Source organism: Castanea sativa, chromosome 5 (assembly GCF_040712315.1).
Source record: "Castanea sativa cultivar Marrone di Chiusa Pesio chromosome 5, ASM4071231v1".
NCBI classification, from domain to species: Eukaryota; Viridiplantae; Streptophyta; class Magnoliopsida; order Fagales; family Fagaceae; genus Castanea; species Castanea sativa.
In genome coordinates, this window is record NC_134017.1 from 68,025,967 (window position 1) to 68,098,055 (window position 72,089).

Below are 72,089 nucleotides of genomic sequence, written 5' to 3' on the forward strand. Positions count from 1 at the left end.
CATTCATGTGAAAGCCCAAAAATTTCCCTATTTATTTACCATCGAGATAAATGAGATATACATTATCATTCAAGTAAAAAATTTATTAAAAACATATGTTACCAGTATTTTTTTTTTTTTTTTGAAAACATGTTACCAGTATTTATCGAAACATAAGTTACTCCATTTATATAACATATGTTACACCATAAGGTTTTTTTTTTTTTTTGGGGGGGGGGGGGGTAAAGTAATTAAAATTCATTAGTTTTAAGATTTTTATTTTGGGGTAAAGTAATTACAATTCATTAGTTTTAAGATTTTTATCTCTCTAAATTAAATGAGAAAGTAAAGAGTAAATTTGTTATTTTAAAAAAATTAATGAAATGCTTTTGATTCGTAGACTTTATGCAAGAAAATGATGAGAATAATCTTTTTTTTTTTTTATACAAGATAGAATTTTTACTCTAGCCTAATCTAAGTGTATATGTGTATGAAGCTCCCTCTTGGAGATTTGAACTCCAGCCCTTGTCCTCCACACCCCACAAGCACTTATACTTGTCCTTTACCCCAATGCTTGGCACAACCATTAAGACTTTGGTGACTGATGTAATGGAAATTGTAAAATATTATGCTTATTAATTTTTTATGTGATGTTCATGGGGGTGTTTGTTAAGTATATACAATATTTTTTGAAACATATTTACAAGAATAGTTACAAGAATAGCTATCCTAACTTTCCCTACTAAAATTAGGGGCAGATCTTAGAATATCTCCGAATTTTCCCCTGTTTCTGCTTGGAGAAGGTCAGAGCTTAAAATTTTTTGTGTTGTTACAGGAATATAAACCAATTGATTTCATTGGCTTTATATTCATTCCTTAAATCTAACTCCGGGTAACTTCTCTTTACCAATGGAGTACTAATGTGATGGAAATGGTTGAAGATTTGGATACTCATTTTCTATGTCTTAGCATTCATTGGTGTCCATTAATGATTTTACATCTTGTTTTAGCTCATATCTCAATATGGGTAGCTATTCCCATGGCTACCCTCACTTAGCCTACATAAATTGCCACCTTAAATTTGAGGCGGCTTGTCTAGGCTCATGAACTTTTGAATGACATGGATGCTTTTGCATCATTTTTCATGAATTTTGACTCTAGAGTAACTTCTATTTCCTACTTTTCTTATAACATAAAAAATATTTGCAAAAAATGAGAAATGCACAATCATTTTAGTAAAAATTTTATTAAAAAACATGTTACCATTATATATTAAAACATATGTTATCATGGGAAGCTAATTAAAATATATGTTACCATTTTTTTGGGTAAAATAATACAATTTCATAACTCTTTTGGATTTTTACCCATCTAAATTTAATGGGAAGATAAAGAATAGTAAAAAAATCAATAAAGGAAATAAAATCTTTAGGCTTAAAATCAACTGAATATGTTTTACATTTACAAAAGTTCAAATCTAAATTTAATTTTATAAATTCAAAAATTATCAAATAAAGGATAATGAAAATTGTCATATAATTGTTAGACACTCCCTTACACTTATAATTGTCGTAATACAAACACCGCAAGACTTGTATAGCAGGGATAAATTCTCTTTCCTTTATGTTTTTTATAAACATTAAAAAAACAAAATCCACAAATGAGAAATCGATTATCAATCAAGAAAATAATTCATTAAAAAAAATATGTTGATCACTATATATTAAAACATATGTTATCATAGAAGGCTTTTTGGTAAATAATACCATTTCATAAGGTTTTTGAATTTTTATCCCTCTAAATTTAAAAGGGCAAATAATGAATAGTAACAAAATTGATGAAGAAAATGGAAATTTCATTGGGCTTAAAATCGTCTAAATATATATTCCAAATTTTCAAACCTTAATTATATTTTTATAAATTCATAAATCATCAAATACAGATTTTTTTATATTAAAAAAAATACTTTCATATAATTGCTAGACACTCCCTTGCACTTATAATTTTCGTAATAAAAACACAATAAAACTAATCATCCTTCTTGGTAACTAAGTAAATTTGTCATTTTTAGAAACTCTTAGGGTATGTTTGGTACATGTGTTTAAACACATGTTTTTCAGTTTTTAAACAACATTACACGCATTTTTACACTCTTTTTCACCATAAGTATTTAAAAAAAAAACTGAAAACTGTTGTTTAAATGCACATACTAAACAGACCCTTAGCCTACCTTATATTAACCCAAACTTCAAGAAAGAAGGCAGCAACTCTGAATCCAAGTAGCTCGAACCCAGTGGCACATTCGAGTTTTTGGGATAAAAGTCAAACATTTTGTTTGAAGGGCTAGCAATGAATCTCTCCCTACAAAACGGAATTTTTTTCAGAAGGAAGGTTATAAATAATGCTACCTGTGGTGTTTGTAAATCCCATGATTGCAGATCGTTTTGCTATGGTTTACTGGAGTACTGTTTGGTTTAAACGAAATTCTGTGCCTCTAAAGCAAACTTCTCTCCCTTATGATCAGATTTTTTCTAATGCTACAGCAAGACTTCATGAGTTCCATCTAGCAGCTGATTTCACGGCCCAGACGAACTCTCTCCACCGCCATCATCATCTTTTTTCAGAGCTAAATTTGACGTTGCTTTGTTTCATGATATTAGCGAGGCTGGTATTGGGGTTGTTAGCAGAGATTCAGAAGGTTTGGTCATTGGAGCTTTTTCCGAAAAGATTAATTTGCCTCCCTCTGTCATCGAGGCCGAGGCCATTGCTTGTCAAAGAGCTATTCTTTTTGCGATGGAACTTGGATTGCAGGAAGCAGTTTTTGAAGGGGACTCTGAAATCTTGATGAAGAATCTGCATTCGGAAAGCTCTAGCCTTTCACTTTTTGGTCACCTAGTGGACAACTCACGTGCTGCTGCCTCGAAGCTTAGATCTTGTTTTTTCTCTCATGCGCTTAGAGATTGTATTAGAGTTGCTGATAAGTTAGCAAAAGACTCTAAATTTTTGTTGTCGCCTTTGATTTGTATTGAGAACATTCCTGTGAATGTTTCTCCCTTTGTTACTCATGATAGATTACATGGGTTGATTTAATAAAACTGGTTTTGGTCGGATTTCTCAACAACAACAAAAAAAAAAAGATTTTTACCCCTAATTAAAGGACAAAAACTATCATTTGCAATTAATACATCATCAATCACGCAATCCTAATGGTCAGTAACTCCAGTTTTAATAAGAAAGTTGTAATAAGTTGGGTTCATGTCAAATTTTTGGGTGCATACTATGGTTCAAAGTAACTAGAATATAAGTTGAGTACAAATTAGGATATGGTAGAACAACAAGAACTCATGAAAGGCAACCCTGGCTAAGTGGAAACAATTCTAACAACTTGTTTGATTAAAAAGTTCTAGTTGACTTAACTAACAGCCCAAAAATTCTTTTTTGGCTATGTTTGGTTCGATTGAAAAGGTTTTATGGAAAATATTTTACATATTTTATTGGTGTTTAGATGGACTAAAAGTCCAGTCAACCTAAACATGGTTTCTCTTTGGCCGTAAAATAAGGCTAGTTTTGGTGTAAATTGTTTCACTTCTATTTTTAGTATTTCCATTTTCTAGAAAAACATAGATGAAAGAGAGAGTATAGAGCCAATAGGACCAATGTGACCCAGTCGATTGACCCACCCATGAACCAATTGGACCACCATGACCATCCAGCCATTAACACTGACAACCATGACCAGCCACCCCTAGATCTCTTCATCTTTGCCTCAATCTCATCGCTACCAATTTTACATCAAACCCACTAATCTCATTGTCTTGGCCTCAGTCTTGTTGCTACCGCCTCAAGACCAAACTATCAGACCACCCAACCCACCCATGAATCAATCTCTCTCTCTCTCTCTCTCTCTCATTTGGAATTTTTATATTATAATATTTGTTTGGAAGTTGGGAAAAACGTGAGAAACTAATGAAAAATTTGTTTTCTAAAGCATTTTTAAAAACACAACCAAACACCTAAAAAAAATTTCTTTTCCAAAAAAAGTTTTCAACAAAAAAATATTTTTAAATCGAAATCAGGGACGGAGCTATTATTGGACTAAGGGGGCAATGATCACCCCCCCCCCCCCAATTTTTTTCAAAAAAATATTATTATATATATATGTACTATATTTGGCAATTTTGTTCAATAAAATTATATTTTGTTTCCCTTAAATAATATCGTTGATTCTTTTAAGCGTAATGTTATACTCACAAAAAACACAACCAAACACCTAAAAAAAAAAAAATTTCCAAAAAAAGTTTTCAACAAAAAAATATTTTTAAATCGAAATTAGGGACGGAGCTATCATTGGACTTGGGGGGCAATGGTCACCCCCCCCCCCCCCCAATTTTTTTCAAAAAAATATTATTATATATATGTGTACTAAATTTGGCAATTTTGTTCAATAAAATTACATTTTGTTTCCCTTAAACAATATCATTGATTCTTTTAAGCGTAATGTTATACTCACAAACTTTTTTACAATATTTTTACAAGCTGTTTTGGTAGCAAATTCTTATTGGTTCGCATAATAGGCCTACCATTCACATTAATTTTTACTTGCTAGTGACCATTTATTATATCAGTAATTTATAGAAAAACTTGTAGTTCTAGCATTTTTCTCATTTTAGTGATTATAAAAAAATTTATAAATCTAAAAGAAAATATATATAAGCCCAAAAAAATAGCTCAAAAACCAATAGAAAAACTATAAAAAAAATTAAGCTAAATTAACTAATTTTATCCAAAATAAACAACCCTACCCTTCAAAAAATTCTAAACAAAAATAATTTTGTTCTTACTAAAAAAAAAATCAACAACTAAGTAGTAGCAAAGTTAGAGGCTGAAACCGCTGGAAACAGCCAATAGTAAGACCACCCCCTTCTAACTCAAAGTTCTACCTCCAACCCTAATCGAAATGTGTTTTACGTCGAACCAAACTCAGCTAAGTTTTTGATTGCTTTGTTTGGCATAACAAGCTCAACATTTGGGTGGTCCTTTTCTTTTTGATAAATTCTAAAATCGGAAATTACAAAGTAGCAATGAATTCAGCAATAAATTTCAAAAATTGCAAATTACAAAGACTATATACACCTTAATATCCACCAATTGCATACAATCTCTTCCCTACAGAACATCAAAGCAAGTTCCTATATCCAAAGCAACTCATACAAGAACAACATGAAAAAAAAAAAAAAAAAAACACCATAAACTGACACTGAACCAAAACTCGTACAATGTGAGTCTGTGACTATCCTCGAAATACCATTGGCACATTTAAGTACCAATTCGACTGGGGTAATTCACAATCATCCTTAGACTACTCAATAGTTTTATTTACCTTCCCCTAAAAGTAATGAACTCGGTGAAACCGAACATTAGTCTTGGGACTTTCCTCTTGGATGGGTTGCACCGTTGAACACCAATACACCACAAATGATTTTCAATTCCCATCACTCTCATGAAAGCCATCAAGGAATCAACATCTCTGTCTCAAATGGATTCTTTATTGGCTGAGATGAGTGTTTAGGGAAGAAAAGTATTAAATTATTGGGTAAGATTTAAGTACAATACTTAGATGCTGTTATTTAAATTCTCCAGTTAAGATTCAGCCATGTAGCTGTATTTAATTAAAAATTCACTTCCATCCCATAAGAAAAAAAACTCACATGATTGAATCTTAAGATAAAAACCTAAGGAATAGTACCTAAGTACTATACCGAAGTTTTGTTTCTATTATTTTTTATACCATTGGTAATAAGAGGTTCATGTAATGCTAGCACAATATCAAAACTCAATTAAATATGCTTATATAACAAATTATGGATTTGAAATAAATAAATAATCTCTATAAAAACAGTATCAAATCCATATACTTATTTTTTTAACTTTCTTTTGTCTCATTAGAGTTTTGTATCCTTGGAGGCAAAAATTCTTACTACACTGATGGGACCAATATAAAGTGTCAGCAAACTCTATCTCCAAGTTGCCCATACATTCTCAAAAAAAAAAAAAAAGAGTTGCCCATAAGCTATTGCAAATTTGTGAGAGGTGTGAAGTGTGAAGACATGTATCAAATAATGTCTGAAGGCAGTGTCAGCTTTAGGCTAAAAAGCATCAGCAACAAACACTATTCCTCTGGTTGCGAACAAAATACATGTAGCTCTGATTCCATAACCGGCAGTGAGTCAAGAGCATAAAAGGACATCGGGGTCACATTACATCCAAGTCACAACAATCAGAACCATGCCTTGATCAGCATCCAAACAAGACTGAAGAATAGAAGGAAAGAAGAAGCATGGCTTGCCACAATTAACTTAGTCAAATTTGAATAAAATACAATTAGAAACTTCAATAGGGCCAAGTATATGAAAGTCTAAATCCCAAAATAAGTCCAACATTATAACGAATTAAAGATGCACCCTTTATTGGGATGTGGTATTATGTGTAATGGTCGTTCAATTTCACTTTCACTTTGAGGTGGGTCACATTTGTGGAGTGTCACTTTATGTGAGAGGGATATATACAACTATTACACATAATAAGAAATCTAGTTGAAGGAAAATTTTAGGCATAAAATGAACAGTTTATCGTCTATCTCATATTTGAAAATTATTTCATATTTTGGGAGAAACGCTCCCTCCTCTCACATATATGATAGGTTAATTTATATTTAATTAGCAAAATTCAACTATTATGTGAGAGAAGAGAACATTGATCTCAAAATATTGAATAAATTAGCCATTCAACATCTTATGAACTTAATTTTCATCTAAAATTAATTGGATGAATCTCCTAATCCATTACATGTCAATTCATAAAACCATATACGTGTATTAAGAGTTCGTTTGAATACCCCACAAATTCTCTAATAGTTTATTTGCATAGTATTTTATCAAAAGATATATTTTTAGCTACATTTTCCATTAAATGTGTGACCAAAAAGCTAAAAGCAAACTGATTTCTAAGAAAAATAAAAATATAAGTTAAATTATTTACAAAAATAAAACTGAGACAAAAAAAAAAAAAAAAACCTTTTACCCAAACAAATACTATATCACATGACCCATTAAATCATTTTAAAAAGTCAAATGAATATGAACTAAGTTATGTGACTAAAAGTACATAATGATACTTATTTGAATCGTCATTTCACTAGGTTAGAGGAATTTTTTTTTTCTAAACCAGTATGAAGGAATATCTTAGGTTTAATACATAAAAAATAAAAAAAAATAAAAAAGTTTGTCATGTGATTTGTATTGTCATTTCAGTTGTTGTTGTTTATTTATTTTTATTTATTTATTTACAGTAGTAATTAGTGAAAAGTATAGTTGTAGTAGTTATGTTTGTGTCATGTTTAGATAGTCCATGCCAACTAAAAAGGAGTAAAAGAGAGATAGGACTGATCCAGAATTCCTTGAATATATATTTTTCTTTATAGAGAACAGAGAATTATATAAAGGTGTAGGAATGGAATGCATAATGCTGATCAACCAGTACTCCACTAGTTTGCTCAACCACACTGCCACACTGGTAAAATGCCCAAAGAATGACAAAACATGCAGGGCCATGCTAAATTCATTTTAAAAAACCACCTCATTTTTATTTTTGGTTAGGCCAAACTTTACCTGCTTGATTGACCTAGCAAAAGAAAGGATACTTTGGATAAAGGGTTGAGATTCTGAGCAATTTAAAAAATTGGAATCCTAAGTGAGGTACACCTAGAATAGAGCACATAATCCATAGCAATGTACCATGAGTTCTCACATGACATGATTGGCAAAACTGAACCCACCATTTGGGTTTTGCTCCCCTTTCTTCCACCGTTGGAAACTTTCGAGATTTGACAACATATTGGATTTTATATAACATTTGTTATAAACTGGCCAGTTCATTCATGAAATGCCCAAAAATTCTCCTATTTATTTACCATAAAGATAAATGGGTCATCTGCACGAATTGTTTCTCAAGGGAAGACCATTTGGTTAAGTCTGGTTGATGATGAGGGGCTTAATTGAAAGATCTTAGCTTAACAGTTTAAATTTGGGTTGGTCTAAGGTCGAGGTGTCTACAGCAAAGCCCAACTCGATGAGCATTGGTTTAAAAGAATGTTATGTATTGTACACACAAGTTGAAACTTTGTTATGCCGCTATTGATCTAGTTTATTATTGGGTTTTTTTTTTTTTTTTTTTTTTAATTTATAGAGTCATGTCAATCACTTCTAGTGAATCCAAGCAGGGCGTGGCCAGAATTTTTCACTTGAGGGCTGAATCATGTATTTATAGGTTAGTCAAAACTCATAACTAATAATTATATTATATTATTGAAATATAACTATAACTATGATGATAATGAGAGAGAAAAAAATGAAAACAAATTGGTGATAAGAGAAAAAGATCAAATTTTGTGATGATTGTGGTAATGATGATGAGAGAATAAATAAATTAAATTTGAAGACTAAGAATGAAAAAGAAAAACACACCAATTTGAGCAATGCACATTGCATTTCACACCAATTTGGTAAACAATTTGCATTCTTAGGAAAAATAAAAAGAAAGGCACCTAGAGGCTAGGGATTTATTTGGTTTTGGTAAAAGTGTGTGTTTTGTTTGGGTGTACACTTGAGAAAGTAACTAAATATTGGAATCGTAAATGGTTAAACGCGGTCATTGCAAGATTTTAAAGGGAAAAAACATAAAAACTACTACTGGACTGACCTTTGTGACAATTTTTTAAGAAAAGTCATAAGTTTTCATTATCCAAAAACAAAGCAAAATAATAGTAAAAAATGAGCATGAACTGTGAAGATGATGAACATCTATAACTAATTGAAACTCTAAAACGAGAGACTACTTCTATCCAATAGTTTAAAAAACTCCAGTTTTTTGGCTTGTAATGCAAGTTGGTGGACCCTTCATTATCTTCTCTTAGCATGAGATTTAAACTAAGTTAAGAGAAATTTTGCCTAAGTTAAAACCCATCCTCTTCCATTGACAGCACGAAGGCTTTGTAAAAAAATTTGAAAAGGCCAATCATTACATTTTCTAGGGGCCCAACTTATTTTTATACCATGCTATATGAGGGTTTCAAAAGTTTTGGGGGGCCATGGCCCCACCAAGACTGTAGGTGTCTCCACTCCTGAATCAAAGTATTTGACTAGCTAATCAGTCAAACTCAAAAGTCCTAAAGCTTTGTTCAAATCGGCTACTAATCATCAATAATTTTATTTTTAAACAAATATTCCAACAAAAATTGATACTAGTTAACACTTATTTAATGTGCATGTTGTCGTAAAATTCAATCTTTTGGATGAAATCTAATAATTTGAGCAATCTCAATTGCCATTTCTAATTTAAATCTGGCTTAAATTCTCTTTCCTACTAATTGTTCAGTCACACTTTTAGTGGGGTTAATGTGAGATTTACATTAATAAAGGTTTTTTAAATCGCACATTTTTAAGATTAAAAAGAAAAAACAATCTCAATATATATATATATATATATATATATATATATATATATATATATATTCACATTCAAGTACATAATTCAACTACTAAAGTATTTTGTAATTAAATAAGAAATTTGAGATTCAGTCTACCTATACAAAAAACTTATTAGTGTATTGGTTTGATGATAAAAAGCAATTATCAGGAGCATATGCTTGAAACTCTATATAAAAAATAAAATATTCATTAAAAACATATGTTACCCCAAAATATCGAAACATATGTTACCACAATTTATCAAAACATATGTTAGCACATGAGATTTTTTTTTGGTAAAATAATAAAATTTCTTAAGCTTTTTTTATCCCTCTAAATTAAATGGGCAAATAAAGAGTAAATTTGACATTTTTAAAAAGTTTAAGTAGTACTAGATTTTTTTTTTAAACCTAAAGAAAGATTTTTGTTTTTTAATTAAGTCCAAAAGTATCATTTACTATTAAAATATCATCATAAATTGGACATTTTTACAATTATTACTCATTTTTATTTTTCTTTCATTTTTTTCAAAAAATATAAAAAAAATTAATAAATTTTTTTTTGATTTTGTAAGGTTTATGCATGAAGAGGAAGAGAATAATCTTAGCTTATCCGTTCAAATGGTGTTTGGTGCTGCCATTGGACTACTGATGTGATGGAATATGTAGAAAATTTTGCATAATCATTTCCGATGTAATACTATTTATGGGGTGTCCATTAATTTTTCTACATCATGTTTTAGCTCGTATTTCAATAAGGCTGGTCATTCCTATCTTACCCTTCATATGTAGGGGAGGAATTACCACCTCAAATTTGAAGCGCCTTGACTAGGCTCACCAAAATTTGAATGATAAAGAGTGTTTTTACATTATTTTTTGAAGTATAGTATTTAATATGTTGGGCTACTTAAGCTTGTATCATCTCTGGAGTTTGAACGACTCTCACTGCCATACTTGCTAAATAATTTTATCTCTCCCTACACTGTTTTACCTTAACTCGGAATTTGGGTAATTTCTATTTCCAACATTTTTTGAGAGATAGTCATGGGTGTGGCTAACCTCACTTACCCTATATATGTTGGCAAGAAATGCCACCTAAAATTCAAGGCGCCTTGGCCAGGTTCATGAACTTTTGAATGATAATGGATGTTTTTAAATCCTTTTACCTAGACTCTGAATTTAGTAGCTTTTTCTTACATTTCTTTGAGGGGTAACCATGGCACTTGCCCTATATATGTTGGGGAGAAATTGCCACCTCAAATTCAAAGCGTCTTGACTGGGCTCATGAACATTTGGATGACAATGAGTGTCTTTGCATCTTTTTCCTAGATTTTGACTCTAGGGTAACTTCTCTTTCTTACTTTTTTTTATCTCACTTACGCTACATACATTGGGGAGAAATAGCCACCTTAAATTTGAAACATCTTGATCAAGCACATGAACTTTTGGAGTCTTTTGGGTAAATATTGGTAAAAATGAAGTTTTTTGGGGTTATAGTCACTGTTCGAAGTTATTTGGGAAAATGAGGAGAGAGAGTGAATTTCGGCAACAGTGTTGCCGAAATTCGAAGAAAAGTATGAGAGAGAAAATCCAAACTGAGGAGAGAGAAATTTTGAGAATTTCGGCAACAGTGTTGCCGAAATTCCTTCTGCCCAAACCTTGCCCGCTTCACTGAGTGCCCATGCGCGTGAGTGCCAAAAGGAAAAAATAAAAAAGGTTTGTGGCAATCCCATTGCCGAAAATGGAGGGAAAAGAAAAAAAAAAAAAAAAAAAAGAGAGAATTACAGCAATGGGATTGCCGAAATAGGGGGGAAAGAAAAAGAAAAAGAAAAAAAAAAAAAAGTGGCCATGTAGTGCCGAAATAGGAAAAAAAAAAAAGGAAAATTCGCAATGGGTTGCCGAAATAGGGGGAAAAAAAAAAGTGGCCATGTAGTGCCAAAATAGGAAAAAAAAAAAGGAAAATTGGCAATGGGGTTGCCGAATAGGGGAAAAAAAAAAAGGAAAATTGGCAATGGGTTGCCGAAATAGGGGGGAAAGGAAAAAAAAAAGAAAATTGGCAATGGGGTTGCCGAAATAGGGGGGAAAGGAAAAAAAAAAAAAAAAAAAAAAAAAAATAAAATTGGCAATGGGGTTGCCGAAATAGGGGGGAAAAAAAAAAAAAAAAAAAAAAAAAAAAAAAAAAAAAAAAAAAAGGAAAATTGGCAATGGGGTTGCCGAAATAGTGGGGAAAGAAAAGAAAAAAAAAAAAAAAAATTGGCAATGGGGTTGCCGAAATAGGGGGGAAAGGAAAAAAAAAAAAAAAAAATTGGCAATGGGGTTGCCGAAATAGGGGGAAAAAAAAAAACACCAAAATTGCCAATGGGGTTGCCGAAATAGGGGACAAAAAAAAAAAAAAAAAGGTGGCTATGTAGTGCCACATTTGTTTTTTTTTCTTTCCCCCTATTTCGGCAATCCCATTGTCACATTTCCTCTTTTTTCTTTTTTTTTTTTTCCTATTTTGGCACTACATGGCCACTTTTTTTTTTCCCCCTATTTCGGCAACCCATTGCGAATTTTCCTTTTTTTTTTTTCCTATTTCGGCACTACATGGCCACTTTTTTTTTTTTTTTTTTTCTTTTTCTTTCCCCCCTATTTCGGCAATCCCATTGCTGTAATTCTCTCTTCTTTTTTTTTTTTTTTCTTTTCCCTCCATTTTCGGCAATGGGATTGCCACAAACCTTTTTTATTTTTTCCTTTTGGCACTCACGCGCATGGGCACTCAGTGAAGCGGGCAGGGTTTGGGCAGAAGGAATTTCGGCAACACTGTTGCCGAAATTCTCAAAATTTCTCTCTCCTCAGTTTCGATTTTCTCTCTCATACTTTTCTTCGAATTTAGGCAACACTGTTGCCGAAATTCACTCTCTCTCCTCATTTTCCCAAATAACTTCGAACAGTGACTATAACCCCAAAAAACTTCATTTTTACCAATATTTACCCAAAAGACTCTGAACTTTTGGATGATAATGGGTGTTTTTACATCTTCTTTTCTAGATTTTGACTCTGGGGTAACTTCTCTTTCCTACATTTTTTTCATAAGCAAAAAAAATATAAAAATTGAGAAATACATTATCATTCTATTGAAGAATTCATTAAAAACATATGTTACCACTACATAGTAAAACATATGTTACCATAAGAAGCTGATTAAAACATGTGTTACCTTTCCACACAAAAAAAAAAATGTTACCATATGAGATTATTTTGGGTAAAAAAACCATTTCATAAGTTTTTTTGGATTTTTATTGCTCAAAATTAAATCAGCAAATAAAGAACAGTAACAAAATTGACAAAGGAAATAGCAATTTGATTGGGATTTTTTTTAAATAGTTACAATATGTTGTTAATCTCACAACTCAAACCATTTTCTCTAGACTCCAAACACTTTGTATATAGGGAGATGCCAATTAAGCTACAATCTTTAAAGCTCTTGGTAAAAATATAGCAATTTGATAGGGCCTAAAATTGAGAATATATATTACATTTTCCAGAAAATTCAAATCTAAATTACATTTTATAAATTCAGATTCATCAAATAAAGGATAAAAAATTGTCATACAATTGTCGGAAACCCCCCAAACTTATAATCGTCTAATACAAACACGGTAAGACTTGTGTAGCCAAAGACAATTGTTGAGATTTCACCCCAAAAAAAAAAAGTATAGTTTTTGAAAGGAAGAAGAGGTCTAAGAAGAGCAAAATACTTTCAAAGGTCTTACACATCTTTTGTGCTAATGAAGTAAATTTGACATTTTTAAAAAGTCTTGGTACTACCTTATATTAACTAAAACCTCTAAGAGAGAATTTTATTTTTTACCCATAATTGAAAGTCAAAAACTACCATTTACAATTACAACATCATCAATCACACAAGTCCTTACGGCCAATAACTCTAGTCCTAAGAGCATTAACATCCATTTTTTTATGTTATTAAAAAAAAATGCTACTTTAACACACAAAATACTACTTTTGCTACACATCATTTCACAATTCACCCAACATATCATATCTTATTATTTCCATTCAACCCATTAAAATAATATAAATCAACCAAGATAGGAGAGAAAAACGAGTAAAAAACTAATAGCACTCGCTACAGTGAACCACTAATAGCAGCTCACTCAAGCAAGTTCTAAAATAAATTTGCAAATTTCTTACAAGTAGCGCATCGGTTGGAGGCCACTTTTTGGTATTTGTTGTGCTTAAATAGCATTTGGTGTGTTTTAGCACACTGAGTGCTAATGCTCTTACGTACTAGGTGCATACTATCATTCAGTGAAACTGAAATGTAGGATGAGTACAAATTGAGATATGACAAAACAACATTGATCTTCCATGAAGAAGAGAACCGAAAGTATTCAAGAATAGATTTTGAGTGCATGTTGGCCACAAAATATGTTGGTTGTTGACAACTAAAATAGAAAGAGAGGACATAGGAGTTACATAATTCAGCTTGATGGCCTATGTCCAATTTGGGAAACGGAGAATGCAGATGGGAAACAATTTGATGCTCCCCCAACTCAACCCAGGTAAATGGTAGCCTTGACTAAGTGGAAACGACTCTAACAACTACTTTGATTAAAAAGTTCCAGTTGACATAACTGAACACCCAGAAATACTTGATAGTTGTTGATTGTTTTGCTTGGTATAACAAGCTCAACATTTGGGCCTTTTTCCAAAAAAATGTGAATCGTTGGAGTACCAACAACTATTTTCTTCTAATAAAGCACCAGAAGAATACAAAGTAGGCAATAAATTTCCAAAATCACAAATCACAAAGACTATATGTGTTGACTTCCATCATGCATACAATCTCTTCCCTTCAAAATATCAAAGCAAATTCCTGCATCTAAAGGACCTATTACAAGAACACCACGAAAACAAAAACATCGTAAACTGATACTAAACCAAAAACTTGTACACTGTGAGTCTGTGACTATCCTCGAAATACCATTGGCACATTCAAGAACCAATTCAGCTGGGCTGCTTCACAATCATCCTTAGACTACTCACTTTCACATTGAGATGGGTCGACACTTTTGGCGTATACCTTTATATGAGAGGGATGTATCCAATAGTTACGCATAATAATAAATTAAATTGAAAGAAAATTTTGGGCATAAAATGAACAACCAATTGTCTATCTCCACATTTGGGTCTTTTCTAAAAAAATTATGAATAGTTGGAGCACCAACAGCTATTGCTTTCTCATTAAACACCAGATGAATGCAAATAAACTTCCAAAATAGCAAATTACAAATAAGGAGTCCATTTTATCTGTTGGCTTTATTCAATGTCAAAAAATTCTTTGTAATGTATTCTACACTGCTCCTATCTACTACTTATCTGCCAAGACACAAACAACTGTGAGTCGTGCCAAGAGACTTCAGATAGGGGTTAAACAAACCCTAGAAACCAGAAGAGTGACGCCCATCAAGTGTATGAAAAGAGAGAGCTTTTTGCCTTTTGAAAAACCAAAAATTATTCCTCTCTTTTCCACCTCCTTCATTGTATTGATTGAGATTTTGTAAATATTTTCCTCACCCAAATACACAAACCCCGTAAGTGAGCGAAAGGCTATGGAAAATTAAGAAGCCGTATCCAAATTCAAATCCTTTGGTGGCTTTTTGTTGGCGGCTCAACGGTGGTGACTCAAATAAACTAGATGAAGAAAAGACTCGTAGAAGTTGGATGCTAGCTAGAGCTTGGAGGGCCTAAGTACACACAGAGATATAGGCTTGGAGAGTTTATAATCATCTATGCACTACAACTATTCATATTAGTGGAGTTTTTCGACAGGTGTTCAACGAAGAGGTTTTTTCACCCGGGTGATTGGGTTTTCCTCTTCAATAACATGTCTTGGTGTTTTCATGTGGTTTGTTTTATTTTCCACATTTTCATATTGCTCTTTACATGCTTTATATTGTTGTTAATCTTGCTTGCAATATAAAACTTGGCTAAATACTTATATTGGACTAAGTTGGACTAAGTTGTTAATTTAGTATTAAAAGTGATTAAGCCGTAAAACTTTGTCTTTTATAGGGTTCTAAATACTTGCTAGGGATATTATAGCAAATTTCAACAAAACTATATACACCTTAACTTCCACCAATTGCATACAATCTCTTCCCTTCAGGACATCAAAGCAAGTTCTTACATCCAAAGGAACTCTTACAAGAACAGCATGAAAACAAAAAACATAGTAAACTGACACTTAACCAAAAACTCGTACTCTCTGAGTTTGTGACTATTCTCAAAATACCATTGGCACATTTAAGTACCAATTCGGCTATGCTAATTCACAATCATCCTTAGACTACTCAATAGTAATGAAATCGGTGAAACCAAACATTAGGCTTGGGACTTTCCTCTTGAACGAGTTGCAGTGTAGAACACCATAAATGATTTCAATTCCTATCACCAGAGAGCATACACGAAAGATATCAAGGAATCAACATCCATGTTCTTAGAGGGATACTTTATTGGCGGAGACAGAGTGTTTAGGCAAGAAAAGTACTGTGGGGAAGCTTCCTAGTTGCAGTTCTCTTTGGGCATACTCCTTCCTTCTAATCACCATCAGCTCTGAACTTTCCCACCTTCACCCCACTCCCTGCCAACTTCTCAGCCAATTCAACATATGATGCTTCTATTGCCTGTTCAAAATTCAAACAACATCCAATTAGAGCAATCCAGAAATTATAGGTAAAAGAATTCTAAATTGCTTGCAACATTGTTTACCAGGCAAAACTAGCACCATGGTTAAATAAAGCATAACATTCCACGGTTTCTTTTCAGTCCTCCAGCCTCGCTAAATTCTCAATTCCAGTCCTGTTCATGGTAAACTTTTATTGATTAGTAATTGTACAAATTGAATTAATTTTCTTCAAAGTAAACTTTTATCGAAGCAGTGCTTTTATTTTTTTCCTTAAGAAGATTGAAGTAATTATTTCGCACACCCGAATATACTGCTTACATAAATGTAGGTGCTTTCTTGATTGAAAATGTTGAGAATTTTTTTTTTTAGAAATATGCACATTACACACATATAAGAGAGAGGGAATGAAATTCAAAAACAAATCTATATCTATATATATATATATATATCTTACTAAAAGCTTAAGCGTAGCATTTAATGTTGCTACGCTCTCATTAAGCCATGTCAGTTGTCACGTCATTTTCAATTTTTTTTCCTAAATTTCTCTTATAATTTTAAAATACTTTTACTAAATTTTTCCCTGATTTTAAAATACTATTAAAAAGAAAATGATATCCAGCCATATCTCTCCGCCATAAAGCCCATTCTTTATAGCTTTAAATATGTTCACCATAAAACCCAAATGAAGATAACGTTGATGTCCACCATTAAGCCCAGAACCCAACCCTTTATTGTTTTAAACGCCAACCCTTTCATCTTCTTCTTCAGACCTTTAGGGTCTGTTTGGATAGAACTTATTACTAAAAACTAAAAATACTGTAGAAAAATAATTTTTAAATGTGTAAAAAACACTGTTCATGCCAAGAATTACTGTTCATCGGCCTAAAATCACTGTTCATGGCCAATGAACAGTGACAGACGCGCGTGAAAAAAAAAAACTCAGATGTGGACGCGCAATCCAAACGCCCTCTTAGCATGACAAACACCAAACCTTTCTTCTTCTTCTTCAGACCTTCAGCTTTCTAACGCCAACCTCCCTCTTCCATCCTTCGTCTCTTCCTCTCCTTATTTAAGTGAATCACTCCTTCATACCTCATCACTATCTCCCCTCCTTTTGCTCTTCTTATCTTTCACGGTTTCAAAACTCCTCATTTAATTGAATCAGAAAACAACATATTTGAAAAAGAGCTCAGAAATACTGACAGAATGTGGATTATTCACTTCAGGTATTTCACCTTTGTTCATGTTTTGTTTGGGAATGTTTCTTCTAAATGATTTGCTTAGATTGATGGGTTTGGAGCCCTATAGTGGATTTTACTAATTTCAATCATTAGACGCATTGCTTTCTTTTTTGTATTTCAGTAATTCAATCAACACTCCATTCCCTATCCGTATCCCTTTGCGAGAGGCAAATTGGTCCGACCACAGGCCCAGGTTCAAGGCCACCGTCAACTTTAATGGCAAGGAGTTGTTAGCTGCCTCCTCTGTACGAGCCGTCGATATCTACATCCACTACAAGGTCTGTATATCAAGTTGAGGTATACTTAAATTTTATTTTCTATGTATATTTAAAATGTTTAGGGTTAATGCTTTTGTGTTTTCTTGTTTGGGTATTAAGTTTATGGTCTGCAATTTTTTGTATTTTTAGTTGTTACCATTGGCTGTAGAGAAAAGTTCAGAAATTAGGGTAAGGAAAACTACCCCAATCTGTGATTATTTTTATTAGGCTCATATGAAGTTGAGGTTATACAACTTCAGGGAGATCAGAGGAAGAATGTTTCCACCTTCCTTGTGCAGGCTGGCATTGTGAAGAAGGAACATATCAAGATTCATTGTTTTTGAATAGCTGCAGCCTGCAGGTCAATCTCCATATGTGGTTTACATTATTCTCGTCACGCTATAGTGGATAGTTTATGATCTGAACCTTAGACTGTAGCCATAATACATGTGACTTTGTTATATGCATGTCTATTTTCTGTGTCAATTTGGTAGTTTTGCTACTTGCTGAGTTGTTAATTACTGCATTTGTTTAATTTTTTTTTCTCCTTTATTTTTTTTGGGCTCCAAAAGAATGTAGTACTATATATGTAGTATGTTAGTTGGAGAAGTTAAATATTATGAGATTTTTACTTCTTTTTTTTTGGGTTTCAATTTTTATAATTTTTAGCTGTAAGTTCCTCAGGGCTCGAGGGACTTAGGGATTTTGTGCACGACAAATCTCTCTCTCTTCCTCTTAAAGTTGCTTATTTTATAGAGTTTACCCAAAAAGGTTTTTTTTTTTAAATGAAAGAATTTTGATTTCGTTAATTTATAAATTTTTAGCAAGTTATTGGGGTTTCTATACATAAATTTTGCAGTTAGAATATTGTTTCAAATTTGGTGAATTTTGGGGAATGTAATAGTGTGAAAATTTTATAAACTTTTACTGTCTAGGAAGCCATGAACAACTAAGTGCAACATGAAGGCCATGAACATCCAGGTAGTCTGTTGGCATGTTTTTGTTTCAATTATTTTCCTTCCCCTAATATAGCTTTGCTGTTTGATTTGTTAGTTGAAATTGAAATAACACAATTTTCTTATTCTAGATGAAATTGTTTATGGGTTTTTATTTTATGTATAGTTCTCAATGCAACTAACATCAATTCAATACACAAACATGAAGGTAGAAATGAGAGTTCTTGATGCTCTTTTTTAAAGCTCTCTTTGATTTATTAATTTTTGTTACTTATTGTTTCATTGTTAAGGATTCAATGACAAACTTATTTTGTATTTGTACTATTGTTTTACTTGTGGGGAAAATTTGATGAGTTTTCTATGTTTGTGTTTTGTAGTTCATGTTGATTTGCTAGATGTAAATGGTGATGTGAGGGGACTTAGACGAAGATAATGGGCCACCTGTCTTCTATCTCAAGGTTTGTTGTTTTTCCTTTATATTAAGTTGTAAATGCGTAATAGTTTCTTTGAAATCTTATATAGATTCTATCTATAGTCATAGGTTCAACGTAATATATTCAAAGAAACTCCTATTAATTAATTTTTTACAGAGTTATTGAATCAAACATATCCAAATTCTGTTTTAAATGGAAATAATTCAACTAATGATTATTTACCTTTTTTTCTAGAATAGAGACGAATGTTTACATTGAATTGTGTACCTGATGGTGTACTCCCACACGTAGATAGAGTGGAAGAAAACCATAAACTAGAGTTCTATGAAGTTCTTGAAATCTTGCCTCAAGTTATGATTAGGAGTTCTATGATGATTGTATGTAACTTATTATAGAACATGGTGGAAAAATTGAATCTAAAGGAAAGAGGAACCATTTTGGTTGAGAGCAAGTGTCACAAATGTCTCAAAGGCTATTAGGGCATATTGACAAGTTTGGGGTTTGGTGGTGCCATAGAGGTTTCAGTGGAAGTCTTCTCTTAGTTGCTAAGCTGTCATGTATCTAAATTAGGCTATTTATTGGAAAAAAAATTTTGTTAATTAGGCTAGATATTGAAAGTTCTTGTTGAATGCTATAGTTACTAGCTATGTTTAGCTACTAAACTAATTGAGATGTTCCTTAAAATTTTGGAATATTAGTTAATAAAAAATGTCTTTTACATTATGCTTTCAGATACAATTTTAATTCAACTTTGATGTTGGTTTTTATTCCCTTTTAGATTTTATAGAGAAGTAGGAACACCGAATTTGTATTTTAATTCTATGTTTTTGTGTATGCATATCCACATTCTCATATACAATATATTCACTATCAACTTATATAGTTGCATGACTAGATAGTTTAGCAAATACCAGTTAGTCTTAAATGGAATTTTGCATTTTAATCAAATTTAATGAATTCAAAGTGGTAATTTGTTAGATAGCACTGATTGTGTTTTCAACCAATTAAATTTTCAAGAAACATTTGACATTTTTTTTAAATAAATTAGTTTATATAACATGCCTCATTAAATAGATCAATCTTCAAATATTTAGAAACAAATTATAAGTAGCATGTAACTTTGCAATATGAACTTTTCCGTGCATCACACGGGTTAGCAACTAGTTCTATTTTAAAAGTCATTGTAGCTTTTAACAGTGGATAGGACAAGTTATACTATACACAACATTGTCTCTTAAGTAATATGAGACAGTTATCCATTTTTAAAAAAATAAACACACATAGAGAAATATAAGCTCTGAGACCATCCACCTTTATGTGAAAAAAAAAAAGTGTAATTCATTTCATTGGATGCATAGAGTAATTTCCAATGAATGGAAAGAAATAAGTGTTTTTTCTTTCTTTTTTTTTTCTTTTTTTTTATGAGAGATTGATCATAGTGGGTGTAATTGTAACTGAAATTTCAAATGGTTTTAGGGCATATGTAAATTACAAGAGCTCTAATACTTTTTTTTTTCCAAAATGTGAACAAATAAAAATATTTTTTATCTTTATTTTTTTAATAATTCAATAATTGATGAGAGAAAATTTGAACCCCTAAACATCTCCCTTTCAAACACCACAACCTACAAACTCTTGATAATTTTCTCTTCATTTTATCCTCGAATAAAAACAAATGACCCGAACCTCCCCCTACCCAAAAATAAATAAATAATATCCCCAAGTTCCCATTTATCACCCAACTCAACCCCCTTCCCCCATTCCCTCATAAGTCATAAGGTTCTATTATGGGAGATATACTATATACGGAGAAGAAGAAGAAGAAAATATTGTGATAAAGAACTATATAAACCTCAAATTTTACATTTTGTTGCATTTTTCAATTGTTTGAAATAAATTTACATAATGCTGATCAACCGCTCCACTAGTTTCCTCAACGACACTGCCACACTGGTAATATGCCGAAAGAATGACAAGGAATGCAGGGTCAGGCTAAATTCATTTTTAAAATCTGTGATTTATTAAAACCATCTTATTTATTTTTTTGTTAGCCAAACTTTACCCGTTTGATTAACCTAGCAAAAGAAAGGATACTTTGGAAAAAGTGTTGAGATTCTGGGCAATTTAAAAAATTGGAATCCTAACTCCTAAGTGAGGTACACCTAGAGTATAAAACCATATCAATGTACGCATACCATGATGACTGAACCCACCATTTGGGTTTCCTACTTTTAAAGTCAAAAGCTTAAGTGATAAGGCTTCCTATTTTATAACCATTATTTCCTATTTCCTAGTTAGCCTTAAATCCACTTCACCGTCCTCCTAAACAATGAGAATTTACTAATGTTATAGCTAAGAGAAGAGACCAACTAAAATATATTTGAAACACAATGGGGGTGGTAGTCAAGATGGTGAAACGTTTAAAATTTTACACTCACTCGTCGCTATTAAGATAACAAGCTGACGTAATGTTTCATATTTCGTTAGATGAAGGTGGAAGACTTTGTTGAACTTCAAGCCACCTTGTTTACTCTGGTCAACCACATGAACAATGCATTCTTTTTCTTCTTCTTCTCTCTGTTTATTTTTTAGATAGGTAGGGGTTTGAACCGCAACCTGTTTGATTTGGACCAAACTGGTCCATCACAGATGGTTCTGTTGGAATACTACGTTGGATCTGGGGTTTAGTTGTATTTCAAAACCTGTCTAGTTTTGGCAGGCACGAGAGGAACCCGTGAAACTGATCCGAACAAACCCCCTCTCCTCAGTGTCGGGCCTTACCCCTCGTTGACCACCTAGTCCCTTTTTCGCCTCACCCACTATGCCCCTCACATTACACAGCGTCAGATCTGGCCTCATTGACACAACTCACCATTTTTTGGTGCAAAACTGAGTCAAATTTGGCGTCGGATCATTGTCACCACATCAGACCCGGCCAATTTTGCTTGATCTCCCTCCTTTGGCAACCACTCACCCACAAACTAGGAATCAAAGAGGAATCTCGATCAAGAATCTAACCCATTTTGGTTGGCAGCGGTTTGAATCTTCTGCACCTGATTGAGATTGGATTGGATGATGGTTATGCAAGAAATTAGAACTGATACAATTCATGCTCAGCCTGAACTATAGGGCCAGCGGCGGAGCTAGAAATTTAGGTCAGAGGGGGCAAGATTAAAAGACAAAGGTCAGAGGGGGCAAGGTTAGAAGACAAGATTAAAAGTAAAAAAATGAATCTGAAAAAAATTTATCAATATTAATAACAAAAGAAATAAACAACTATATACTAATGTAATTACCATATAGATTCTAACATAAAATCATGGTTTTAAAAACCAGTACGGTAAAATAATCGAAAAAGAGACTGGTTATCAATTTTTTGGTCAGACCGATGGTCAAACTGATAACATCATAAATAATATAATTAATTTTTTTAAATAATAAAAATTAAAAATATATATTTTAAGTTTTTTAAACTAAGAATATTCAAATTAAACATATATATATATATATATATATATATAATTTTAAAAAATAACGTGAGTTTAGTTTTCGTGTATTAAATTTAGGAATAAAAATAACAAAACCTAACAGTAATAGTTTTAATTTTTCAATGATATTTTTTTAACAAATCTAGTGGAGCACTTGTGGCAATAATATAATGACATGTAAAATCATCTAATATTAATATGAAGTGTCATGTTTCCAACATTTGTACAATACTTTCACAACAAATCATGTGTGATAAGTTGTTATTGATTTAATTTAAACACACCACTTAAATTATTTTTATTCACTAGTATTAGCTAGTAACTATCCTACACTTAAGATTTATTGTGAAAATATTGTGATAGCATTTCTTAATTTTAATTTCTTATTTTTTATTTTATTTTTCCCTTATCTCTTTTTTCTTCATCCACACATTTCTTTATTATTATTTTCTCTTTTTTTCTCCTCCACACATATTATTTCCCTTCTCTCTGATCTCTATCTTCACTTTTGACCACTTTTCTTTTTACTTTTCTCCACTACTAGACTACCACTTCATCCACTTCATATTCCACAACATACCAATACACTATATTATAATTATATGTAAAAAAAATTTGCAAGTTCGGGGGGGGGGCACCTGCCCCCCCTCGCCCACCCCCCCCCCTCCCTCCGCCCCTGTATAGGGCTATCACTTGAATCCCTTCTCTGATTTTAATTTGGAAAGCATAAGAATCATGTTGAATATGTATGGCAGATTCTGGATGGATTTAAAATGAACTTGGATGGAGACTCAGGGAATTTTTTTTGGTTAGCTTGAAAAGGCAAAAATTATATTGGGTGGTGGGTAAGAGAGAGAGAAAATGAAGGAACGAAGAAATTATAGACGTTAGAATCTTGACTTTATCAATAAATCTGGTTTCTAATTCCATGATAAAGCAGTTAGGTTGGTTGATATGAATAATAGCCATAACATGAAAATGAAGTAATAACTTTATGAGGAAGAATATCAATAATTTTTTTTTTTTTTGAGAAACACACCCACACAAATATACAGGAGAATGAAATGAGATAAGAGAATACATTTACACACCAACACAAGAATATCAATAAGTTGTATGGGAAATCCTGTCAGTTGTTTTGGTTGAGAGGTTGCTATTTTAGCCATTTCATTATCTGTTGAGATATTTCGAATGGTAGAGGATTATTTCTATAGGATTTAAAAAGCTTGATTTAGTGGATATCCACTCCTCAGGATACTCAAATATTCCATCTCCTGATATTAGAAGTATGTTCTGCTCAAACAGGATCATTGTGAATGTTGAGTATCTCATTATCAATTAATCTCCGATGTGAGTTTAGTGGGAAGATACGTTTTATTGAAGCATTTGGAAATGTTTATCTTATCATGTTTCGGAAGTTCTCTAAATTCATCTCCTGCGGCATAATAGGTGAGATGGTTTTGAAATTTTACTGGTTGTAGAAGTTTCTTATCAATATACTTGTGCATTCTGAGTTTTATATGATGAAATAACTATATTCTTAATATCTTGATTGAGAAAAAGAGAGGATAATTTTTCAATTTTCTATTTTTCTGTTTATTATTTTATATAAGTTATTTCAAGTGAAGTAATGTATCATATTTCTCGCTTTATGTAGGTTGTTACTTGTGGTAGTATTCCTTTGGAGTCATCCTACCAAAGGGTACCTAGGTGTTTATATGTGTCCACAGAACTCTATGAATATAACGGATTGGATGGAAAATTTGCAAATCCTAGACACCGTTACTTCTTGTGGGGATGTAGACATTCAGAGCTTCACCTTTCCTATTGGCTTGCTTCAAATAATGGTTTGAGGATCAAAGATTGGTAATAATGTAGTTACTTTTAATGAACAGAAATATGTGGCTGACTTTTACATATCAGGCAATCTAGGTTAAGAGCATTAATAAAGGCTGAACATTAGTAAAGGCTAGTTATGGGGCTAAGGTTGCTCCATTTGTAAAACCAGCAACTACAGTTGAAGTCACAAAGGAAAACAAGGACTTATCTCCAAGCTTTTTAAGTTGGCTAGTTGACTGTAGCCTCTCTGGTGATGACCATATAATGCGCCTCAAAGACAGGTATGCCAATGATTGTTCTGTTATGAGCCTTCTTGTAAATGCTTCATAGAGGATGTTTGTTTGTTTCTTCCAGTATTTACTTGTTTTCTAGAGGTATTGAAATGTACGATGGTAGACACCTCGAGAGAAAGAAATAATAAATCTCGAATTAATTCAGCTCTTTGTATTTAAGCTTCTACTAGTGAATTCCTACACAATGTGTGGTGCAACTTCTTATTAAGTTCTCTCCAATATTTCAATAAGTTTGCCAAGAATCTTGTAACTTAATTGGTTAGCACCTTAATTTCCAATAGAGACATTCATGATTCAGATCCCCCAACTATCGATGTATAAAAAATAAAATAAAAAATCAATAAATTTCCTTGTAAAAAATTATAATATTTAGTTATATTATAGACAAAATAGAAAGACACTAGGAGCAGTATAGTGATTTGATCACATTATATATGTGTTCACAAATTAAAAATTGAAAATCGCATGATATAGTGGTTGATATAGACAAGCATGTTTCATGCTTGCTAAAAAAAATGCATATATTCTTCAATTATTTTTTTTTTACATTCTTGTTTGTGTAAATTCACAAATATTTAATTTCATGGTTTTTGTGTCAATTGTTGTCAAAGGAACTAAACATGAGTAAGAATGTCATATTCTAAATTTATTGTTATAGTAAATTACTCATACAATGCACAGACTATTTTGTGATATTTTCTGTAAAACGGTTTTAAAGAATGTTACAACTAAACATGAGTAAGAATGTCATATTTTAAATTTATTATTATAGTAAATTACCCATGCTGTAAGCGCACAATTGCACCTGGACCCAAGAACAAACGTGGGCTCAGGCCTAATGAGCCTTAAACAATAAAACTTGTAGAGAGTGGATTTGAAATCTAGTTTAAGGCGTTGGAAACTTGACAACTAAGCTAGAGTGTTACAGTATTTGCAGATGGTAAACAAATGTGACAAAAGAATCTCCTCGGACTTAAGTCGAGGACGATCTATGTATTATTTCTCTTTCTCTTTCTCTTTCTCTTTCTCTTTTTCTTTCAAAGGTTCCAGTTCTAGTTTTTCTTTTTCTAACTCCCCCTCTTTTTCACTCTCTTTTCTTCTTAAATACTTTTTCTTTTTCCCTCTTTGTCCACATGTCACCCAAATCTTATCCCCAGATCCTCCTCCTTATCCACCACCTTCTTGAAGTCTTTAAATAATAGTAGGAATGTTGAATTTTACTGTTCAGGGGTCACTTCCCCATTAATGCGGCCAGGGAGATAGGTGTAGGGTCTTTAATGTGGAGGTAGCATCTTTATTCTGAGATATTTCTCTCACTTCGGTGTGTCTAGAGAATATTCGGATCCCCTCTTTAACCTACAGTCTCTCTAAAACTCTACCTTGATCTTTTTAGCGAATCTCCAAATTATCACGGGTCTGTTCGAGGAGTGATTCTTCCTCGAATGACTCCTCGGACCCTCGGCCAGTGAGGCGACTTGCAGTCCTAAAGGCCTTTAGTCAAGAATGAACTGGCCCTTCTTAACAGAGCCCAAAGGCCCAAATACCTGCCCAGGTCCCTTTACTCCCCACACATGCGCTGCATGGATTATTTTGTGATATTTTATGTAAGACGGTCTTGGAGAATGTGGCACATATATTATAAAGAAAAAGTAAAACTAAATTAGAATAAATAAAAATACTTTTTAATTTTATTTTTTTATAATTCAATAATTATGGAGAGAATTTGAACCCTTAAACATCTCCTTTTCAAATGCCACATAATTTTCTCTTCATTTTATCCTCGAATAAAAACAAAAGACCCGAACCTCCCCCTACCCAAAAATAAATAAATAATATCCCCAAGTTCTCATTTATTACCCAACTCAACCTCCTTCCCCCATTCCCTCATAAGTCATAAGGTTCTATCATGGGAGATATACTATATACAGAGAAGAAGACGAAAATATTGTGATAAATAACTATATAAACCTCAAATTTTACATTTTGTTGCAATTTTCAATTGTTTGAAATAAATTTACATAATACTGATTAACCACTCCACTAGTTTCCTCAACGACACGACCACACGAATAATATGCCCAAAGAAAGACAAAGAATGCAGGGCCATGCTAAATTCATTTTTAAAATCTGTGATGTATTAAAACCATCTTATTTTTATTTATTTTTTTGTTAGCCAAACTTTACCCGTTTGATTAACCTAGCAAAAGAAAAGATACTTTGGAAAAAGGGTTGAGATTCTGAGCAATTTAAAAAATTGGAATCCTAAGTGAGGTACACCTAGAGTATAAAACCATACCAATGTACACATACCATGATGGCAAAACTAAACCCACCATTTGGGGTTGCTCCCCTTTCTTACACCATTGAAAACTTTAGAAATTTGACAAGGAATTGGATCCTATATAACATTTGTCATAAACTTGCCAATTCATTCATGAAATGCCCAAAAATTTTCCTATTTGTTCACCATAAAGATAAATGAGAAATACATTATAATTCTAGTAAAAATTTATTAAAAACATATTTATTGAAATATTTATTATCACCACTTATTGAAAAATATGTTAGCATAAGGTTTTTTTTGGTAAAATGATAACATTTCATAAGTTTTTTTTTAATATTTTTATCCCTCAAAATTAAATGGGAAAATAAAGATTAAATTTGACATTTTTAAAAAGCCTTGATATTACCTTATATTAACCTAAACCTCAAGGAAGATTTTTTATTTGAACCCTTAATTAAAAGTCAAAAGGCATTACTTACGATTACGACAACATCCTAAATTTGACATTTTTAAAATTACAACTCATTTTTCTATTTCTTTCTTTTTTTTAATTTAAAAAATAAATAAAATGTTTTTATTTTGTAGACTTTATGCATGAAGGATTATGAGAATAATCGTAGCTTGTCCATTATAACGAAATGTGGCACAGTCAGCTGGACTTTGGTAATCGTTGCATGCCAAACATTTGGACTCCGATAATCGATGCAATAAACATCGTACAATATTTTGCATATTAATTTTTTATGTGATACGGTTCATGGGGTGTTTATAAGCATTATGAACTCTTACTATGGCCAGTGTATTCATTGGGTAAGGTGAGCAAAAAACTACTTACCATACATATTCTGAGGGAAAATCGCAACTTCAAATTTGAGGCACTTTGACATCGTTTAATTTGATATTAACAGTATCTTCAACTAAATCTTCATTGAATCTAACTCTGGGTAACTTCTCTTTCCAACGGGACCTTAATGTGATGGGAATGTAAGAAATTTTTGCTACTTATTTTTTATGATTTTTGCTACCTTCTCCATGAGGTTTATCAAGGCTTTTTAATATAAGGTAATATCAAGGCTTTTTAATATAAGAAAGAAAGGATTTTTAATATAAGGATTTTTAAAAAGCCTTACAACTTTCTTATATTAAATTTTTGCTACCTTATATTACCTTATTTTTTAAAACCATGGAAAATACATTATTATTTTAGTCAAGATTTCATTAAAAACATATGTTACCATAGGAAGCTGATTAAAATATATGTTACCACATGAGATTTTTTAGTAAAATAATTCCATTCCATAAGTTTTTTGGATTTTTGTCTCTTTAAATTAAATGGGTAAATAAAAAATAGTCACAAAATCGATAAAGAAAAAAAAAATCATTGGGCTAAAAATTTACCGAATATATATCACATTTTCAAAATCTACATATTATAAATTCAAAAATCATCAAATCAAGGATAAAAAAATTGTCATATAATTAATAATTAATTGTTAGAAACTCCCTTACACTTATAATTGTATAGCATGGGTAATTTCTCTTTCCAACATTTTTTTTGATAAGTATTGAAAAATAAATAAATGAGAAACGCATTATCATTCAAGTAAAGAATTTATTAGAAACATATGTTACCACTATTTATTAAAACATATGTTCTTATAAAAAGTTAATTAAACATATGTTACCACATGAGGTTTTTGGTAAAATAATACCATTTCATAAGTTTTTTGAATTTTATCCTTCTAAATTAAAAGGGCAAATAAAGAATAGTAACAAAATTGAAAAAAGGAAATAGCAATATCATTGGGCTTAAAATTGACTAAATTTATATTACACTTTTCAAAAGTTCAAATCTAAATTATATTTTACAAATTTAGAAATCATCAAATAAAGGATTTTCTTTAAAAAAAAATAAAAAAACTATCATATAATTGTTAGACACTCCCTCGCACTTATAATTGTCGTAATACAAAGACGGTAAAATTAAGCACTCTTTGGGCTAATTGAGTAAATTTGACGTTTTTAAAAATTCTTGGTCTGCCTTATATTAACTTAAACCTCAAGAAAGAATTTTGATTCTTACCCATTATTAAAGGACAAAAACGACCATTTACAATTAATACATCATCAATCCCGCAATCCTAATGGCCAATAACTTTAGTCTTAATAAGAAAGTTGTAAGAAGTTGGCTTCATGTCAAATTTTTTGGTGCACACTATGGTTCAAAGTAACCAAAATATAAGTTGAGTACAAATTAGGATATGGTAGAACAACAAGAATACGTCGTTAAGATGAGAGCCAAAAATCCATGAATAGATTTTGAGTGCATTACCATTGGGAAATTTTCTAACATATACACAATGATCTGCATTTGTCCTTGTGTACTCGTGACGCACCATGAATGAGTCAAATTTCTTGTACCACCGGCCTCAACATATGTTGGTTGTTGAGAGAGAGAGAGAGAGAGAGATAATTCAGTCTGATGGCCTATGTCTAGTTTGGAAAACAAAACAAAAAATACAGATGGGAAACAATTTGATCTTTCCCCAACCTAGGTAAATAATAACTCTTGCTAAGTGGAAACAATTCTAATACTTTGATTAAAAAGTTCTGGTCAACATAACTGACCACTCAAAAATGCTTTTAGACTGTGTTTGGTTCAATTGAAAATGTTTTAAGAAAAATATTTTATACATTTACAGGTGTTTGAATGGATTGAAAATCCAGTCAACTTGAAATTGATTTCTCTTTGGTCGTAAAATAAGGCTAGTTTTAGTGTAAATTGTTTTACATTTCTATTTTCATTATCTCAATTTTTCGGAAAAACACAAACAAAGGAGAGAGAACAAAGCCAATCGGACTAGTCGAACTACCCACCCATTTCCTAATGGACCACATGACCCAGTCAAGTGACCCATCCATGAACCGATTGGACCACCCAGCCAATAACGCTGACAACCGTGACCACCCACCCCCTAGATCTCATCATCTTTGCCTCAATCTCATCATTGCCACCTCTATATCAAATCCACCAACCTATCCGCCGTCACCTCTAGAGAAAACCATCAACCCACACATTAACAGATCTCTCTCTCTCTCTCTCTCTCTCTCTCTCTCTGTTTTGAAATTTTTCTATTATAATATTTGTTTGAAAGTTGAGAAAAACGTGAAAAACTAATAGAAAACGTGTTTTTTAGAGCATTTTTAGACACACAGTCCAATCTCTTAAAAAAATTTCTAGAGCATTTTTTAAAATGCAACCAAACACTAGAAAAAAAATTTCTTTTCCATAATATTTTTTTAAAGTCAATGCCTTTTACGTCCAACCACACATAACTAAGTTGTTGATTGCTTTGCATAACCAGCTCAACGTTTGGATGGTCCTCATTTTTCTTAAAAAATGTCTGAATAGTCCGACAATTTGTCTTCTAATAAAGCACCAGGTGAATACAAAGTGAGCAATAAATTTCCAAAATCGCAAATTACAAAGACTATATACACCTTAAGTTCCACCAATTGCATACAATCTCTTCCCTACAAAACTATAAAGCAAAGTTCCTACATCCAAAGGAACTCTTACAAGAAAAACATGAAACAGACACTAAACCAAAAACTCGTACACTGTGTGAGTCTGTGAAATACCATTGGCACATTTAAGTACCAATTCGGCTAGGCTGATTCACAATCATTCTTAGACTACTCAATAATTTTATTTACCTTCCCCTAAAAGTAATGGACTCGGTGAAACCATACTTTAGTCTTGGACTTTCCTCTTGAATGAGTTGCAGTGTTGAACACCATAAATGATTTTCCATTCCTATCACCGGAGAGCATTCACAAAAGCCATCAAGGAATCAACATCCCTATTCTCAGAGGGATACTTTATTGGCCGAGACGAGTGTTTTGGGAAGAAAAGTATAGTGGGGAAGCTTCCTAGTTGCAGTTCTCTCTGGGCATACTCCTTCTGATCACCATCTGCTCTGAACTTTCCCACCTTCACCCCACTCCCTGCCAACTTCTCAGCCAATTCAACATATGATGCTTCCATTGCCTGTTCAAATTTATAAAAAAAAAAAAAAATCTATTTAGAGAAATCCAGAAAACAAAGGTATAAGAATTCTGAATTGCATGCAACATTGTTTACCTGGCAAAACTGGCACCATGGTGCATAGAGCACAACAATCCATGGTTCTTTTCGGTCCTCCAACCTCGCTAAATTCTCAATTCCAGTCCTATTCAAGGTAACCAAGTTCTGGGTGTTGAAAATATCAGGAACTATGGCAGTTCCATTAGCATGGACTGCCCCATTTCCATTACCATCTACGTTTTCCTCCTTAATATTTCCTTTGTGGAGGCCACACTCCTTTGCCTTGGCATCCTCCCACCACCACCTTCCCTCTCTCTCATGCTGTCCTGGTAGGACCGGTCTAGTGCATGGCTCACAACCAATTGAGATGTAACCTTGTGAGTGCAATGTATTCACAGGCACATCCATCGCACGAAGGAATTTCCATATGTCTTGACCCTGAACATTTGCCACCGGATTCCACTTCACCAAGCTGCCAATCCCACCATCCATCCCCTCAAAAACTGGGTCCACTTGGACAACGGGAATCTCAGACCTAGTACCTGGAGACTGATCTTTCCTTTGGCCAGTGATCCAGGCGCGAAGCCCCTTAAGCGCCCTCCTCAGGGGTCTAACCTTCCTCACACGGCAGCACTCCTGATGCCCATCTTCATAGAAAGAGAACAGACCCTTGCTCCTTACTAATGCCTGTACTTCAACAGCATCGGGAAACATGTATTCAATGCGGATGCCATAATGCTTCTCAACTGTGTCAAAAAATTGATATGTTTCTGGGTTCAGCCTCCCTGTATCCAGGCTGAACACTCTAAAGGGTCGACCAGTTAAATGTGCATACTCGATCAAAGCAACATCTTCAGCACCACTGCAGCAATAGATATTTGGTCAACAGATTGCAAAATGTCCAATTCAGAAATTCTACCAAAAATACAAAGTCATACAATAGAAGAACTATATTAAAAACAAGTCTGAAACAGCACGAAGCCAAAAATAAACAAGAACAAGAACAAGCATTACCTACTTGAACATCAATTTTCCATTGGACTATATAACAGTCCCAAGTATAATTGAAAATTCCTCATGTAGCATAGTGTTTCATTACATTACTAGCTAAGGTGCCTTTACTAATATTATAATATAAGGTGCTTCTTTCTCAAAGTCAATTTTTGACTTCTCTGCTTTAAAAATATTGCAGGGGTGCATCAACACCTTTACTTCAGCTTGCTACAATCTATTCATCTCATTTTTCTTGAATAGATTGTTCATCTTGCTATGAGCTATCTCAAACTTCTCTTCATGAACTTATACCAATGTAAAATAATGTCATATTGTTTGTTCCATCATATATCACACACTCACACTCAATACAAAAGTAATGAGAATTATCAGTACAAGCAATCCTAAAATATTGGAATGGCATCACTTCTTGTAATTCTGAATAATTTATATCATCAATGATGGTGATGGTTTAAACATTACGAGCAATCCGAAAATATTGAAATGGCGTAACTCCTTAACAATTTCTACACCATTCCATTAGCGAGGGCAATGGTTTCCTACTTCTAAAGTCAAAAGCTTAATTGATAAGGCTTCCTATTTTATAACGATTATTTCGCTTTTTCCTAATTCGCCTTATATCCACTTCACCATTCTCCTAAACAATGAGAATTTACTAATGTTATAGCTAAGAGAAGAGAACAACTAAAAGATTCTTGAATCACAAGGGGTGATAGTCAAGATGGTGAAACATTTAAAATTTTACACTCACTCATCGCTATTAAGATAAATAACAGGAGTTGTTTTTAAGGGTACGATTCCCATCAGTATCATAAACATATATTTTGACTTGTTTTATTCTCCAATATTCCTTCACAAAATAAATAAAATACTCTATTTAATGATTCTCTTTTTTTTAATAAAAGAAATTATAAATACTGTGGAATTTGACTCAGGCCATATATTTTACGATAATTACTTTTTATCATCAGGCATGCGTATCAAAAAAAAACCCTTAAGACTATTTGACCACAAAAGAATTTACTAATCATGCGAATCGAAATCCGAGGTATATTCCTCTTCTCAAGGTATCAATAGTATATTCCCATTCAATCCCAGATAGTAACCAACATCAGCAAAAACTATATTAATCATTAAACCATTAACAAATGAGAATTAAATCATAATTGAATAACTAAATAAATAAATAAAAAGATATAATACCTGAACGCAATTGCAATGTCATTGCCAAACTTTTCAAGAGCTTTATCCATAACTTCAAGAGGAGATGCATTCTCAAGCTCTTTAGCTAATTGCTCAAAGTTCTCCTCCTCCACCTCTACCTCTACTTTCTCCACCACTTCTGCACCTTCTAAAAAACCCAAAAAATAAAAAACCAAACTTTTCAAAAAATATGTCGTTTAATGCATAATCTTTTTAAATTAAACATTTAATCAGTTTTCAAAATTACCCATAACAAAAAACAGAGAAAGATTACAACTTTTTGAAAAAAATTCAAATATTTTCGAAACTCTCACTACTCACTCACCATGAGCAACGATAGTAGCAGCAAGAGGCACAATCGAATCGTTACGTTTGGACTCTGCGTGTAAAGCCTTCACCGAGAACCGTCTTTGTGAATAATTCAAACCATGAGTCCGAGGTTTAGGCCGATCAGATAATAGCCTAAACGAACCGTTTTGTATACCTTTAAAAAACAAACAAAAACCAAACAACCTTAATCAGAACAACCAAACAACCTTAAAAACACAACAATTCCATTCAAACAAAAAACAAAAAAAAAAAACAAAGAACTACCTTTAGAAATTGCAGTAGATGAAGAAGAAGATGTAACAGCGAGAGCCATTTGGATTTTGAGAAAAAATTTCTCTAACAAACTTAGTTTTAAGGATTTGGGTTTGTGGGGTTTTAGATTTTCTGTTTCGATTTGAGTTCTAAAAAATTTCAGTGTGTGGTAGCGATTTATGATAAAATGAGTTCGGATTAAATAAGGAACCAAGGGGGGGAAAGGCCGGTTTCGTGGTACATTGAACCTAGACGCTATTTCGTACTATGAGCAGCCTTTGTCTTTTTTCTGCTTACGTGGCTGGTTCTTATTTGAAGAGACCCCAATCGTGTCGCTCAGCAATTTCGTCACGTCGCGTGCAAATAAAAAGAGAGCTACTATTTGTGTGGTTAATTGAGAATCGGACCACGGCTCTCGTGGTCAAATTTTTTTTTTTTTTTGATAGGCTCGTGGTCAATTTTATCAGATTCGTCTAGGTGTTTTTCTATTACTCACTACTATTTCAGTTTTCTTTCTTTGTGGTTGGAAAATCGAAAATTTGATACAATTTGCAATAATTGTGTGTCTCTTATTTGGACTTTTTTGAATTTGATGGGTTGGATTATCTTGTCCTCCCATTTTTGCATTTCATGTATGTGGCACAGGATAAATGGAAGGAGATCATCATGAATTTATTTATGATTATGATTATGATTATGATTAAGATCCTTGGCAACTCTTAAGGTAATCATAAATTATTACTATATTTTATAAACCTATATTTGAATTGAAAGGATCATTTTAAAGTAAAGCTTCTTATTTTTTACAAATTTTAAATTATAACCTATAATTTTATTAGTTTTTTTTTTTTTTTTTACATAAGCTATTTGTTTATTAGTTTTTCACGTTGAACCTTTAACTTTTTGAAAATCAAATCAATTTAAAACCTCAAATCAATTATATAAATTAAGAACATGTAACAGCACTTGTGTCATAAATATAATATTTTAATATCATTGTTAACTATGTCTTTTTATATTCACCATTTAACAATATGAGCTATTTTGACATAAAAAGTTAAAGACTAAACTAAAACATTTAAAGTTGAGACTATTTTGACACATAAGACAAACATTAGAGACAAAATGATAATTTACCCACTTAAATTCTATTGATTTGATAAGATAAGACTTTGATTCTAAAAAATGCAATGTACTCATAAGTTTAGATGACTTAGAGATTTTTTGGTAATAGGTTTTAGGCTAAAAAACAAATTACATTATTTGAATTTGACTAAACTTTTAAAAAAATGTTTCTAAAAAAAAAACTTTGACTAAAATTGAATTTAGCAGTCGAAATTCATTTTCATTCTATTGAATTAAATGTGTACAGAGATCAATAGAAATTTGGTTGAATTTCTCATGTATAACAATTTGCATTAATATAAATTTTTACTTGAATTGAAGTATTTTGAAAAAAGTTTATTTTTGAGGAGAGGAGTTTTTTTTTTCTTCCTTCAAATTAGAAAATGAAGAAAAATTATAAGGACACAATTCGAGCCCGGACCCACAATCAAAAGGGAATGGGCCTGAAAATTCTTTTTACAATAAAATTTGTAGAGAGTGGGCCTGAAATCTAGGTTTTAATGATGTTTAAATAACAAAGAATGATAGGTTTTGGTCACAATGACACTTACAAGGAGTTGTTTATATGAATATAAATGAAAATTTCTCCTCGAACACAATCCGAGGATAATTTATATTACTACTTCTCAAGATAGATTACAATTGTGGATAGTCAGGATTACAATGTACTTTTTCTTTTCCTCTCCAAAAATCTCTCCCTCTTACCGAAGGTCCCTTCTCTCTTTTATACTCCCTCCTTCCCTTCTTCATCCTCCACCTCATGGTTTAGACCGCTGGTTTAGATATTTGTCTCATCCACTTTCCCTGAAATCTTTGGAGATAAGGGTCAAGTTTCAAACCTGATGTTCAGGTCTCACTTCCCTATTAATGAGGCCAGAATATCAGTTGCAGAGCATTCAATGCGGGGGCGGTGGTAACAGCTTTATCTTAGATATTCCACCGCCCTTTTTCTTATCCTCCACGTATATCATGTCTTCACTAACTTATAGAAATTTCTAGAACATAGCCTGTGGATATCAAACAACTATTCTCCTACCTCGGCTTCACCGAGCCGAGGATATAATCATCCTCGGACATAATCATCCTTGGATATATTTATTCAGACATTATCACTTCTTTACCTAGTATTTTCTTGTGAGTTAACATTCATACACCCTCGGACCATTCGATGTCCTCAGATTGGGTTTTTAGCCCAGAAGATTTTCTTGGGCCATCCTACATAAATTCTTGAGCCCAATGACCCTACAAAAACAATCAATTTATTATTATTTTTATATAAATTCTTACTTGAATTGATTGTATGTAATGATTAAATGATGAGTGAAAGTATAAAAAAGATAGTGAATAAGAAGGCTTATGCAATTTGGCCTAACTGTCTGTATCCACAATAAAAAGGGTTTGGTGGCTACATATCTATACTATTATTTAAAAGGTTTTTCCGTTTGGATTTCTCATTTTTTTGGTTAAAAAATGTCCCTACACCCCTATGTTTAAATAGAGACAAAACTAAAGGACAATCCAGAAAAATACAACTCTAACTCTCACTAAAACATTACCTAAAAAATAGGACCACTCTCCCTTTGATTTTTAAATTGTTTTATCCACTTAGAAATTAGATTTTTATAATAAAAATTATATATAAGAAAATGTATAAATTGCTACAAAATAGGACCACTAAAATTCATGACTTTTTTTGTTGTATTAGTAGTTCTAAATGCATAATATTAATAAGAAAATGTATAATTCTCAAATTGGAATGAATAAATAATTATGACATTAAAAAAATAAAAATAAAAATAAAAAGCCTCATCGCACGCGCGAAGCGCGTGTGATGAGGCTAATATCTATTAAGCTCTTGTGTTACAATAAACCCAATGTAGGTTTATATACTAGAAAATACATTATTAACCCTAAACTAATTATAGACTAATCTAAAATTAAGTTGTTTGTTCTACAAGTACATAAACTTATAATTGGTTTGGGCCACTTAGGCCGTAATATAAATAAAACTTATTCACTGTGTCAGATTGTGTCGATTATTGTCGGTTGTGCATTTTTGTCATGGCATTTGAGTTTGGAGGGTTGTCACAAGTTGTGGGTTTGGGTGTGCGAAACACTTTGCCAAGCAAATTTTTAGAAGAGAAACCGTAGAAATCAGTTGTGAAAAAAAAAAATCTTAAAACACTATTTTTTGTTATTCTGAAAAATAATTCCAGAATCACAAACTACACTTATGTTTATTATCTCACGTAACAAACTACATTTTTATTTTTTATTTAAATTCTTTGCTATACAGATCACTTACAAGTTACAAGGAATACAAAATTTAAAAATTGTCATTGAAATTAAAAAAGAAACGTAAGCAGGCACTGGAATGAACCTTTTCTTTCCGTGCAGTAAAATAGAATATACTTTCCCAACTATTATTGCAACTTCTCAAAAGAAATTTTATAATATTATAATTCTTCCCACTTTCGTGGCTCTTTCTCCTTATTAAAGTTACTGAATTTGTTGCCAAATGAGGTCAGGTATGATGAAAAAAATATGTCGGTCAATCTAGGCTCAAATATATTTTTAAGAAACACTTCTCCTGTTCTGTGGTCTTAAAGTTTGGACTTTTCAATTATAGGCTATAGCACTTATTAATTATTATACGATACTTGGCTTGACCGGTGAACCCCACAATATAGCAATCAATTCTCATAATGGCTCTCTCTGTCATTGGCATATTCTTTATGCCGATTTCCGCTACCCTAAATCGCCTGATGGCTCTTCCACATTCTTTTATTGGTCCCTCTTTTATGTTGGGTTCCATGGTACTTCATGTTACAACCACAACATTTTGAGAGATAAAGCACCTTTAACCAAGTTAAATAAAATGTATACATACATACATACATACATACATACATATATATATATATATATATATATATATATATGTCTTTCATGATCACCATTTTGCTTTTGTCATTTTTAAATTTTTTTTATTTGATTAATTTAAGCAACAGATGAAATCTAGCAATCTTTTATGATAATAATAATAATAACCCAACAATCAAGTTGCAAAATGCAAGATGATGCATGTAGAAAATGATGAGTGAAGGTTTATCTATCTATATTATATATAAGAGGGTTCATCTCTTTCAACTGAACTTTTATGTGATTCAAAAATACCCTCATTAATGAAGGGTAACTTCTTTTAGAAATAGGGTAATAAATGTCAAATAACAAATTTCATTTTGAATTTAAAAAAAGAACTCCTAAAATTTAAGATTTTTTTCCTTCACCTTCAAAAATGAAATTACAATAACTGTTTATCTCTAAAGTTTATCTTTTTTATTTGTTTGAAAAATAAAATATATATATTTCTAAATTGTTTTTGTAAACTTACTTTGTACAAAGAGGCACGGGTTTAGTTAGTAGAAGTTATTTGTGAAGTGGACAAGTTAACAATGAAAATAAAGAAATTAAAGGATTATTTATTGATAATAATAATAGTAATAAAAAAATTACAATACCTAAGTTACAAAAAGCTTAAGTATAATGAAGTGACACATTCGGATTTCGAGAATAATAGAGAATCAATGTCTCTAGTATTAATAGATGATTATACATGTCTTGTGTGTGAACTTGTTTTTCTATTTATACATTAGGCTTTGATATTTATCTTCATTTCCATTAACATTTGTCGTATTGTAATTGCCTTATTTCCCACGAACTCTGCCTGATATTCATCTAGAAACCGTTTTGAAGTAATTGTTCTTGTTCTTGTCACGTGCTCCTTATACTGAATCGATCTCGAACGAGGCACAATAACACTAAAGCCCAAAGTTTTCAAACTTAATCAATGTCTCCCACCCAAGGTCTGGGCTTCTTGTTCCTCAAAAAAAAAGGTCTGGCTTGCTTTGGGATGCTCTTTTTTATGTTTACCAACATAAGAACATGCAAAAAGCCGAAAGGGAATAATATTATAAAGTAAAAAATGTAGTTTCGACTATTGTACTTCCAAGTTCTTCATTTAAAACAAATTTAGAAGTCCTATTCACCAAAAGGACATACACATACTTCAATTGGAACACTATATATATATTAAAAGCCAAAACTCAAAGAAAATTCAATTATATTTTAATTAGATTTCTCAATTTTGTACCACGTGTCTCAATTAATTTTTAGTTTTTGTTCCAAATAAACTATTAACTATTGAGTGTAAAAATCGAAGAGTTCAAATTCAATTAGATTTTAAATTGAATTTTAATTAGAGTCCGATGTATAATTTGAACCATGTAATTGTGATTGCTTTTAATTATACTCTGCATATATACGAGATTACACACTAGTTAAAAGTTATAACCAAGTCAAGTTTTAGCGCTTAATATGAATCCCTATAATTAAAACTAGGCATGTGCAATTATAGTCAATTAATTATAAATGTTCCTTTAAAGAATTAGTAATAATTAATGATGTGTCATAATCTCAATGGTCTATACCTAGGATAGGGGTGCACCATCATACGTAGGATAGTTTAATTCTAATGGATAATAGTCTTATTTTTATATTTTAATTAAATCACTTAGAGATTTGTCTTTGGTCTCATCTAAGGTTCTTTATTTTTTTGGGTTTGATGTCATAATTTTTCATTCATCTCAATTTGAGATTTACACATTTTTTCATAATATCACTCATATGCTAACTACTGATATAGCCAAGAGTGTCATGAGACAAACTTTGAAAATGATTTCAATGTTATTTAGTGTTCACTTTTTGGAATTAGTCTCATGACAATTCTAATTGCATCAGTAGTTTGCAAATGTATAATATTATTGGAGAAACGCATAAATCTCAAATTCGGATAAATAGAAAATTATAACATTAAACCCAAGAAAAATAAAGAGCCTAAGAGTACTTGCGAAGCGCGTACGATGAAGCTAGTATTTCATAAATATCATCCACTTTTTATTGTGTTGCTTCTAATGTGATTGTTAATTGATTAATTTTGTAGACCTTAATATAATTAGAATTAGAATTTGTAGAACCTAAGTCAAATTAAATGGTTCTACACTATGTGTGTGCTCAATCTTCTCTTTTTATTGGGTAAATTTTTCAGTTACTATTTTACAGTCATACCCCCAGGTACTTTGGTGATTGGAAAACACATTAATTCCAAATTAGGATGAATGAAAAGTTTAGACCTTTAGAAATAAGAAAATAAAATAAAAAAGAGCTCTTGAGCACGTGCTCAATAGCTAGTGTTCTTAATTTGTTATTTTTTTCCTCTCAAGCAGTCCAAATAATTTTTTCTTATTAACGGATCAAATCAATGTAAATATGTTTCTTGAGCTCAAAGTTTTTCTTTGTCTCAAGTTTCTAGTATAAAAGACGATGAAGTTTAGGGCTGCATGGCCTTAACTAAATAAGCCAACATGTCAAGCAATTTTCCTTGCCTTTTCAAGCAAAAAAAAGGTGTCATTTTATGCGGTTCTTGGATATGATTTTATTTATATAAATTTTTTTTGAACTTTCATTTAGATAAGGATTAAAATTTGACAAATAATTCATAGTCCATTAATATTGATAGTAAGGATCTACAGGAGAGATTTTTTAATTGTACAAGCATATTGTGAGACTAATTTATGAGTAACTTATTTAGTCAAGATGCATCTAAATCTATCGTATGCATTGAAAACCTTTCTAATCTTTATTGAAGCGGAATTCTGTCTTTATCATTCAGTTAGTGTTTATTGTTTATACAAAAACAAAAAAAAAAAACAAATATTAAAAATATATATATTAAAAAAAAAATAAGACATAAGAGGGAACATTAAGGATCCACTGTCCTACCTTGTTCAACAACATATCCACATGCACTCTAAGTTGCAAAATGAAAAACCAAAATTGAAAGGCTTAATTAATCCTCAAAACATAATAACATTGTGCACGGATTTGCTTGAGACATATAGGGAAATTACAAATAAACTCACGACTACTAAGTGAGCTAGGTAACCCCAACAGAAACAATCAACTAAATGGCTTTATGAATGTAACTCTACAAAATATTAGTGAAACCCAATCAAATTCTACCCAATCTTCTTTGTAGTAGGAGATCGCATTGGTAGGGTTCCTCCAATTGTAAATTTGATTCCTGAGATGTAAAATTAAAGAGCAAATTATATAACACTCTTAAAGAAGGAAATTTTTTAGCACTTGTACCGAAGCTCACACGCTAAGTACATCACCCAATTTAATAAAACTTTCATGTGAGGTAAATCTGATGCACTTACAAGTACAAAGTGACACTCCTGGATTTCGAGAACATTAGAGAATCAATGTCTCTAGTTTTGATAGATAATCATACAAGTCCTATGTGTGCACGTGTTTTCCTATTTATACATTAGGCTTCGATAACTATTTTCATTCCCATTAACAAGCATTGTAATTGCCCTATTTCCCACGAACTTTGGCTGATGTTCATCTAGAAATCGTTTTGAAGTAATTGTTCTTGTTCACATGCTTGTCTCGTGCTCCCTATACTGAATTAATCTCAAACGAGCCTAAAACTTGCTTTAGGCTAGTTATGACATGCTCTTTTTTTCTCTCTTTACCAACGTAAGAACATGCAAATAGCCAAAAATGAACAATATTATAAAGAAAAAAAAAATGTATTTTAGACTATTGGATTTCCAAATTCTTCATTTAAAATAACTTTAGAAGTTCTAACGACCAAAACGACATACACATCAATCAGAACACAAAATTAAAAGTTATAACTAAATCAAGTTTTAGAACGTAATAAGTATCCTTATAATTAAGACTAGACATGTAATTATAATCAATAAAGAATTAGTTATGATTAATGATGTGTCATAATCTCAATGGTCTAGACATAGGATAGGGGTGCACCATCATACATGATAGTTAAATTCTAATGGATAAATAGTTTTTACTTTTATATATTATAAGTAAATCACTCAAAGATACAGATTTAATTAAGATAAAGGGTAAAATACAATTTTGGTTTCTAAATTTTTCTAAAAATTTGATTTTCATGACTAAACCTTAAAAAGTTCATTTTTTGTCCCTAAATTATTGAAAGTTAGCCTTTCGTCCCTAAACTATTGAAAATATTTTATTTATACTCTTATACTTTAAAAAAAGATTTTTTTTTCATCCTCAAACTATTGAAAGAAAAAAAATTCTTCTTTCATCCCTATTTTTGTCTCAAAAATATTGTAAAAACTCTTTACAAAGTTTAAGAATGAAAAAAAAAAAACTTTTTAAAGTTTAGTGACAAAAAAAAATCTTTTGGTAAATTTTAGGATCCAAAATAGTATTATACCCTAAAATAAATCATATCCAAAAATGTCTAAATTTTAGATCATAGAGTTGGATGAAGCTCAAAATATTGGAAATTTGTCAAAATAGTGAAAGGAAGGGGAAAATAAATTGTTTTCACTCTTATTGTGAGGCAATTTTGGCATAGTAAATGTGCAAATTAGGAAAATTCTTTTATTTTGAATTATCTTTCTAATGCCACAAGTTTTATCAATGAAAGCAATACAAAGAATGACAGTTAGAGTGAGGCCAAATTATCTTTAGGTGTTGAAACTTGTTCGGAGATGAAAGAATTTTATTCTTAAGCACCTCTCATAAATACAATTTAAAATTATTTTATATATTAAAAACAATTGAGGAGGAGGTGCAAACAACCTAATAAATTCACCAATTGACATAATTTTTCATATAATATCGTATTTATATGAATAAAAAATAAAAGATATTGTCATGTCACTACAACAAAAGTGGACTATAGTGACGAAACATTTCGTCACAATATATCCTTATTTCGTCACTGAATACGTATGGTGACGAAACAACATTCGTCACCTAAGCTCCGTCACAAAATGTATTGGTGACGAAAATGTTTCGTCACCAATAAAAAAATGATAGGTGACGAAATTTTTTCGTCACCAATAAAAAATGATACGTGACGAAAGCTTTTCGTCACCTAATATTTTCGTCACTAAACCTTATTTTTAGTGACGGAATATTTCGTCACCAAATGTATTTTTTTTCCCAATTTCAATAGATTAGGTGACGAAGTTTTGCGTCACCGATTGTTTTTTTTATTTTTAATTTCAATAGATCAGGTGACGAATTATTTCATCACCAATTTCTGTTTATAGTCAGATATGGCGACGAAAATTATCGTCACCAATTTTATTTTTTTATTAATATTCTTTACATTTACTTGTCATTACATTAACCTATTCATTTTTAACCAAATCCATATAAAAAAAAATTCATTCATTTCTAACCAAATCCATAAAAAAAACATCCATAAAATCTAAAAATGCAATAAAGATGTTCACAAAATAATTACAACCATTTATATACAAATGATGTCTTCGCTTCCAAACTTTACAGAAAATTATTTGAGTTCAAGTAGTCCCACAAAAGCTATCTTTTTGCCACCAATCCCATATCTGCACAAGCATAAAGGAAAATACATCAATAGCAAACTAGACTGCAAACCTATATCCCTGATAAGATGTACTACAACAACAAAAAAAAGATTATTATTAGTAAGACAATGCAAAAAATGTCCACAGAATACCCAATAAAAAACTAAACAAAATAATCATAATGCAACATCATATGAAGCCAAACTATCAAAGAAAGAAGACCCACAACATTCTCATCAAATAAAAACCCAACCCACATTACAAACCATGGAGAAATCATAAAGAATGCAGAAAAATCCCAATTTAAAACAAAACAAATAAAAAGAAATCCAAAACAAAAATCCAGCCACCATCATAAACACAAACCCAACCACCACAACAAATAAAAAATCTAGCCAACACTATTAAAAAAAAAAATATTAGCCACCACCATTAAAAAAAAACCACAGCCACCACCATAAACAAAAAACTCACTACCACCATTAAACAAAAAACTCAGCCACCACCATTAACACAAAAACTCAGCCATACCATAAACAAAAAACCCAGCCATCACAATAAACAAAAAACTCAGCCACCACCATAAACAAAAAACCCACCACCACTATTTAAAAAAAAAAAAAACAAAAACAAAAACAAAACCACCACCATTAACACAAAAACCCAGCCACTACCATAAACAAAAAACCCAACCACCACCATTAAACAGAAAGCACAATCACCACCATTAAACAGAAAGCACAATCACCGCCATTAACACAAAAATCCAGTCACTACCATAAACAAAAAACCCACCACCACCATTAAACAAAAAACACAGCCACCACCATTAACACAAAAAATCAGCCACTGCCATAAACAAAAATCCAACCATCACAATAAACAAAAACCCACCACCAACATTAAACAAAAAACTCAATCACCACCATAAACAAAAAACCCACCATCACCATTAAACAAAAAACATGGTCACCACTATTAACACAAAAAACACAGTCACTACCATAAACAAAGAACGCAGCCATCACAATAAGCAAATAACTAACCAATAATAGTTTTAGATCTATAATAGTTCGTTCACACCCCTCAAAACCTCCAAGCATTTTGACAATAATTCTCTTCATGTACAAGTTTCATATGCCCCATGCTCATTTACTAGCACGACACACTAGCAGATTCTAAATGAGCAAAGGGATCCATTAGCCATCATCACAAGCGATAGATTGAAATGAATAAAAATCATTAAACCCAAATCCAGTTACTAAAAATTGCATCAATTACCCCCATTTTCCCAAAAGAAAATGCACAAGTGCTATGTGGTACAAACTAGAAGCATTCAAGTTACCAAAAAAGCTTACGAATAAAAGAATATACTACTATACTATTCATTGAAATAAATGTTTGACTAAAGACTAACCTACAAGAAGGCAGTCTATGATTCTACATCAAAATTCAAACAATGAAAAAGTGGCAAATCCCCAATATTTATGCTTTATTTGTTAAATTTTTCAAGGCCAACAACAAAAACTTAAAATACCCAGATCCATTCCAGAATATCCAATTAATTTCTACTTATGATCAAAGTAACAAAAACAGTTACCCAGTTTGAAAGATCTAATGCAGCACTTTCAACCACCAACAAAAATCACATATCTGAGAGAGGATCGATGAGAGAGAGAGCTTACCAGTTTTTTTGGGAGGCTGAGAGGCGTGGGTCTGTATGTGGGAGGAGAAAGAGAGTATCAGTGTTTTGTTTACACAAATAAAAAATAAATAAATAAAATTTTAGAACGCGCCTGAAAATTTGGCACCACGCAAAAAGAAATTAAAATATTTGAGAGATATTATCTCCACAATATTTTTATCATAATTTCACAACAAATTATAGGTGGTTAGTTGTTATTGGTTTAAATTTTAATGTAACACTAAAATTACTTTTTTGCCCTAACATAACAACCAATAACAAACTACTACTTAAGATTTGTTATAAAAATATTGTAAAAATATTGTGAAAATACCATTTCTATTTGAATTTGGAAGAAGAGACCACGACGAAGCATGACCACAGTATTGCTTGAGTTTCTTGAAATGAACTTCTGCTGCAGAAATACGGAAAGAGACAAACAAATCAAAAGTTACAAAACAACTGAACCTTTAAAAACTGTGTGCTCTATACACAACAAAACAATGAGAGCCACACCCTTTTATTTTTAGTTATTAATCTAGAATAAATGAGAACCACATGCTATGACTTTACTTTTAGCATTTGTTTTATTTATTTATTTTAGAAAGGGCTTTTGTTTTACTTGACATAGTTTAAGGTCTGTACATTGTAGATTGTACAATTACAACTTCTTTGTCCTCAAAAGCATTATTATACTACTCTATGTTAAAAGTCACGTGAATTTTTTTTTTTCTTTTTCTTTTCCTTTTTGTGATAATTATGGTTAGAAAAAAATAGTAATTTTAATTAATTAAGTGAATAAACTTAAAAAATTACTTAATTTTTATATAGAATTAATTAATTCATTATATATAAAATATTTTTTTTTATTTTTATGATTACAATTAAACATGTGATTGTCCATTCCAAGAAAAATTAATTGCTTGATGACATGCCTATTAATCTTTAATCACTTTGAAATTTTCTAAGTGTGAAAAATATATGAAAATAATATAATCTAACGGTATATTTTTAAAAATTCACATTGAATTAAAAAGTATAAAGTTGGGTTCAAGTTACAACTGATCTAACTCTAAAAAATGTTACACCACCAAATAAATTATTATTTAATGCATATTTTGAAAATCCAACCGTTGGATAACATGTTCTATATGTTCTTAACATGCATGCCAATTTTCATGCCAATCGGTTGTAATTTACCATTTTATCTGTAACTCATCTTTTATGTGTTATTTCAAACTACAAAAATTTGAATTCAAACAATTGATTGATGACATACCTATTAATCTTTGATAACCTTGAAATTTTGTAAGCATGAAAAATATTTGAAGATAATGTAATCTAACGGTTGACTCATTAAAATTCACAACGAATTAGGAATATAGGGTTGGGTTCGAGTTACACCTGACGTAACTCTAAAAAATGTTACACTACCCAATAACTTATTATTGAATTCATATTTTGAAAATTCAACCATTGGATTACATTATCTATATGATCTTAATATTCATGCCAATTTTCATGACAATCGAATGTAATTAACCATTTGATCTATAAACTCATCTTTTAGGTATTATTTTAAATTACAAACACTTGAATCTAGACAATAAATTGATGACAAGGCTATTAATCTTTTATCGCCTTGACATTTTGTAAGCATGGAAAATATAAAGATAGTGTAATCTAACGGTAGATTTGTCAAAATTCACATCGAATTAAGAAATATAGGGTTGGGTTCAAGTTACACCTGATATAATTCTAAAAAATGTTACATGACCCAATAACTTATTATTAAATTCACATTTTGAAAATCCAAACGTTGGATTACATGTACTATATGGTATTAACACGCATGCCAATTTTCATGTCAATCGGATGTAATTTACCATTTGATCTATAAACTAATATTTTACGCATTATTTTAAACTACTGAAACTTGAATCTAGACAATTGATTGATGGCATGACTATTAATTTCTTATCACCTTGAAATTTTGTAAGCATGAAAAATATATGAAGATAGTGTAATCTAACGGTAAATTTGTCAAAATTCACATCGAATTAAAAAATATAGGGTTGGGTTCGATTTACACCTGAAGTGACTCTAAAAAATGTTACACCACCCAATAACTTATTTTTGAATTCATATTTTGCAAATCTAACCGTTGGATTACATGTTCTATATGGTCTTAACATGCATGTCAATTTTCATGCCAATTTGATGTAATTTACGATTTGATCTATAAACTCATATATTTTTGAATTATTTTAAACTACTAAAACTTGAATCTAGACAATTGATTGATGACATGACTATTAATCTGTGATCACCTTGAAATTTTGTAAGCATGAAAAATATATGAAGATAATGTAATCTAACGGTAGATTTGTCAAAATTCACATCGAATTAAGAAATATAGGATTGAGTTCGAGTTACACCTAACATAACTCTAAAAAATGTTACACCACCAAACAATTTATTATTTAATTTATAATTTGAAAATCCAACCGTTGGATTACATGTTCTATATGGCCTTAATATGCATGCCAATTTTCATGCCAATCAGATGTAATTTAACATTTGATCTATAAACTCATATTTTATGCATTATTTTAAACAACTAAAAATTGAATCTAAACAATTGATTGATGACATGTCTATTAATCTTTGATCACTTTGAAATTTTGTAAGCATGGACAATATATAAAGATAATGTAATCTAACGATAGAATTGTCAAAATTCACATCGAATTAAGAAATATATGGTTGGGTTCAATTACACCTGACGTAACTCTAGAAAATGTTCCACCACTGAATAACTTATTTTTGAATTCATATTTTGCAAATCCAACCGTTGGATTACATGTTCTATATGGTCTTAACATGCATGTCAATTTTCATGCCAATTTGATGTAATTTACGATTTGATCTATAAACTCATATTTTTTGAATTATTTTAAACTACTAAAACTTGAATCTAGACAATTGATTGATGACATGACTATTAATCTGTGATCACCTTGAAATTTTGTAAGCATGAAAAATATATGAAGATAATGTAATCTAACGGTAGATTTGTCAAAATTCACATCGAATTAAGAAATATAGGATTGAGTTCGAGTTACACTTAACATAACTCTAAAAAATGTTACACCACCGAATAACTTATTTTTGAATTTATAATTTGAAAATCCAACCGTTGGATTACATGTCTATATGGCCTTAATATGCATGCCAATTTTCATGCCAATCAGATGTAATTTAACATTTGATCTATAAACTCATATTTTATGCATTATTTTAAACAACTAAAAATTGAATCTAAACAATTGATTGATGACATGTCTATTAATCTTTGATCACTTTGAAATTTTGTAAGCATGGAAAATATATGAAGATAATGTAATCTAACGATAGAATTGTCAAAATTCACATCGAATTAAGAAATATATGGTTGGGTTCAATTACACCTGACGTAACTCTAGAAAATGTTCCACCACCGAATAACTTATTTTTGAATTCATATTTTGCAAATCCAACCGTTGGATTACATGTTCTATATGGTCTTAACATGCATGTCAATTTTCATGCCAATTTGATGTAATTTACCATTTGATCTATAAACTCATATTTTTTGAATTATTTTAAACTACTAAAACTTGAATCTAGACAATTGATTGATGACATGACTATTAAGCGTCTCTTATATATAATCAAAATTGATTTGTATTTACAAGAAATTGTTTAGAACTTAAAGAATCTATAATCAAAATTGATTTGAATTTTAAAAATAAAGGATAAAGAGGAATAAATAGGCTAATACCTCTATGGGTGCAAAAGATGTTGACATTTCAATTTCCTTATTCTCAAATTTGAATAAAGATTCAAATATTTATATGGACTCAAAATAAAACAAAACACCACGTTTTTATGTTTATGTTTTTTTATAAGTATTAATTAAAAAATAATATTTAATTTTTATAATCATTCAAATATATATATATATATATATATATATTAAAGTCAAAGCTAAGAGAAAATCCTATTAGATTCTAAATTGGAGTCCAATTTTGCACCACGTGTCCGTCTAATTTTTAAATTTTTGTGTGAAGTGAATTATTAGGTGCAAAAATTAAAAGTTCTAAATTCAATTAGATTCTAAATTAGATTTCAATTGGAGTTCAATTTTGTGTCATGTGTTCCAAATATAATATTAGATGGGAGAATAACCTGATGGTTAGTTTGTACATCGTGTTACCATTTGTACAATGTGTTGTAAGTAGAAAGAGAGCCGCACAAAAGAATAAATAATAACAAAAAATTAATAAAAAAAATTCTAAAAAAGGAGAGCCACACAAAAATAATATATTATAGGGCCATCTAAAGTTTGAAGTCTAGAACCTAACGAAATAAGTCCTAAAGAATAATACTAGCATAGGGTGAGGATATTTGGTCAGTAGACTCGGTTCTGAATACCTCTCGTTTTGCAAACTTTAAATCCAAGTCTTGAGATTCCTATCCAAAGAAATCGTTTATAGTTTCATATTCAAGGTTTAGCTTTTGCTTATCTCTGCATTCTTCTATACCACTTCAGCCATTCAAATCATTGACCAAAGATCTCGAATCTGAAAAATCTCTCCACACACAGAACCGTTTCAACCATTGTGGTTGCCTATTTTGACGATTCAACCATCAATTCTTCAAGTGTGAGCAGTATTTGTGAATTTTTAGTTTCCATACATATTCTGACTGGTATTAGCACCGGTTCATGGTTCAACTGGTTGAACCGACAAGGTCTGGTCTGGTTTTTAAAACCATGTATTATAATCAAAATTGTTTTGAATTTTAAAAATAAAGGATGAAGATGAATAAATAGGCTAATACCTCTATGGGTGAAAAATATGTTGACATTTCAATTTCCCAATTCTTAAATTTGAATAAAGATTGAAATATTTATATGGACTCAAAATAAAACAAACGCCCCATTTTTATGTTTATGTTTATGATTTTTTTATAAGTATTAATTAAAAAATAATATTAAATTTTTATAACATACATACATACATACATATATATATATATATATATATGTATATATATATATATATATTAAAGTGTAGGTTCCGGTTAGTTCAACTGGTAAAGTCACTGATGGTTGAATAAAAGATCTGAGGTTCAATCCCCACTTACACCAAAAACCGATTGATATATTGATTGATAAAGAGCTATCATTAGAAGCATATATATATATGTTATGTATATGCTTTATGGGTGAAAAATATGTTGACATCTCAATTTCCCAATTCTCAAAGTTGAATGAAGATTGAAATATTTATATGGACTCAAAATAAAACAAACGCCACATTTTATGTTTATGTTCATGAATTTTTTATAAGTATTAATTAAAAAATAATATTAAATTTTTATAACCATTCAATACATACATACATACATACATACATATATATATATATATATATATATATATATATATATTAAAGTGTAGGTTTCGGTTAGTTTAACGGGTAAAGTCATTGGTGATTGAATAAGAAATCTGAGGTTCAATCCCCACCTATACCAAAAACTGATTGATGTATTGATTGATAAAGAGCTATCATTAAGAGCATATATATATGTGTGTGTGTGTGTGTGTGTGTGTGTGTGTGTGTTAAAGTCAAAGTTGGGAAAATCCTATTAGATTTAAGTCCAATTCCACACCACGTGCCTTTCTAATTTTTAAATTTGTGTGAAGTGAATTAATAGGTGCAAAAATTAAAGAGTTTAAATTCAATTAGATTCTAAATTGGATTTCAATTTTGTGTCACGTGACTCACGTGTTCCATCTTTTTTTTTTTTTTTAATTTTTATGTCAAATGAATTATTTAGTGCAAAAATCGAAGAATCAAAATCCAATTAGATTCTAAATCAGATATGTGTGTGTGTGTATAATGGGAAACAATTACATATTTTAGAAATTCATGACTTAAAAAATTTGTAAGTTGTAATTTTTACACCAAGTATAATTTGAACTCATAGATTTATGTAATTGTAATTGTTTTTAAATGTACATGTGCATATGCATGGGATTATACACTAGTTTTGTATGAAAATTAAACAAGAAGTTATAATTAATCAATCTATTTATAAAAAAAAATTGAAAAATTGTACATATTAGAAATAAAAATACATTAAAGCACACTTACACAGGGTGTATATATATTGTTTTTTTAGGCCTAATTGTGAAACCCCAAGAGGTGGCCTATAAATGCTACCACGATTGCGAACTAAATGCCTCTCTTAGTTGTTGTTCGGTGTGTATGTATCGTAACACTCGGGTTTGAGAATATGCCTCTAACTTAGGATTATGAGTAAATAGATCCCTACAGCCCCAAACCTTCATTAATGGCATATTGCAATTTTCTAATATGGAAATATCCTATAAGCAATGGTGATCCGATAATATTCAATCAAGATTTTTTTTGCTCTTGTTATTTTGTTTTATGTTTTTTCCTAGTGCAATTGGAGTTTCCTTTAATGAACAACAATTTCATGAGAAGATGCATTGCATTTTGTAGGAATATTTGTGGTGTTATTTTAGGATTTTGATGGAAATAGAAATATGATCCATATTCATTACCTTATTTTTACCCAAAAAAAAATATTCATTCCCTTACTTGTCAAGAGTCAAGAGCGGTCCAGGTGCAAAAAATCAAAATGCAAGTCAGAACTCAAAAGTGGCTTTCCTAATAACCACAACTTTTTACCACAAAAACGACCCTACAATTAAAGTGCATTTAATCACGATATGTACTATGATAGTTGCTCCTATGTTATTATTAACCAGAAGACCGAGAGCTAACTATCGAGGCTTTGTTTTATGTTTTTTCCTAGTGCAATTGGAGTTTCCTTAAATGAACAACAATTTCATGAGAAGATGCATTGCATTTTGTAGGAATATTTGTGGTGTTGGTATTATTTTAGGATTTTAATGGAAATAGAAATATGATCCATATTCATTACCTTATTTTTACCCAAAAAAAAAATTCATTACCTTATTTGTCAAGAGTCAAGAGAGCGGTCCAGGTGCAAAAAATCAAAATACAAGTCAGAACTCAAAAGTGGCTTTCCTAATAACCACAACTTTTTACCACAAAAACGACCCTACAATTAAAGTGCCTTTAATCACGATATGTACTATGATAGTTGCTCCTATGTTATTATTAACCAGAAGACCGAGAGCTAACTATCAAGACTTTAGGCTATCCGGACACATATTTCGTGAAATGGTTCATGCATGTTTGTTGCCTGAAACAACAAGGTCAAGTTGGTAAGCATCAAAATATCGTTTCATTTTTTATATTCATTTCTATGATAATAGAGGAGCCCCTTTACCATTATGTATAAATAGGCTATTCTATTTGTAAGTTACCTAAAACACCCTTAACTTAGGAGATTAAAAGACATACATAACCCCAGCTAGACTTCATGAACAAAAAACGTGGCAGTAAAAAAAATACACAAAGAATTTTAGTTGACGTGGCAGATTAATAAAATGCCACGTGTACAACATTAGATAAAACTGTCCGTTACAAAGGTTTGGACTTACAGAGAAAACTCAACCGTAGGTCAAATTCCAAAAAATAGTTGGGCTAAAATGACTGGCTGTCATCTCTCATTCGTTAATCTCCTTTCCCAGAGACTGAACAACCCATCGTTTTTCGACGATGAATACACCTGGCTGTACTGTCATTTTCGAAAACCAGCAACGGCCTGTTACTTTAGAATTGCCTACCTGAAGAAGATATTATAAATCTGATACTGTTTGTTGCGTTGTCTCTACACGATCATTCTAGGTCATTCCTCACATTTCCTCGTCACTCTCTCTAACTGTAAGCTCTCTCTCTGTCTCTCTGTCTATGTGAGTGCCTGAAAGCGTAGGATTTTGAAGATTTTGAGGTTGTTGTTGTATGGCAAATTTTAGTTGTACAAGGTTTACTTGTTTATGGTTCTGACTTCTGATTTGATCATTTGTGTTTCGAATTCCTATGGTTGTTTGTAACAATGCATTTGGGTTTCAAGAATGATGTTTTCCCGTGTGTTCAAAATGTTGTCTTTGATTGCCTAAAGTTGCTGGGAAAAGAAGAAGATCGCTGTTTTTTTTTTTTTTTTTTAATGTTAAAGCACTTCAAAAAGTTGTGATTGCTTTTTTTTTTTTTTTAATTATTTTATATATTTGTTTTAAGTATAAAATAAAATTGATAGGACATAGGAGGACCATGTTCCTGTGTATGGATGGTCGAGATGAAAAGTTGAAAACTTTCCGATCAGATAAGGCAAAATCTTTTTTAAAAAGTAAAAAATTTTATTACTTAAAGAACTTGCCTTTTCTTCAATGATCGGACAGCTGTGAGTCATGAGTATTGCATCCCATGGAATATCCAAGGTATTGCATGAGATCTAGATCCATGGATGGCAAAAGTAAAAAGTATATGTTAATGTTGTGTAACAGAGTCGATACTATAAGAGCACTCACTGATAAATGTGTGAAATTTGTACAGATTTGCTTATAAATGACTTACATCGGTCCGTGTAGATGCGAAATAAGATGAATAATTAAAAAAAATCAAGAAAATTTGATATTTTAGTAAAATGTAGGATAAAATAGATAATTTGACGTGAGTTGTTTTGAAAATAGACTATGTAAAATAGAAAAAAGTAGGGTTTTATACTAAAATAGGCAGAAGTTTTTGCTCGAGCTAATGCTAATATTCTAAGTCTTTGTTGGTGTTGTATTGTTATTTTCTTTTCGGGCAATCTTTTTTTTTTGTTTTGGTCACGTGTGTAAGGACACTGCTTGGGTTCCAAGAAATATTTAACTAAGATGTGATTTCTAATATTTTTAAGGTTTATGTCCCAAAGTATGTGTATGCAAGATTTTTTTAAAGGTTTACTCACTTTTTATTAAATTTGAACAGAAAAATCTCATTTCAATATGGCCGAGGCACATGCGGCTCCTAATGCTGAGTTATTGGAATGGCCTAAGAAGGACAAGCGTAGATTCCTTCATGTTGTATACCGTGTTGGTGATCTTGACCGTACCATCAAGTATGTGTTGAGGACATTGTTTTTGAAGTTTTTGATGAATATATATGTATATTGGGTATGCTTGAATTTTCTTATTGTGCTGTAAACTTGTTCTGGTCCAGGTTTTATACTGAATGTTTTGGGATGAAGTTGCTGAGGAAAAGAGACATTCCTGAAGAGAAATACTCCAATGCCTTTCTTGGTTTTGGCCCGGAAGAGACTAATTTTGTTGTGGAGTTGACATACAGTGAGTTTCCCTAGACTTATAATTTTGATCTCTATCTCTTTAGAATTATGATAGATTGAGTAGTTCAACTCATGATGGCCTTTGTTAATTCAGTCTTGGCGGAGATTTAAAATTACTTTATTTAATTTTGAACTAGTTTGGATTTATATGCTTTTTGTTTAGACTAAGTACATTTTAGTTAGCTTCTAAGTAAAGTCATACACAAGGACCTAAGAGGCTATGTGGGTTACGCATATTTAAGTTCAATTTGATACAGTAAAGAAGCTTGGAATAAGATAATTAGATGCAGCAATGGAATAAAGATGGATTTGCAGATATAATATGAAGAGATAAGCAAAGAAAAAGAGAATGTTAACCTTTTTAAATTTGTTTTCTCCTTGAGGTTTGATTTAGGGATGTAATCTCAAAAGTAAGTAAACTTGTTTTGGTGGTCCTAGTTAAAAAGGGGAAAAAGAACACACACACACATGCACACACACACCCACACCCACAGACACAGAAAGGGGCTTTGGAGAGAGATTGTGTGAATTTCATGATAATATGCATAGGGTATTTTGTGACAGAGTTGAGACTTATTGAAAATGACAAATTGGGTGATAATGTTACTTTAATTATGACTACTGTATGGTTTCTGAAAAATTACTTTGATATTGATTTCACAGATTATGGTGTGTCTTCATATGATATTGGAACTGGTTTTGGTCATTTTGCTGTTGCAACTCAAGATGTAAGTTTCATTTTTATATTCTTGGAAGATTGTTGATGTAATTTCTGTTTTAGTGTTGAGGCTGAATTATGCATTCCTTGAACATTTAGGTTTACAAATTGGTTGAAGACATCCGGGCCAAGGGTGGTGTTGTCACTAGAGAGCCTGGTCCTGTTAAAGGTGGACAATCTGTTATTGCCTTTGTGAAGGATCCTGATGGTTATGTTTTTGAGCTTATCCAAAGAGGTCCAACTCCTGAGCCACTCTGTCAAGTAATGCTTCGTGTTGGTGATTTGGATCGTTCAATCAAGTTTTATGAACAGGTGATTAGCTGTGTCCCTCTCCATTCTGATTGAACATATTTGTTTAAAAACAAACATATGTTGTGTATTTGAAAGGTTGATATTAAAAATAAAAAATAAAAAAAATCTCAAAACTTCCTCTCTTCAATATGTGTTTATAGAGATTGTAATGCAATCTGGAAATATTATTATGTCAATTAGTGCTAAAATTTAAATAAATAAAAATAAAAATAAAATAAAGAAAGAAAGAAGAATGTAAGTCTCAGCCTGTGGAAATGAAGGCTTAAAATCTTTATGTAGGTTGTAGCTTTTGAATCTTCATGTTGTATACTATACTATGTAAGCACATTAAAGCCATGCCATTCTTAATGTAACAGTATTCGTTAAATCCAGCTACTTTCTTCCATATGTTGTTCCTGAATTGGATTCCCTTTCATGCAGGCCTTAGGAATGAGGGTAGTGAAGAAGGTTGATAGGCCTGAGTACAAGGTATCTTTTCCTGTGATTTAACACAACATATTTAGCAGAAGCGCATTAGTAGTCTTTTAAGTGACAGAGAGCTTATGAAATTCCTTGATCTTTGTTACAGTACACCTTAGCCATGCTGGGTTATGCAGAGGAACATGAGACAACTGTTCTTGAGTTGACATACAATTATGGTGTGACTGAATATACCAAGGGGAATGCATATGCACAGGTCAGTTTATGAGATATATATTTTGGAAACTTCGTTAGAAAACTTTCTTTAAGTTTCTTTAATTTGGTAACAATTTCAACCCTTTTTGGTTATTGTGGTATCCATTCCAGATTGCTATTGGCACTGATGATGTATACAAAAGTGCTGAGGTTGTCAACCTGGTCACACAAGAGCTTGGAGGAAAGATTACTCGACAACCAGGGCCAATTCCCGGACTCAACACCAAGATTACCTCTTTCTTGGATCCAGATGGCTGGAAAACTGTAAGTTTTCCTTAGTACTAAAAACTTGATGCCTTTTTTTTGCTTATTTGAATAGTCTGTCCATTGGTTTTCAATATTCACATTTGGCCATTTTAAGATAATGCGAGAGACCTCTATGTATATTATGTGTTACTATAGTTTAGGGGATATAAATTTTGAAGTTTGCATGAAAGAGGTGGGATGGTTAATATTCGTATAAAAGTATAGCTCAGATAAAACGGAAATGGGCTCAAAATCCAAGTGGAAATTAGAATAAATTGTGGGATATATTCAGGTTTTATGCACTTGGGAGTATTTATCTGTTATATAGGCAACAATCTCTCAAGGTTTTTAAAATTAAAATCTTCGTCTGTGGCTAATGGGATTTATGAGTCAGAAATGAAAATGCCTTACCTATTTTGAGTTCATTATGCCTCAGCTTACAATGGTTTTTCATCCTTTCAAGGTAATATATTAATATATTTCGTTCATTTTTAACAAGCCATTGTTTTTCATTGTTTTTCTTTTGTATTTGTAGGTCCTCGTTGACAACGAAGATTTTCTGAAGGAACTGCATTGAAGAATAGACTGAATAGTCCCGTAAATGGATGATTAAGCGCTTAAATGTATGAATAAGTTAGTGTGTGGTGTCAACCAGGACCGCTAAGCATGCTTTTAATATGCACAGTAACTGTGTCTTATGGTTGTATCATGTATGTGTGACTTGAACCATATTTAATTAATGCATCTCCTGGTGTTCATTGCGTGTTGATGGCCAGATCAATAAAATAAGGGCTTAAGCATTGCTCCATAGTTTTGAGGGCTAACCATTGTTTCTCTTCCAGAATTTTCTTTGCTTCACGAACCTGTTCCCAGGGGTTTACATTTGAAGCAATAATTAGGTATGATAGAATGAATAAGATTTGAATACTAGCCTTTACTTAAAAAACTAGGACTCCCTCTAAAATCTCATGTTTTTACTATCTAATCATGTATTTTCACATCATATTTTATATAAGCAAAGCCTTGAACAGAAGAAACAAGAAAAAATTGCAGCCCAAACTGGTACCTATGACAGTCGTTAGACCTTTCCCCCTCCCCGGCGGTGCGTGTGAGAAAGACACTATGAGACATAGAACCATTCGGACAAGAACGTCCTTGAATTCTTGACTGAAAGGATCAAATTTCACCCGCCTGCAAGCATGATGGGATTCTGATATTACTCAGACATGCATGGATGATTCAACCTTTTTTCACTCCAGTTATACATGGTCTTGCAATAAAAATGTAGTTGTAGCCTTGTAGGGACTATCATCAATAGACTACCTACATGCTTACTTTAAAAAAAATTGATGTGATAAATAAATAATTAGATTTACTAATAAAAAAAACAATAAATGATTAGATGGTGTACAGGAATTCCTTAAATTTAAATCATTACCATTTAAATAATTAGATGGTGTACAGGTAACTTCATTTTTTTAAAAAACTGAAAGAAGAGTTGGCAATTGAATTTGATGGATAGCACTGGCAGCACTTTATTTGAGCATCTTGCTTCACAACTCAACCACAGCATTATGCCAACAATGATGATAAATGATTTCTTTTCTTTTCAAAAGAAGAATATAGGTCAATTAAGTCAATTTCTCTGAGTCTCTAAAAAAGAAATGTAAATGCTTACAAACCATGATAAGCAAAATGTCTTGCAGATAAGAATAAAAGAAAAAATCTAATGAATTATGAGTTCAATACATCCTAAAATCCCTGCACAAATGCATATAAACCACATAAGGTTATACCTTTGTGTGTTAGCCTGAAATTGTGATATCCCACAACACCTCCAATAGGAGACCGAAAGAATTCTGAAAGAAAAAGAGAATGATCCTGCAGAAGAAAATGTCCTCCTGATCAGAAACTTGGCTCTAATTCAAGAAGAACCTCTTCCAGGCGTTGGCTTCTGAAGGGATCAAATATATGTACAACATAGAAGGTTGAACTTCTGCATTGAAGAATTGGCCATCCCAAGTATAATCGACTCAAGAGAGGGTCTTTTATAGAACAGTATCCATCGGATAGCAACCAAGTACACGAAGAAATGTTGCAAATTCCTGCCCAAACAAATGATCAAGTAAGACATCGTTGGATCCTTTTCACCTGTTTGGTAGCTTTGACTTTTTTGGTCCCTTTTTTTTTGGGGGGGGGGGGGGGGCAGGGTTGGGGTGAGTGGAGAGATTTTACAAGTCAAAAGCACAATGATAGTTGCTGAATTCTCTCTTTTCTTTTCTTTTTTTGATAGGTAATAAGAATTTTATTGAAAAAATTGAACATCATGTTCACCATAATGAACACTATGAACAAGAAACAGATACAATATAATCAAGAACTAAAGGAAATAGAGACAAAAAAATCAGATAAAGAAATCAGATAGTTGCTGAATTCTCTGAACAAATTGTGAAATATATACTGACCTGCAGATGTTCTAAAGCATATTGGGCGCGAGGCTCTGCCATAGAAGCTTGAAAATCAATGTAGAACATGTAGTCAAAGTACCTGCCACCAGCATAAACAATTCAGTATACATGTACATGTACTACAATTCCTGAAATCGTAGGGCTGTTTTTTAATATGATCTTGAAAACTCCTTTAGAACCACTTACAGCACTTAAATGTACATATCAAAGTCTGAATAACTGATGTCAATTTAAAATTTTCATTATGTTGCCACACTAATCAAGTTGCCATCATTTGCCCTTTTTTTTTTCCTCTTTTATGAATTTTTTGGTGGCTAATTGATGTTGCTTATCTCTACCTGGTCTAATTTTCATTAAAATTATTTAAAAAAGAAGAAAAAGAAGAAGAAAATAATTATCACATATACATAAGCTTTACCACCAGTTAATATGCAGATAAACTCTACGTAGCTTAGATATCAGATTACACAATTGCAAATCACAATTCAAAAGATAATATTACTCACTTGGCACTCCCTTCATTGGAATCGTCAACAACCCTTAAAGGACGCTGTTTCTGTGGGCGACTCTCAATCTGAAATGTGTATTGGAAGGAGATGATTGCAATTAAAGTCTATTGATACATTGATAAAAGTAAAACAACCAACACCTGCCTTTACCTTTGTCAAATTAATGTCCCTGAGAGCAAACACTGCCAAAGCTTTGAATAGTACACCAGCACCTTCTTCTAATGTAAAAACAATGCTTGTCTAGGAAGGAAATTCACAAATACTTTTTTAGGAGGATTACAAATAAGACGTAAAAATATATAACAAAATATATACCTTATAAGGCCTGTCAGTTCCTGGAATTATATGTTCTCTTGCAAGTACCAGAAAACGAGTAATATTATCGTCATCATCCTGGCCAGTACAAGGCGGGAACAATTTAGTTAGGTTACTGTTGCCATAATTCATAATAATTTGCATTCTATATACTTAACAATCACAATGGGAAAATAGAAATCAGATAGGGCATTAAACACAAGCCTTAAGATGCCAAAGTATTTATTGCTATAATGCAATTACATGTCAACATCATTTCTACTTGTTCTTTCTAGGACGAGAGGACTGGGGATGAAAGAATCCATATTTTATAGATAAACAAGTTTGGGTGGAACAATACTGGCCTATAGTACATTTGACCAATGATGTGTAAACTAGCAAAGTGTTTGCATGTGTCACAGGTCAAGGCTTATTTATTTATTTTTAAAACAATGTAGATTCCATGCATGTAAGGGCGTGAGAGTGTCTGCAGCAGCCATGCATCTGACATCGGCAGATCTTGAGAGAGGGTAGGATTTTTTCATTTAAGGACATATTTAGACAGCAAACCCTGTAACCACTAAATTAATGTGTCCCAACACACGGCCTCTAACTGTTCTCGAATGCCAGACCACCTCAGGAACAGCTTGCAGGTTAATCTTTGACTGCATTTCTAAACACGAGGAATCATCCAACAGTGATCCTTGTGTCAAGCCCTCCATTTCAATGAAATAACAACTATTATTTAATTAGCAATGGTGTAAAAAGTTACGATTTAGTGATCCAAATTCTTCATCTGTTTATTATATCTTTTTCATCTGTCTTATATGAATTTATATAAGTAATAAAAATAAATTCTTGTCATTATAGAAGAAGACATTATAGTATAAAAATAAAAAATAAAAAATAAAAAGCATAGAAAATTCTTGGAAGAGGAAAATAATCTAACATGAAATTAACTTCCAATATTAAAGATAAAAGATACAGGTGCTGTTTTAATGTTGTTGTTTTCATACAATGTATTGTTTTCTACAAAAAAATTAGATGATGCAAGTCGCCCTTCTTTTTTTCTTTTTTTTTTGATAATTTAAAAGTTGGGAAAGGGGAGATTTGAACCTTATACGTCTCCGTTGGAAACACTAGGAAATGCCAGTTGAGCTACAAGGCCCCTAGTGTTGGTGCAAGCTGTGTGTTTAGTTCTACTCTCAAAATTTTTCTAAATATAGTCTATTTGCTGGACTATATTTAATGATACGCCAACAACAACAAGATTAACGCCATCTTCCTAAATTCTATTTTCCCAAAAGTTTCAAATACATTTGTAAAAGATGTCTGATTTCATTTAGAAATAATCAGTTGTTATCTTATTTCCCAAAATTTGTGCCACACCACCTGACACAATGAATAAAATCTGAGGCTGTTCCTATTCTTCTTTAGGGATATATCCTAGCAATATGTACTAAAAGTATGTAATCAGACAATCTAAATCCTACAAGCAAGAAAGAAGATTAGACAGATGTAATAGTAGGGTAAATGCTGAGCGAAGAAATTGTTGGATGAATAACTATCAAATTAAATTCCAGGCACCCAAACCATAATGACATAACATATACTCTCTCTGTCCCTTTTTTATCCTATTTTAAAATTTACATTTTAAGGAACATTAATTCATTCATTGTCTATCAAATAAGCATGTTTCCAAAACTACCCTCTTTAAATATAGCAAATGAAAAAGGGGTACTAACTTTCAAATTAAGTACATGGTAAATTAGGAAAAGTATTAATATTATGTCCATTGAATTGTCAAAGAGGACCTTTTTTTTTTTATGAATAAGAAAATTTTATTGAGAAAAGACTACTTCATGAGCAAAGGACATGAAGGAGCCAAAAGAATTACAGAAAGAGAATTATGAACAAAAAGATAGCTGAGTCTAAAAATGTATTTTTGATAAGTAACAATAACGTAAGAAATAACTGAGTCTAAAAATGTTGCAATAGAATCACAATGTGTAAAGCCCCATGCACAAGACCAATGAAATAAAGAGCTAGAAAAGTTGCTAACAACTGACTCCCTGTACATTCCACATCTTCAAATGTACGCCAATTTCGTTCCCTCTAAATAGTCCAAATCAAACTCAAAGGGACCATATTTCAAATAGCCAAAAAATGCTTACCACCCAATTCCTCAAAACCAAGCATGACATCCATCACCTTCCCTGGAAGGACCCAATGGATTCCAAAGATTATATGCAACCATACAATGAAATAAAAAGTGGTCCACTGTCTCCCCACTACACCGTCACATGCAACATCACCCTACAAAAGTGTAACCTCTCTTAACGAGATTATCACAAGTGAGAATCTTCCCCCAAGATTATCACAGAAAAGGAAACCCTCTGAGATGCTCTCACACCCGAATTGCCTTTCCAAGGAAAGGAGCATTGGAGCCCCATAAGAAGACCATATTTTGGGACATCCCAAAATGGAAAGGGGCCAACAAAAAGGGGCGGAGAGATAATTCTTAACAGGCACAGCATTAATTCTCAATTAAGAGGGAAAAATAGGCAGAATTGGAAGTTTATAATAAGTCTACAGTATCAATATTGATTAATAAAGGAAAACAATGTAGAATTGAAGCATATCAAAAGTAATCAGTAATTCCCAAGAATTCAACTGAACAAGTTTACCCCATGTGACATTTGATATATGACATTATGCCTGGCTCATACAAAACTGAAAGGGAAATCTTACCTGGATTTTTTCAGCAAGTACATCAAGCCCATATATTTCTGCAGCTCTAGCACTTGCAACAGCTCCAGTATCTCTTAGGCCAGTTGACGCCACCATCTGTCCAAAATGTTTTAATCATTCATATATATACCGCTTCTAGTGTAACTCACAATAAAATACACATGGAATAAACCAAAGTTGCATGGATAACCTGAGCAGCACCGGCAGTATCATCAGTATTTATCCTGACAACACCTAAATTGCTAAGCATCACGTCACATTGAGCAAGCGCCTGCAATTAAGAATCTTGTTAAAAACAGCAAAAGAAAGACCTTTGTGGACCCATGTCTTCTATCTAAATGAGGTTTATATGTGTGTAATACAGTCAGCTTTATTCCAAAAAGCGTGAGGCTGGTGAACCCAAATGAATACAAATCCTCTGTCTCACTCTTGAGTGTTTCACTTTGTGTTCCACCTATTACAACTTATCACACGTCCCTTTTATTCCCCCTTATAAAGTAACCAATGTTTAAAATGTAAAAAATGATCATATACATACCATATTGCAGTTGGGTCATATCAAAACCTTTTCAACTAACCATTAACAGTTTACTTACCAAAGAAAACCTTGACAGTTTTACCACCAGAAAATTCCATTATACCCATTTGTTATTTGGGTCAAGTTCAAATTGCCAACTAGTGGTTTACAACTCACAATTTACATACTTGAGATATAATTGTATTCACTTTTGGTTTTGGTTCATAAGTTTAATGTATTCCAATTCTAATGAAATTGCCATCATGTTTTCTGGTCTTTTTATTTCCAAGGCACATGATTTACACATGAAGTTTTACCAATTTGGGGTTGAAAAAAATACCAAAGGCTGTGACCTTAGGAGACTAAAATACAACTTTTTAAACAGTTGGTTGGCAAATTGAACTCAACCCAGATCAACGGGTAAAATGTGATTAACCATATTACAATAAGATTACCTTATTGAGACATATCCTAAAGCAATTGCCATAATCAAAGTTGCCTAAATTTTGACAGCACATTGATGAGTGCCTGTCTTTAGTATGGAACAGTTCACAGACCACATTACATATGTCCTCTTTCCCAACAATACGACAAAGAACAAAGTTGAAAAATAAAACAGAAACTGACCTGAGGATGGCTCAAAACATTTTTTATCTCCTCCTTTCTTACACCGGGCAACCCTAAAAGGCAATGATTAACTTGCAACTGCACCTCCCCGACTATGTTCAGCCTATGGCGAAGGAGCAAGTCATAATTACGGTGAATGCTCCCACCCACAGAATTCTCAATTGGAAGAACTGCTTTATCCACTAACCACAGTTCAACAGCCTGTGAAATGAATCCAGCTACATCAAGGTAACAATAATGGGAAAATAAATTCAATACCGACAAACATACAACAATAAGATCTTAAAATTCAATACCAATAAAGTAAGTAATAACAACTATATGAACCTTGAATGCTTCTTCAAACTGGTCACATGGGACAGTCTCACACTTGGGGTATGCCTTCAGAGCTGCAGCCTCACTATATGCTCCTGGTAACCCCTACATAAAGCAATACAACCAACTTGAGAATAACAAGAATGCCATGGGCATGTAGAAGAATAATAATAATAAAGAACTGTACCTGATAGGCAACCCGCACTTTTGAACCATCTTTTGAACAAGAAGAAAGGTCATTTGCAGACAAAGGTTCTGTAATTCATTCATAAATTCAAAGCCATCATCAGATTGCAAAAAAAGATCACATCACATCATATCAATCTACATTGTCCAATAACTAATCATATGATCTAGCAAATCAATTTTAGGCAAAAATCTGTTCTTTCATACAGAGTACAAGTCTCAATGATTGGAAAACATTAAAAAAAAAAAAAAACCATCAAATGTTGTCTACCTAATAAAAAATAAACATAAAACATTGATAAAGCAAAGAACTTTCAAGTAAAAAACTAATGTGAGATTGAGTTGACTTACTAGGAAGAAGGTTCAAATCCTTGTGAAATCCTCTGGACTCATTGCCCTGAGTCCTTTCAATGCCCCAAGAAGGTCCAACACTAGACACGTCTGGCTTCTCATCTTCCACAGGAGTGATAGCTCTCTGAGCCAAAACAGCCAAACAACAACATTCCCATTTGCGAGACTTTTCCAAATCGAACCTCAAATTGAAAGCTGACCCAGAATTCCTAGACCACAAATCTGAGGACCCCAAATCAGAACAAGGAGTTCTGGGACAAACCCAGATAGGAGAAGCTTTAAGAGCCATAAAAAAAAACAAAACAAACAAACAAAGAAGAAACCAATCTGGGAAACAAAGGAACAGAAAGGCTTATTTAGACAAAAATGCAAAGGCTTTGTGGTTGGTGAGGAGGGGGAGTTTGTTGGGGGAGTTGGGTGAAACCCAGTAGCAGCATTGTCAAGGAGGTGGACGAGAATGGTGGTGGGGTCTGGCCCCCACAGAAAATAAATGTTATATTCAGCCCGTACTTTCCACTTTGCACTTTGCTCAAGTGAAAATGGATTTTTTTTTCTTTTTTTCAATTTTTTTGGTATATGACTTTGAGAGAGTTTGATTCAACTTTGTGAGAGAGTGACCAAGTCGCTGAGAAAAGAAAAAAAAAAAAAGTAAAATATGAGAGAGAGAGAGAGGGAGAGGTAGGTGAGCAAAATGGTGGTGACGTCTGAGATTGCAAGTGAGAGAGACAGAGAGGAAACTGAAAGAATTATTTATTGTTTTTTTTTATTATTAAAGTATTGGAGGCTGTATAGTGTATACACGTAATCTACAGCTTAGCAGAGAGGAGGCATGGAGAGAGAGAGAGAGAGAAGTAAGACTTTAAGCTAGATGCATTTTGGCCAATAGTGTTTTCCAATTCTAGTAAAAGAAAGATGTAAAGGATAAAAAAGCAAGAGCTAAAAAGAGCAAGTGTAGCAAGAAAAAACGAAGAAGGGAAAGCCCTTCTAGAGCATCCATATTGAATGGGCCAAGCCTTTTCTCTATGCCAAATTCTAAAGTAGTATACCATTGAGGCCCAAAAGAAAGCTCCATTGAATGTTGGGTTCTGGAAGAATTGCAAAAAAAAAAAATACCATGGAGCTATAGTGCGATTCTATGTTTAGAATCACACTGTAGCTCAATGATAAACTTTATATTAATATTTTATAAAAAATATCAGTCATTTCTCTCCCTCCACGGTCTCTTATCTCTGTCTCTCCATCGCTACACTTGATCTCTGTCTCTCCATTGCTGAGCTCTTTCATCTCACACCAAGCCTCTTGCTTCTCTGTCATCCCCTCACTCTCGCTATGCCGATTCACCTCACCCATCTCCGCAGCTCTTTCACATCAAGCCTCTCTCTTCTCTCTCATCCCCTCTCTCTCGCCATTGCTGCGGATTCACCCTCACCCATCTCCGAATTCACCCTTACCCATCGCTGAAGCTCTTTCAGACCAATCCTCTCTCTCTTCTCTCTCATCCCCTCTCTATCACTCTCTCTTCTCTTCAAACCGAGATTCTCAAGGGTTTTTGGGTTTGGGTTAAGATCAAAATCAAAATCAAAATTAGCTTGTGTTTGTGTTTGTGTTTGTGTTTCTTTTCTCTCTCTCTGCAAGCTTGGTGCTGAATCAAAATCAAGATCAAAGCGATATACTCAGTGGGTTTTGATCAATGTATTCGAGTTTTTGTGTTTGTGTTTCTTCTTTCTCTGCAAGAAAAAGGGGGTTCAGCTTGTGTTTGTGTTTGGGTTTTGATCGAAGAATTTTTGTTAATGTTTGCAGAGGTGGGATTCAGCTTCCATTCTCTGTCACGGGATTAGCATCTTCACAGGAATTTTTGTAGATGTTTTCAGTTTTTTTTTTTTTTTTTTTTTTTGGTGTTAACAGTTGATTGTGGGTTGGTTTTTTTTTTTTTTTTTTTTTTTTTTTTTTTTTGTGGTGATGATGATCAAAGATGGTTTGATGGTCTGGGTTTTTTTTTTTGGTGTTGATGGTAGATTATGGGTTGCTGTATTTTTTTTTTTTTTTTTTGGTGTTGACGGTAGATTATGGGTTGCTAGTGGTGGTGGTAGTGGTGGTGTCAGGTGTGTGTGGTGCAGCAGTGGTGGTGATTGTGGATCTTGAGCAAAAAGAAAGAAAGAGAGAGAAAGAATAAATAATGTTGTGGAATATATTATTTTATTGTGTAGAAATATTATTTTAATGAGTAGAATAGGAAAATAGAAGTTTGGATGTGGAAGTATTGGAAAATTGTATTGTATAATTGATAAAGTAACTTTTTGGATGGTAAAATAGGATAGAATTGGGATAAATGAATGGGGATGCTACAGAGCAAAAAAGGAGAAGTTGCAAGTTTACAACCTTGTAACTTGTAAGGTCTTTTTTTTTTCTTTTTTTGGTGTTAAAGGTTGTTTTTTATCAAATAGGATTTTTTTTTTTTTCTAAATAACCAAATCCCTCAAACAATTTCATTAATTAGTAAGGTTTCGAAATAATTTAACAATTTAACAAATCAAGTCTTTGGGACTCAATTTTGCGCAGTTGGAAATCGAGAGTGAAAGACTCGAGTTCCTTGCTCTTTCGTTTTCCCTTCGTTTTCAAGAACAAATCCACAAATCTAGAATCTTCGTTCTCAAGAACAAACCCACAAATCCAGAAACACCTACCCATGACAAAAAAACAAACCCACGCCCTCCATCTCTATGTTTGATCTTCGTTGTTTTTCTTGTCTTGTCAGGGTCTTTGGATTTCGTAGCCTCGCAGGGAGATTTGGGAAGTTTGTTTCCGCCTTGCTCTTTCTGCTATGGAACTCGAGTGTTTCACTCTTGAGTATGAAACTCGATTGTGAGACACTCGATTTCCATCTGAAACTCGACTCCACCTCACTTGATTTCAAATAGCGAAATCGAGTCTAATAGACTCGATTTATTAGATTACTAAATAGTTTCAAAACCTTGCTAACTAATGAAATTGTTTGAAGGATTTGGTTATTTTGAAAAAAAAATCCTATCAAACACGATTTGTTTCGATGGAAAATTTGATGTATAGATATTTTCTGTATTTTTTTTATCTCTATTTATTTTGATGAAAAACTTTATATAAAGATAGTTCTTTACGTTTTTTCTTATCTTTTTTTTTTTTTTTTGTTAGAAGAAAGGGAAAACTATCTATTGATTTTCTTTATTTAGCTTGATATGAAATAAAGTTATTTTTCTTTAAAAAATTTATGGCAAATAACTCTAACTCATGTCAAACTAAATAAGGGAAATTATTAAAAAATAGTTTTCAACTTATTTTAAGGTAACTATCAAAAATGGTTATTAAAAAAATAATAAAGGTAGCTATCAAATATACGAAAATTAGATCATTTTCTAGAAAATGTTTTTTAAAAAATGATTCAAGTTCCATAAATTAAAACAAACTAAGCTTAAGTGGGAAAGTCTTTTTTTTTTTTTAATAACAAAGGGAGATTGCAAAGTGCTCTCCAGATTTGGGTTTAACAGATCAAGCTGTATTGCATATTTATATTTCTTGATTTATATTGTGTTATGTGTGACAACTAATGAATGTACAAAATCACGTAGAAAGAAGTAATTGTCTTTTTTTTAATAGAAACCATAATAAGAAAGAAGTAATCGATTTTTTTTTTAATAGAAACCATAATAAGAAAGAAGTAATCGGTTTTTTTTTTTTAATAGAAACCATAATAAGAAAGAAGTAATTGGTTTTTTTTTAATAGAAACCAACATTCAAAATGAAAGTTCACTCAATTATAATAGATTTTTCAATCTCTTTTTTTATTCAATATCAAGCCATATAAATGGAAAAATAAAAAATCATTATCAATTTTATTATAAAAAGTTTACTAACTTACGAGAAATTATTGTGTACTCCCGGAGTACCATAAATGTATATTCCTTCCTCTCACATGAATAGTAGGTCCCACTAATTAAATTCATGGTGGAACCCACCATTTATGTGAGAAGAAGAAGTACGTATTTATGATACTCCGAGAGTACCTAATAATTTTTCCCAACTTACATGGTAACAAGTTTAATTGCCACCAATAACATAATTTATAATTTTTTTGTATTGTTTTTAAAAATTAACACATTAATTTTAAAGTCTATATAGTTTTTACTATCACTCTATAAGCTAAACATAAGATTTTCATTAAAAAAGAAGTACTTCCTTTCCTTATCTATTGCAGCTATATAAGGTTTATAAGTTTCTAATATATAAGGTTTAACTAGACTAAATTAACAAACCTAGCAAGTTATTATTTACCCAACTCCTATAATAACAAAAACATGAATTTTAATTTTTTTTTTTTTTGATAGTTGGGTGTAAGGATTTGAACCATAGATGTCTACATTAAAAAAACCTTTATTTTTTTAGAGAAAAAAAAATTCATTCACTTGAAAAGTGTATTACATTGTGTTCAACAGTTCAACTATAGCATTAATCCACTATGGGTTCCCTTCTTGCAAGACAACATACTTATTGCATGCATATATAAAGGCTTGAGCTATGGAATTTCCCTCAAGTTTAACGTGGTGGAAGAGGGTGTGATGTCGAGAAGTCCTTTAAGCAAGAGGTGGAATTGGAATTTAACTTTAGGAGCAAAATTTATAACTAATATACATATATCTTTATACACTCACAGACATACCTAGATCTATACGCATCATTTACAACCACAACACACACGCATACACAATACTTTTTTTTTTTTTTTTTTTTGAGAAGGAACCCGTCAAACTTTATTAAGAAAAACCAACAATGTTCTCAAGGACTACAGAAAGTATGGGTGGTGGAACATCCTCTATCTACATTGAAAATTCTAAAATACAAAGAGCATGTCTTGCTAGCTTATGCACAACCTTATTACCTTCTCTCTTTACATGAGAGTAAAGTAATTGATTAAAAAAATGAGCATTAAATCTAATGTCCTCCATTAACAAACCATCAATGGAAAGATTGGTGCTGTGATTGATCAACACCTTAACCAACACCTGTGAATCCAACTCCAAATTGTCGCTGTGAAATCCCATCTGTATTGCAAAAGTCAATGCTATTGAAGCTACCATGGCCTCTATCTCCATAGTTGTGTATAGCTGTGGTAATTGCTTAGCCATTGAGGCGAAAACCATACCATTTTCATCTCGGATCACCACACCTATCCCCGATTTTTTCTGGTCTTTGAAAGTAGCACCATCACAGTTGATTTTCACCAAACCGTGTGTTGGAGGACGCCATCTAGTCTGAGTGGAAGTGGCTGTAACCCGAGGAACAAGTGGCATAGGAATAGCCTGTGCAAACTCAGCGACCCTTTCTTTTGCCGATGGAGTAATCTGATGAGAGCTGATGGTGGTTTTGTTCAAGCATATCAGGTTTCTTTGAGTCCAGATCAGCCAAGCCGTGGTGAAGAAAATCTCCAGGTCCCGCTAGTTAGTGATGAGCCATGATAATAACTCCTTGAAGTCCACAAAGGTGTGGTTTCTTCTGCATTGCCACTGCGTATCATCCTCCGAAACCACATCTAATTCTCGGCAAGACCACATGGTGTGGAGTGATGACTTTGATGCTTGCTTGCAACGATCACAAGTCGGATTGTCCAGGATTGTTCTACGCACCAGGTTTTCCTTTGTGGGCAGTGAACTTCGGCATGCCCTCCACATCAGATTTTTTATTTTGTTGGGGACTTGGATAGACTAGATTGTCCTCCACAGATATCTCTCTTGCATCCTTTGTTCTTCTTCAAGCTCAAATTGATCTTCAGCTTTCAAGAACCTATACCCGGACTTAGAAGTATAAATGTCATTGTTTGTGAAAGGCCAAAACAAAGTATCCTCTGCCTCACACCGTGAAAGTGTGATGGTTTTGATCAACTCAGCCTCCATGGGGGTGAAAATTCCATCTATCATCTCTTGGTTCCACTGCCTTCAATCAAAGTTGCCACTTTTGCATCTGCCAATGTCTCAACCATAGGTGAGAGAACCTGTGGTGGATGCTTTCTTGGCAGCCAGTGGTGTTGCCATATGCTCACTGCCTTTCCATTCCCAATCCTCCACCAACAGCCCCTAAGTAAGACACCTCTTCCATGTAAGATACTCTTCCAAGCATGTGATCCACTACTAGAATGTTTAGCCTCCATAATTGTACAATTTGGAAAGAAACGAGCCTTAAAGACTTTGTAAAATGATGAATCTGGATTTTTCAAGAGTCTCCAAGCTTGTTTTGCCAACAAGGAATCATTGAACATGGCAATGTCTCTAAATCCCATACCCCCCCCCCCCCCTCCAATTTTGATTTAGTTAATTCATTCCACTTCAACCAATGCATCTTCCTTTTATCCCCCCTTTGGCCCCACCAAAATTTCTTGATCATGGTCTCAATTTCATGGCAAAGATCCAATGGGAGTTTGAAGCATCCTATAGCATATGTTGGCATGGCTTGAATGATTGCCTTTATGAGGACCTCACGACCGACTTGAGACAAGAACTTCCCTTCCCATCCTTGTAACTTACGCCATACTTTTTCTTTAATAAAATTGAACCCTTCCTTCTTCCTCCTCCCCACCAAGGATGGCAACCCAAGGTATTGCCCAAAGTGTACTATTTCTTGGAGACCCAAGGTATCCTTAATTTCTTGTTTGGTTGCTTCATTGGTAGTTTTATTGAAAAAAATGGTTGTTTTGTTTTTGTTCACCTTTTGGCCCAATTCCCTTTCATATATCTCAAGGATGTTAATGATTTTCCTGCATTCATCTCCCGTTGCCCTACCAAAAAAAAAAGGAGGCTATCATCTGCAAACAAAAGATGGGTTAGTGCTGGGCCTCTTTGACAAAGAGAGAATCCTTTTATCTCCCCTACACTTGTTGCATGCTGAATGAGACCATGGAGGCCTTCCATGCAAATAAGGAAGAGGAAAGGAAATAAGGGGTCTCCTTGGCGAATTCCTCCAGAGGGGTGAATTAATCCTTGGGGTTCACCATTGATCATGATAGAATAAATGACTGTTCTCACACAGACCATAATCAATCCAATCCATCTCTCATTGAAGCCTATTTTCCTCATAACATTTTCAAGATAGCTCCATTCCACCCGGTCGTATGCCTTGCTCATGTCGAGCTTAATAATATAACCTGTTTTTCCTATACTCATGTTTTTCATACTATTTAGTGACTCAAAAGCAATAAGTACATTGTCCGAAATCAACCTATTTTTGGCAAAGGCTAATTGGTGCTCCGTGATGATGGTGGGTAAAATTTCTTAAGTCTATTTGCAAGGACTTTAGAAAAAATTTTATAAAGGACATTGCACAAGCTAATGGGGTTGTATTGAGTGACAAATTCTAGATTTTTTTTCTTAGGAATGAGTGTGATGAAGGTGTGGTTTAAAGGGTGTGGAAGAGTACCTAAATTGAGCCATGAAAGTACAGATCTCGTCACATCAATGTCAACTATACCCCAAAAGTGCTGGTAGAACAAAGGTGGCATGCCATCGGGTCCAGGTGCTTTAAGAGGAGCCATTTGCTTAAGAGTTTCTTTAACTTCATCAACATGAAAAGGTGCAATAAGGGTTGTATTCATATGTTCAGTGATCACCTTAGGAATATGTTCCAAGGC

The 72,089-nt window shown here is 32.3% G+C and overlaps 3 protein-coding genes and 1 long non-coding RNA gene across 5 annotated transcripts; 1 reads left to right on the plus strand and 3 right to left on the minus strand.

Moving 5' to 3' along the window:
- Positions 1-30,429: 30,429 nt before the first annotated feature.
- Positions 30,430-34,051, minus strand: LOC142636092 (5'-adenylylsulfate reductase 3, chloroplastic-like). The gene is made up of 5 exons (XM_075810168.1): positions 33,884-34,051; positions 33,615-33,773; positions 33,290-33,437; positions 31,130-31,934; positions 30,430-31,036 (listed from the first exon to the last, which is right to left on the minus strand). Exons 1-5 carry the CDS (start codon positions 33,930-33,932, stop codon positions 30,806-30,808), a joined length of 1,392 nt encoding a protein of 463 aa, XP_075666283.1. The 5' UTR covers positions 33,933-34,051; the 3' UTR covers positions 30,430-30,805.
- Positions 34,052-43,166: 9,115 nt separating this feature from the next.
- LOC142633302 (uncharacterized) lies at positions 43,167-45,595 on the minus strand. The gene is made up of 3 exons (XR_012843866.1): positions 45,477-45,595; positions 45,144-45,174; positions 43,167-43,479 (listed from the first exon to the last, which is right to left on the minus strand). It is a non-coding gene; the product is annotated as an uncharacterized LOC142633302 (long non-coding RNA).
- Positions 45,596-52,902: 7,307 nt separating this feature from the next.
- On the plus strand, positions 52,903-57,247 carry LOC142636700 (lactoylglutathione lyase GLX1). 2 transcript variants are annotated; one of them, XM_075810987.1, is made up of 9 exons: positions 52,903-53,031; positions 54,118-54,247; positions 54,349-54,473; positions 55,136-55,200; positions 55,290-55,502; positions 55,923-55,970; positions 56,071-56,178; positions 56,289-56,441; positions 56,959-57,247. In XM_075810987.1, the coding sequence occupies exons 2-9, from the start codon at positions 54,135-54,137 to the stop codon at positions 56,998-57,000; spliced, it is 867 nt and encodes a 288-aa protein (XP_075667102.1). In that variant the 5' UTR covers positions 52,903-53,031; positions 54,118-54,134; the 3' UTR covers positions 57,001-57,247. The 2 variants fall into 2 exon arrangements, with proteins under 2 accessions (XP_075667102.1, XP_075667103.1); XM_075810988.1 differs by having other exon boundaries at positions 52,985-53,098.
- Positions 57,248-57,995: 748 nt separating this feature from the next.
- On the minus strand, positions 57,996-65,084 carry LOC142636699 (arogenate dehydratase/prephenate dehydratase 1, chloroplastic). The gene is made up of 11 exons (XM_075810986.1): positions 64,442-65,084; positions 64,092-64,159; positions 63,917-64,009; positions 63,590-63,790; positions 62,636-62,716; positions 62,446-62,541; positions 59,716-59,793; positions 59,551-59,640; positions 59,398-59,465; positions 58,889-58,970; positions 57,996-58,528 (listed from the first exon to the last, which is right to left on the minus strand). Exons 1-11 carry the CDS (start codon positions 64,728-64,730, stop codon positions 58,472-58,474), a joined length of 1,203 nt encoding a protein of 400 aa, XP_075667101.1. The 5' UTR covers positions 64,731-65,084; the 3' UTR covers positions 57,996-58,471.
- Between the last annotated feature and the right edge of the window lie 7,005 nt (positions 65,085-72,089).

Bases quoted from the DNA above. Each gene is read 5' to 3' on its own strand.
- LOC142636699 (XM_075810986.1), bottom strand. From the start codon at position 64,730: ATGGCTCTTAAAGCTTCTCCTATCTGGGTTTGTCCCAGAACTCCTTGT. The intron at 63,791-63,916 runs GTTCATATAGTT...TTCATTTCACAG, and splicing joins AGTTTGAAGAAGCATTCAAG to GCTGTTGAACTGTGGTTAGT. The intron at 58,971-59,397 runs GTGAGTAATATT...TGCTGGTGGCAG, and splicing joins TCCAATGAAGGGAGTGCCAA to GTACTTTGACTACATGTTCT.
- LOC142636700 (XM_075810987.1), top strand. From the start codon at position 54,135: ATGGCCGAGGCACATGCGGCTCCTAATGCTGAGTTATTGGAATGGCCT. The intron at 54,248-54,348 runs GTATGTGTTGAG...GTTCTGGTCCAG, and splicing joins GATCTTGACCGTACCATCAA to GTTTTATACTGAATGTTTTG. The intron at 55,201-55,289 runs GTAAGTTTCATT...TTGAACATTTAG, and splicing joins TTGCTGTTGCAACTCAAGAT to GTTTACAAATTGGTTGAAGA.
- LOC142636092 (XM_075810168.1), bottom strand. From the start codon at position 33,932: ATGGCTCTCGCTGTTACATCTTCTTCTTCATCTACTGCAATTTCTAAA. The intron at 33,774-33,883 runs GTAGTTCTTTGT...TGTTTTTTAAAG, and splicing joins ATCTACTGCAATTTCTAAAG to GTATACAAAACGGTTCGTTT. The intron at 33,438-33,614 runs GTGAGTGAGTAG...TGGGTTTTTTAG, and splicing joins TGCTACTATCGTTGCTCATG to AAGGTGCAGAAGTGGTGGAG.